The following is a 60948-nucleotide window of genomic DNA, read 5'->3' as shown; positions in this document are numbered from 1 at the left end:
GGTGTCGTCATAAGTAGTCATGGCTTTTCTTTTTGTGACTTGTTGTGATAGTTGGGTGCCCTGCAGTACCACCTCCCTGCCAGCAGAACAACTAACTGGAACATCAGGAGCGTCACTCATGCAGTCCTACAGATCAGAGCTCAGTATTCCACCTTCCCAACATCACTAAAGCAACACGGCTGAGGTTTCTTTTTCCTTCTTCTTCTTTTGTCCTGTGGTTCTCGAGGATCTGTACACCGGTTGTGTGTATAGTGTGTGTGTGTATGTGTGTGTGTGTGTGTGTGTGTGTGTGTGTGTGTGTAGTATGTGTGTTTAGGACCACTGGCAGGAGCAGTCGGTGGGCTCCTGGATGGCGTAGCTGACCCAGGTGGCGTTGCTGCTGCAGTAGAGCTGCACGGAGCGCCGCTGCAGCCCCGTCTCCCTGCAGCACTTACAGAAACGAGCGTACGTGTTGATGTTGTAGTTGTAGATGCTGGCGGACGGACACTTCCCGTCACATGACACGATGTTCACCTGCAGGACACAGAGAGACAGTATAGGCACAAGGCAGCAGGGCTACAAAAAGAACAAGCAAAATAAAGTAAATGGGGTCATTTATCATCAGTTGTCTGCTGTTCCAATACAAACTGTTTTCATTTGATAAATAGTTTAAATAGATTTAAAACTCTGGTCTGTGCTGCTACCTACTACAGTTGTACAATTAATTCTAGCAACTTAAACTTTTACATGATTCTTTAAGACATACTTTACCATGTCTTTTTACTTTTTTTGACATACTATACTATGACTATTTTCATGAATTTTTTGGACATACGACACTACGACATTTTTAAATGCTATACTATGTTTTTTTATGACATTTTGGACGTGCTATAATATGACTATTTGTTAGGACCTTTTTCGCCATACTATACTGCTATCAACATGCAATACTATGACTTATTTACATAATGTTTAAGATATACTATGCTATGACTTTTTTGACTCTTTTCGACATGCTTTACTATGACTTTTTATTGACATTTTGGACATAATATAGAATACTTTTTTGACTGGGGCTACGGGAAGATGCTGAGAGTGTGTATCTTCATGCTTGTAATTCTAAGGTAAACGTTTATGCAGATGACATATTGCTTTCACTAAGTAACTTTATTTACTGTGATACCTGTGACTTGTAATGGAAGTCTATTTATGTTCTATGAGCAGAAGAAAACGTTAACATTTTCTGTGACTTCTATTTCTGTGCTTGAAACATACATTTTATAAATACCAAGCATACGGTTTTGCCCATAGCATTGCAACATCCTCGTTCCAGACCTCTATATAATCTCCCATATCTCTGAATTGTTCAGTGATTCAAGGATAGTGAATTAAGATTTGAATGAAGGGAAACAGCAGCATACATCAATCACTCTCAATGGTCATATCCGGTTGTTGCATGTCAAATGTTGCATGCAGGACTTTTTACTTCAGTAAAATATCTAAGTACTTCCTCTACCTTTGTGTAATATATTTAGAATTGTCCTTTGTGTCTTGCTCATAACTCACTTGATCAGATACCAAAAACAGAACCAGCATTACATCACAACAGACGTAAAACATACCGGCCTGTTGCTGCGACAGTCGTTCTTCCTGATCGTCATCCTCACCGTCACCTTCTGACACGACTTCCCGTCTTCTTTGCCTGTTCACACGGCAACAAACCAAATCAGCTGAAACAAAGTTAACATGAGCTATCCAACAACAAAACATCTGGGTGGCATGTCGAAACACAGCAAACACCAGAAAGGATGGGAGGATTTCGGAGAATTAAAGAGGCTGTAGATCATGCACAAGCTGTACATGGTTGAGTTAGATGAAGGATACAAAAAACTATACTTTATATGAAAGCTTTAAAGTTAGAAAGCAACAAAGGAGGAAGCTTCACAAACGAGACAAAACCAAAATATAAAAGAAATAAAGGGGCTTCATGCTTTTATCACATACACAAAATGGCTTAAACAAATATTTTCAAATATCAATTAAATTTGATATAAAAATAAAATGAATGAAATAAAACCACAACTTTTGAAAAACATGCTCGGTCAACTTTTCTTCCATTTAAAATACAAAACAAACTGAGCAGTAACGTAAAGCTGCTATGTGTGGCATTTAGTTTTGTCAACAGTAAAACCACATATAACCGCCCTTAATCTTTTTTTTGACCGTTTTTAACTCTTTTCACCATTCATAGACAGAAACTCTGATTACTTTTGATCTGTTTGCTCTTTGACAAACAATTAGCTATTTCAGAGTAAGTAAGTAATATATGTATATATATCACATTATTAACTCTTTATAGAATATTCAGGTGTCTTCCCACAGGCCCTGAAAACTGCAGTTATCAAACAACTCTTACAAAAGAACAACTAGACGTATCACTCATGAACAATTATAGGTCTATATCAAACATCCCATTTTTACTCTCTGGCGCAGTATTAAACAGTTTTGAATCTTACTTTAAGGACAGGGACAACGTTGTGTCTATAGGTAATTACACATTTGAGTGGACAAATATGACATGCGGAGTTCCCCTTGGCTCTATTCTGGGGCCTCTTCTGTTTAAAATCAACATGCTTTCACTGGCTCAGATTGTGTAAAACCACACAAATAAATTACCATGATTATGCAGATGACACACACATTTACATAACCACATTTACAAGGGATTATGGTCCAATAAAAGCACAGAGTAAATGCACTGAACAAATCAACACTGGATGTGCCAGAATTAACTTCAATCCCAAAGACAAAACTGAGTAAGTTGTTTTTGATTAAATAAGATTAAAGCCAGTGCTCTACTTTATTGTCAATGTTGAAAAAAACACAGACCAAGCCAGAAATCTTGGTGTCATGGACTCGGACCTGAATCACAACAGACACATTGGGAAAATTAAGATTTTTTTGAGCAAAATTTTACTTTACAAGAACTTTGGATGCTGATAATAACTCCTTCCAGTGAGTCTAAATTAATACACAGACCTTTCTTGCACTGATGATTCTATAAAGGTTAAATGCCTCACATAGCAGCTTCAGTTTCCCCACACAGCTCCCCCTGGTGGTGGAGCAGCACAGCAGCTGTGGTGCAGCAGCATGCAGTTCTTCTACAGCAGCTACGTGTTCGGTGAAAAAGACCCCCGACACCAACCATCACCAGTATCTACTGACACATGCAGACGTCTAAGCCCGACTACTGGGCAACTACCAACAGTACATTGTTGGCAATCAACAATGCACTGCCCAGACAGTGCTAAATGGGGAAAGAGAGTTTAGGTGTTGTGTACATGTACGTGATCCACAGGGAGGGGCGGGGGTAAATACTTTGTTACTGTCCTCTCAAGTGTGACCTCATTCTTGGCCTATAAAAAGGATTTGTGTCCCCGCCTCCTTTAAGGTGGTAAATCACCGTTAATTACTTCATTATCACATCTTTTTGAGATTAAAACTTACAAAAAAAGAGAATTCACAAGCAATCCTCAGAAGTTAACAGCTCCGTGAAGCAAGGAGGATGCAATATCTGTATCATTAATGTTATAAATCATTGTATTTTTTATTTTGGTAGCATGTTTTGTTTTTTATTTCACAGAGACCTGAAATGAGACAGCAGTTGAGAGGACGGTTCTGCAGATTTGGTTGCAATGAGACTGTTTTTTTGGAGGGAGTACATTGTTGAATATCAACAATGGCACTGGCAAGCCTTGTTGTTTTGGTACCTCGTTCACAGTTTGTGTTAACTGTGGGAGTCAGGGGGCTAACGGGGAAAGGGAACAGAGGGAGTCCAGTACCTGGGGGGATTGGTACATGATGGTAAGCTGCAGCACATAAACCACAAACCCATTGTGCATGTGATCAGATGCCTTTCAGTGACTTTACTACGTCCATCACTTGGAGTTATCCGTTTGCCATCTGTTACTGAATTCACTGAAAAGCACGCTGACAAGATCTCGCTAATCTGAATAAACAGCAGACAAATGTAACAGAAAACATATTCTAGGATCCAATTCAGACAATGTTGGTTGAAGATTTTTTTGGACTGAAGGGCAAACATGTTGGAAACATGTTGATGGGCAGGTGAAGGCGCTCTTCAGTGTCGGCTGCAGCGGTCTACAGCTCTACTCTAACTACACGACTCTCCGCTACGCTCAGATCAGATACTCACACGTCCTGCAGCATCCGTCCATGTAACTCACGACAGTTCCACCGATCTGAGTGCAGAGAAGACACAACATGTTGAGATAGAAATAAAGAGAATCACCTTTTAGTGACATAACCTTACAATTTGGGGAATTCTTCCTTTATCGCCTGAAAAAGCTTTTAGATCAGTTCTCAAACTTTTTCTGGCGTGCCAAATTGACAAAAAGTGCCAGAGTTTTTGACTCAAAAAAATAATAATCTGTCCTGCTATATCCATTAAAAGCTCCAGAGCAAGAAAGGCTTCATCATATTCCAGATATGACTGACCTCTTTAACTTTTATTACCTCTCAAAACTGTGTTTAAAGTTTTAGATTACTGTAAAACAATTTAATGGTCTTAAGAACTGTTATTTCCACTATTATACATACATATGTTAAAAAATCTATAGTTTTAATTGTTTTTTATATTTAAAACACATTCATTTATACCTTCTGAAAAGTGCCCTTTTTAAAATGATTCTATAAAATATGCAGTCCAATAACACAAATGACAGATTTTGGGGGTAATTCAGGCAATCTGCAGCATTCTTTATCTTAAATCTGCAGGAAAAGATGAATTAATAGATCATTTGTTTCACTATAAACGTCTTTTCTATTTGGTCTATATAATGAAAACATTGAGCCACACCATTATGAAACAGTGACAGTTACATACAGCATAAAGATAAATGTTTCATGCGTCCAGGTGATAATGTATTCGCTGGTGTTTGTGATCATCTGTGTGTTTGTCCGTCTGTCCCCAGTTAACATCACACACTACTGGACTCATCGGCCTGATATTTTTTGTGCTCATTCATAACTATAAAGGAGCTCTCGTGTTTGTGTGTGTGTGTGTGTGTGTGTGTGTGTGTGTGTGTGTGTGTGTGTGTGTGTGTGTGTGTGTGTGTGTGTGTGTTGCACGCTGACCTTCATACACTCTGTCTCGTTGAATGGAGGGCAGCTGTAGGAGTAGGAGATGAGCGTCGGACCCGACAGAGTGTCTGTGCAGTCAAACTTCACACAGTTTGATACCCAGGACTTCCCCGGCTGAAAAACACAGTACAATTACTACTACTACTACTACTACTACTACTACTACTACTACTACTACTACTAGTACTTACTACTCCTACTACTACTACTACTACTGATGGCTGATCTGACTTAGTTCCACCAACAGGGACTTAAGACTTGTTGAGCCAAGATCGTCGCGAACACAACCTGCAGTGCAACATTTAGATTAATATGAACAAACCTGAGATAAGTGTTATGGTTCACAGTGTATTAAATTAGGGAAATACACACTACAGGATATTATTAAGATTGTAGTCTGAGCCCGACGTAGACCTGGAGTTTAGAAACATTAAATATAACTGTTAAAATATACTCACGGTTTAATTAGTAGACTTCCTACCTTGTAGAGAACAGTTGTCCCGTTCTCGTGTTCGTAGAGGCAGGAAATGTTCTTACAAACACCGCAACACGTCGTCTGGTCCTTCGGAGGAACGTAGATCTGATTCTGAGACAAAGTCAAGATTAGTTTTGGGAAACGATGAAAAAATATAAAATTAGAAAAACAGCAAGAAGAGAAGATGTCTGACTTTAGATGTGTGTGTGTGTGTGTGTGTGTGTGTGTGTGTGTGTGTGTGTGTGTGTGTGTGTGTGTGTGTGTGTGTGTGTGTGTGTGTGTGTGTGTGTGTGTGTGTGTTTCTCTGCTGTTGTCAAGGTAAAACATGATATGTTGTTGTGGCCAATTGATTTTTGATAATGTTGTAATATCAATATGATTAGAAAATAAATCATCTAAATAAATTAAAATCTGTTAAATTAATGAATTGATCTTCTATAGTTTCTATAATGTATTGTATTATTCATTTATTTTACTTTCTCTGTAAATCTGTAATTATTCAATTTTTTGTGCTGCTGCAATTAACTCATTTTCCTGCTTAATATCTAAAAGGTTCATCTTATCTTATTTAAAAAACAGAAAAAAAACAGAAAGACCATAGATTAATTTTCTCCCCTCCAGGAAGAGTTTTGCTTTAGATTAGAACTGGAACTAACAATTATTTCAAGAATCAATTAATCTGCCAATTATTTTCTGGACTAATCTTTGGTAAACAAGATTTCCTTTCAAATGTCCTGTTTCATCTTAGCACAAATAAAAACTATTTGTTCACAAGTGAAAAGTCAGAATCAGTCTTTTTGTGGAGCTTTTGCTTTAAAAATGACATCAAACAATAATTGATTATCAAAATAGTTGCCCATTAATTTTCTGTTGATCAGCAATGTGACTTATTTATGAATTGTTTCAGCTCTATTGGAGATAATACATTATTCCCCACCTGCTAGATGAATGGATACTTCTTTATCTGTATCTATAGATAGTACATTTTGTGGAAAAAGAAAGAAGAATATGTTCAGTAAAAAGTAAAGTCTAAAGACTTCAGTAAGCTTTGTTGTCCAAGTCTGGTTGTGTTGGTGAGTGTGTGTGAGTGTCTGTGTGTGTGTGTATGTGTATGTGTGTGTGTGTGTGTGTGTGTGTGTGTGTGTGTGTGTGTGTGTGTGTGTGTGTGTGTGTCTGTTGCTGGTCTTACTGGTTGGCAGTGGGAGGAGCAGTTGATGCTGTTGGTTCTCAGCAGGTGGAAGCCGCTCGTCGGGTCGAGGCTGCGGCTGCACTGCCGGCTGTGACACACGCCTGTCAGAGTCTCACGGTGATCCACCAGAGTCTGACCCGGACGCAACACGCCACGATCGCCGAACACACACACCGCCTCACGCACTGAACACACACACACACACACACACACACACAGAGAGCCGAGGTCAGAGGTCACAGTGATCACAAGGTTTCTGAACTTCTCTGAACTTTGGATGTTTTTGGAAACTGGCAAAATTAAAAAAAACCTTTCTATTTTCCTTTCAAATTTTCTTTTAAATCCTTTCAAATTTTTTATCTTCCTTTTAAATAACTTTGATTTTATTTGTTTATTTCAGCTTCTTCTTCTTCTGCCCTTTATTAATCCTATGATTTATTTTTATATTTTTTCCATTTTAATTGTGAATCAATGTAATTTTGGGGGGGAAATATTAATCAAGTTAATATAAACTTTATGATTGTTGTTACTAGAGATATGTAGTAATGGGCAGTAGCTGTTGCAGGACGTAAAGTCACATCATCCCTCTCCGTCGGTTCTCACCACACTTGTATCTTTTGCAGGCGCACTGGTTCTGTGGGTCGGACAGGAAGGCCCGGTCCAGCTGGGCGGCTTCTCCCTGCAGAACACAAACACATGTAACTCAGAGAGTCACGTTTATGCTGTATTTGTCTTTTAGTATCTTCAAGAAGTCTGGAACTAATATTAAAGATTGTTCTCAGTTTTTTTATCATTTTTTCAGTGTTTTTAAAAATAATTTAAGGAACCTAAATGTCTCACAGTTGGAACAAGACTTGAAGCTTTGCAACATCTACTTGTCCTATAATAAGCCAACCAGATGGTTTGTTACAAATATATATATATATATATTTAACTGATGAGTGAGTTCTATACATCATATTAAATAAATTGATAGATATCAAAAGAGACGGACTAAATATTAAAAATCATGACGTACCAGACCACATTTTGGGGAGGCGATCTTTTCACAGGAACATTCTGAAAACACAAAAACATGAATGGTCAACATCTTCACATTTCAGTTCTGTTTAAAATTAAAACCTATTTATGGATCATAATCTCTTTTAAAAGCTGGACTTCGTCGTGGGAGTTTTTACGAGTCGTACCACATGTTTGGTTCGGACAGCAGCGACTCGGACTGGACACGGACAACACCGACATCCCAACAGGACAACCGAGCAGAGGACACCTGAAGGGGTCACACACTGCTCACATACACACATACACACATACACACAAACAGGCACACAAAGCAAACCATGTAGGTATCAGCTGTTAAATGCTGTACAGCATATTCTAGTAAAAACAAATACCAAACATAAGTTTAAGGTTATTTAGTATATCTGCTGGCCTTATTGTCAATCAGTGTGTAGCCCCGCCCTAAAGCATCCCCTGCTTTATGGTCTGTTTGACTCTAAATGGAGCATCATTTACTAAATGAACATCATGCTGTATTGAAGAAGACTTGAAACTAGAGATTGAGACCATAAACTCATGTTTACAATGTTTACTGAGGGAATAAATCAAGAGAGAAGTAGAGTCATTTTCTCATAGACTTCTATACAACCAGAGGAGTCGCCCCCTGATGGACACTAGAGAGAATGCAAGTTTAAGGTACTTCCGCATTGAATTCAGGTTGCCGCCTGGTCTTGACTTTTGTGGTACTTAAAAAATAATATGTTTTATGCCTTTTTACTTAAATGTTTTAATATCCAGCCTGTGAATGTTGAAGTGTATACAGTGTGTTCTCTGACCACATAGGTAGGCGGGGCAGCAGCGGTCCGTGGTGTTTCCGTCCACCGTCAGCACCTCGCTGTCCTGGCAGAGAGGAGGCGTCTCCGAACAGGAAGAACACACTGCGGAGAGAGAACACACTTCAGTCGTCACACCGACGGCTTCACGGTAACCTGCTGATGATTCACTGGAGGATGAATGTTTGAATTATTGAACTGACCACAGATGTGGGCGAGACAGCAGCTGCCTTCGGCTCTGGTGGCGATCAGAGTCTGGTCGTCTCTGCAGGCGGGAACGTCCGACTCGCAGAGTTCAGGATCGCACTCTGAGACACAGAAACATTAAAGGAATAGTTCCAAGCTTCAGGGAAATATTGTTATTTAATAATTGATGTCGATTTAATGAGAAAATAGACCACTTTCATGTATGAATATTGAATATGAAGCAGGTGAACGTTAGCGTAGCTTGAAATATGATGGAAATGGGCGGAAACAGCTAGCCTGGCTCGGTCCAGCCATAAAAAAATTAAAATATACTCTGAATAATGTAAAATGTAAAATGTAAAAACAACTAGTTGTGGTTTTGACTGGGGTTTAATGTGTCACATTTTTCTCGGCCTGATGCAACCTTCAGTTAGTTTTCTGCTTCCTCTCAAAAAATAGTAAAGCAAGTAACCTCCCATAAAAAACAAAACTTTTCATTTTTACACTTTTTTGTACATTTTAAACGCATGAGGTATAACAAAGAAATGATATTGATAAGAAGTGAAAGCTCCTTTGCAAAATCACCGTGCAGCAGCAGAGCTACACCTCATCGCATGTCAAAGAACGCCAGTAAAATGTTCAAACTACATTTTTTCTATTGCATGTACTCATCTAATATACAGACTCATACTCATGCCGTTTTCAGTCCAAAATGAGCGGCATCTAGTGGCAGTTGTTAAAAAAAGCACCAGAGTTTAGTCTTTTTGCTTTTATGCTCGTTTAAAAAACCTAACTAGCTTTTTTTCTTTTTTTACAAATTTTACAAATGAAGTATATGTATTTAAAGGGGACATAACGTGCTTTTTTTTCCAGGTTCATCCTTGTATTTGGGGTTTCTAATAATACATGTTAACATGTTTTAATGTTTAAAAAACTCTTTATTTGTCTCATGCTGTTCAGTCTGAATACACCTGTGTTCACCCTCCTGTCTGAAAAGCATCGGGTCCATGTTTACTTCCTGTCAGCTGGTGTCATTCACATACACTGCAAATAAATTGGTTCTGAATGTTTACATTTAAAACAACAAAATTATCTATCTTTTTCTTTTATATTTTGATGCTTTGGCAACTTTGTTTTTGAATATTGTATATAATATTGTAATATATTGTTTTGTTGTGATCCTCGCGGCTCATTTTAAAGGCACAGTTTCCGAATACAAGCTGTGTGTTTCTCATTGGCTTAAGAATCAATACTTTCACAGTACTTATAAAGCACTTAGGCTTCATTTTTAATAAATAAAATAATGAAAAGAAGTGTGAGGAAACTCTTCTGGTGGCAAAAAGACGTGAAACATCTGTGTTTGTATCAGTTTCAGGTGTTGAGGGTAAACATTAGTGCGTCCTTTGTACAATAAAGAGAAGCCATCAGAGTTTATTGGTCAGAGAGGAAACTCACCACAAACGTAGTCCGGACAGCAGGAGTCCTGTCTGTAGTACGACACCAGCTTCTCCCCGTACTTACACTCCGGAGGGGTCAGGTCACACAGGCTCTGGTTACACACTGCACACAATAAAGAAAATATACATATAATGAGCCTCAGATTTGATCCTGTTCTCTGGAAGATTTGAATCCAAAGTTCAGTAAACTCACCACAGGCTTTCTGCGGGCAGCAGCTGGCGTCGTCGGCCAGGCTGATGAGCACCTCGGCCTCTCGACGGCACAGCGGCGCCCCCACGCTGGAGCAGTTGTACTCCACGGGGACGATGGTGTCGTTGTCGCAGCGGTACATGCAGCAGGCGTCCTTGGAGGCCTTCCACACCTCGCCGTGTGCACGGGGAGCGCCGGAGCTGTCGGTGCACGCTGCAAACACACGACATACACACACATACGGCCATGATTTATGCTTTATTGGTAATGAGGAGACGGTTCTGTAGCAGACTTCAAAATAAACAATGAACAATTTTTCTGTGATTTAATTGGAACAATGATGCCGATTTGTAAAAAGTCTGAATTCATGCTTTGTTGGTTTGTGGTTTTGTAGTTTCAAGAATCTACTCAAAGTACTTTTATGATTTAATGAAGATCAAACATTTTCATGGAATAATAATCAACCTCTGGTTCTGCCTTGGGAATCCAATGCTTCATGTCTTAAAGCTGCATTCTCTCTACTGTCCACCAGGGGGCGACTCCTCTGGTTGTATAGAAGTCTATGAGAAAATGACTCTACTTCTCTCTTGATTTATTCCCTCAGTAAACATTGTAAACATGAGTTTATGGTCTCAATCTCTAGTTTCAAGTCTTCTTCAATACAGCATGATGTTCATTTAGTAAATGATGCTCCATTTAGAGTCAAACAGACCATAAAGCAGGGGATGCTTTAGGGCGGGGCTACGTCAACAATCAAATGCCATCAGTAAACGGTCGTCTTACCACACTTGTCCGGTGAGATGCAGAGGGCGGAGTACGGCCGGTGGAGCAGCGTTCCCTCGGGGCAGACGCAGCCCTCCGTCAGACCTGAACACTGGTCCGGGTCGGCGTCGAAGTCGTGGTTGGGGCAGGACTGAGAAGTACAGCCCGGCAGACAGGCCTGGTACCGAAGAGAGTCGGGACACGAGAAGGCTGCAGGAGGAGACACAAACATGTCAGCGTCTAAAACACTCGACTTTAGGAAAGTTTGTTTAAAAAGCACATTTCAGAAAAAAAGGCAATTCAAAAGCACTTTACATAAAACGTCAAAAGACAAAGTAAGAGGAAACTAACAGGAGTGTAAGAGATATTTAACTATATTTCACTTCTGAAGGCTCTTCAGACAGAAGAGTTTCCCTCTGGCTCAAAGATAACTTGTGAGCTCTGTTAAATGTTCATAATGTCAGGCAGAAGTCTTACGGCAGTAGTCTGGACTCCTCCACGCGATGCAGATGTTGAATTTGTGGCAAGAGGCCACGTAAGCAGCGAGCGCCACACACCGGTTGTTGACGTACTCGGCATCTCGAACCCAAACCTCACAGAAGGTGCTCGGCGGGACCTGGAGACAAAAAAACTCAAATGTAATCAAAATCTACCAATTAAGTGGTATAAGGACTTTTTCCATCATTGCCATACCAGACAAAATAGATGATTTCTATCTTAAATCAGCCATTTGAAAAGATGTGTCAGTCATGTCTTTTACTGAAGGGAAGTGAGAGAGCAATAATGACAGAAAAGAGCTGAAAAAAACTGAATTACTTGCCAAGAAATACAACTTTTTCACACTTTTTTTCAGAGCCAAGCAAAGAGCCTACTATCTCCTTCTTAAAAGTAGAAGAACGTGGAATCTAGTTGTGGGTTGGGTTGTACGTACGAAGGCGTGGCAGGGGTGGAAGGCGTCGTTCTGCAGCATGAGCAGGCAGACGGAGCAGTCGCTGGTGGAGCAGTTGAGCTCACGGCGGCGGCTGTGGCTGACGTAGCCGGTGGTGTTGGGAACCTGCCAGCTGTCGATGAAAACGGCCGGATCCTCGCTCGCTCCCACCGTGGTGCCGTTAGCCAGAGTCAGGTCGTTAGTTGGGTCTCCATCACAGAAACCTGAAGTGGTGAGAGAAAGGGGGGTTCACAAAATCACGATATTTACTTCAGTCACGACATCTAAGGGGCCATGTCCTCCAAGTTGTTGTTTTTTTGTTGAGATGCTTTTGATATGTGCAAGTAAAAATGTCGAAAGTAGGAAGAGTACCTGGTCTGGATTAAGCAAGTAGCAAGAAAGAACGGACCTGCCAGTTTATGAGGCTGATGAGATTTTGGTGAAGAAGAAACATGCATGTTGTGAAAAGTGAAGTCGAAGCTTCATGTCTTAAAGCTGCATTCTCTCTAGTGTCCACCAGGGGGCGACTCCTCTGGTTGTATAGAAGTCTATGAGAAAATGACTCTACTTCTCTCTTGATTTATTCCCTCAGTAAACATTGTAAACATGAGTTTATGGTCTCAATCTCTAGTTTCAAGTCTTCTTCAATACAGCATGATGTTCATTTAGTAAATGATGCTCCATTTAGAGTCAAACAGACCATAAAGCAGGGGATGCTTTAGGGCGGGGCTACTGTGATTGACAGGTCTCTACCAGAGACGTATACGGCGTCTCTACGTCACTCCTCCTCAGTCCAAATATGGTCACTTCTGTTCACTGGTTGCAAAAAGCCAAAATGGCAATTTTCAAAACGCCCAACCTTAGGCTTCAAAGCAGCAGTCCACAAACCAATGAGTGATGTCACGATGACTACGTCCACTTCTTATATACAGTATGTGAAGTGAGCATGAGTTCTTGTTCATCTTTTGGAACGCACACTTCCGTACAAATTTGTCTGGCTTCATAAATAAAATATAATTATTCCTGCATCCTAAAGAGGACAGTAACATCACAGGAAGGGAAAAAAGTTGTTTTGCAACTGCTGCATTTTAGTGATTTGTTTCTTTGTGATGCTTCTGTGTGATGAAACTGTGTGCAGCTCTACTACAGTATAAAAGCAACAAAAGCATTTTAAAGCGCCTCTGATACAATGAAAGGTGTGTTCAAGTACCACGACTCTTACCACAGAGGCCCATCGTGTGAAGCTTGGTACCGGAGCTGTCGGTGTCGATCACCATCATGCCGGTGCTGTGGTACCACTGCAGCCTGAGGCCGGCCGGGCTGCGGATCAGGTACATGTTGCCGGTGTCGTAGATCTCGAAGCCAAACTTTTTGAATCGAGGCTTGGCGTAGCGCGAGTTGACGTAGAGCTGAAAGAAGACGGCATCAGACGCTGCTTGATGTGACAGTTGTGTTTATATATGCGAAGTGAAAAGTCTCAGTTTGCCTCTTACCCTCCTCTGCAGCCTGTTGATGATGATGTGGTTGGAGTTGTGCGTGATGTTGAGCGCCACCAGACACAGGTTGGTGAAGTTCCAGAGGAGCTTTGGACAGAAAATCAAAAGGTAAACTTCCCCAGTTGTTTCTTACAATATGCGTTTTGGTTTTTTTTGTTAAAATGTTTCTGAAATTGTATATTTGAATATGCAAATTAGGTATTGTCTTATTAAATATGTGCAATTCCAGAATAGAAATGTGAACTTTGGGTAATGCCAGGTTCAAAATTCAGGTTTTTATTGAGGGAATTTAAAATATCTCTTTGTATCGATCCATAAATCAGAAAATACTGTCAACAGCCATAATAAGCATCAATTTTCTCCATGTTTTTAGTAATAAATGTTGTATAAATCAGGCTATGAATGATATATGAACAAACCCCTCTGTAGAAACCTTCAGAATATAGAGAGGAATGAAGCTGTAAAGTTTGGTGTATGTAAGAGCTACTGAAGTGGAGATTTCTGGATCAGAGTCTGAGAAAAAACTCATTTAGAGAAAACGTCCTTTAAAGATATGTTTAGTTAAATTACATACATGTTGAAGACTCTACAGGTGAATAGGGTAAAAAAAAATAACTAATAGATATCAACATGAAACTTCACCAGTTGATTACTGACATTAAGATGATTATTTTTTGTATTACAAGTTTTCTGAAATGTTATGTTTAAATATGCAAATGAGGCATTATCTTATGGTAACTTTTGGTGAATTTAGGAGAAATCTACAGACGCAAACAGACAAAGTAGTTAAATAAACACCTGAATGTGTATTTTAGATGTTTTCTTTCCACTAGTCTGAAAGAAGACATGTTATGAAAGAAAAATGGCTCCTGTCGTGTCTCCCGCTAAGTGACATTGACTCACTTGTGACTCTGAATCAGCAGGACACTCCTGAACCAGGACGCTGACGGTCTCGTTGGGCAGCTGGGTCACTATGTAGGAGGCGGCCTTGTAGACGGCAACGCTGTTCCCATCAAATGTGATCACGTTCAGATCCGGAAACATGGAGCAGCGGCCTGAAGCACACGGGAGGGACGACAATGAGAACCCGAAATTATCTGTCACATCTGAAGGAAACATCACTGGTCTAGAGAAATGATTAAAAAACAAGATCATGTTGGGTAATTTAATCTGTTCGTGTGTTTTGCTCACATGGACAGTCCCACTTTGGGCAGCACTTGTCTCCATTGACCTGTACGGCAAAGCCGAGGAGGCCGCAGTTCGGGGGTTCGGAGGTGAAGGGGCAGCTCTGAGATTTGTTGAACAGGACGAGCTGGTTGTTGACGCAGATGTACTTCGTGCACTCATCGACGATCTCTGCATACGGAGGCTGGACGGAAAGAACAAGAAGTCACACAACGAAAAATAAAGCAGAGAGATGTTTATAAGAAGGGAAAGAAGACCAGTGTGTCACAGAGACTTATTTACCTAATTACTGACCTAAACTCTCTGTCAAATGTGGAGATTTATTCCATTGTGAGGGAATTATTGTAAACTCAATATTGCTGCTATTAGCTTTTTCTTTGGTTTTTGACCTCATACAACGGCCTTCTTCAGCGACTTCTTCAGGTGTCATCATGTGACTTAGTTAGTACCAAATATCTGTCAAATGACACCAAGTGCTTGAATACGTTGCCTTGCCCATATGAAGCCGAAAGTGCCATTGAATGCTTCTATTTTCACGTGATTTATGTTTATGTTTAACCAAAGCAGTGCAAGTGCTGCAAGAGTCTGTCATTGTTGCTTTAGTCTGGCTTCACTCTGGACCGATTGGTAACAGAATCTTTGGGCTTTCTGGCTATTTAAAAGGGAAAGATGGGTGCATTTGCATGAGGAAACACAGATTTTTTTGGTGTTAAACTGCATTAAAAGTCCCTAAGAGGAGCGGCGCTTTAAGAGGTGTTAAATGGCACTTTTGGAATTCCATACCACTCTGTTCTGTTCAATGATGAGAAAAAGCTAGTAAGTGAACCATAGCTTTAGAATATTTTACCTTAGATAAACTGTGTGTTTTGCAATATGCACCTTTTACTTCTGTAGCCTATAAATGAACGTATCTGCTGCTCTTAAGGGAGGAGAAACACAAGAAGGATATGTTTTGTGTGATAACAGCAGTAGTTGGTGCTCTTATTTTGAAAAAGATTTGGATGCACATTAAAATATAAATCAATTCATATCAATGAAAGGATGGAAAACATACATCAATATCAAATAAAGCTTGATTGGTTGCTAATTATGAATTATGTGACTGAAATGAAGACTTACAGTGCACATCCTTGTGGGCGATACAGCCACGGACGTCGTCACCTCTGCCGTGCTACTGGTCGTTTCCAGAGGTGGGTGGAGCGACGATGGTGCTGGAGGCGTCGTTGCACCTGGACTGGTGCGATCGACTCTGTCCTGCTCTGTAGTTTTGACCGAGGTGGCTTCTGGGAGAGACGTCGTAGTGGGAATATAAGGCTTCTGGGTAGAAATCAGGTGAGTGCCAGGCAGAGGAGTCGCCGGTGGGGATGTTGGCGACGATGCTTCACTCTCTTTGGTTGTCATGGTTTTCTCAGGTGTGGCTGACTCTCTGGTGGTTGTCATGGGGACAGCTGTAGACACCCTGACTGACGTTGCTGGAGCGCTCACGGTGGTCAGGCTGTGAAGCGCTGCTGTGGTTGTGTCGGCGGGTTCGGTCGTGCTCGCTGTGGTGACCGACTCTGCAGATGTTGCGACGGTTGCAGACGACGACCCAGACGTGGTTGTTGTTCCAGGACTTGACGTGAGGGTCTGTGGGCCGAGAGTGGTGGATCTGGTTGTTGATGCGGGGGGCCTCGTTGCTACGGTCACCTTCGCAGTGACCGGCCTGACGGTTGACCTCTCAGTCGACGTGATTCTGGGGGTGATTCTTGTTGTCACAGGAACCCTGGGTGTCGATCTGACGGTGGTTGTTTGTGCGATGGTGCTGGTCGTTGTAGCCCTTTCAGATGACACCAACCGAGTGGTGACTTTGTCCTGGACCGACGTCGGCCTCGGAGTCGCGGTGGAAGTAGAAGTTGTTAGCGGTGGAGACCAAGATGGAGGAGGAGTGGTTGTAGTAGTCATTGACACCTCCACTCTGCCGGTCACTGGATGTGTCGTCTCTGTAACCGGCTGCAAAATGACAGGTCTTAGCGTGGTGGTGACAACGCCTGGTGGAGCTCTTGTAGAGATGGTGGTGAGAAGGGTCTCAGGAACACCAGGCGCAGGTGGAGGTGGCGGAGTAGCCGGTTTCGTGTTCGTCGTGGCTGCAATTTCTGCGGTTGAGATTTCAGGAGGCGTTGTAGTTTTGGCGGTGGTGGCTGTGGCAGCAGCTGATGTCAAAGAGGTGACAACGGGTGTTGACGTTACGGGAAGGGGAGGAACTTCGGTAGTTTTGGTGGAGGTGACTTCAGGGATGACAGTTATAGACGTGACCTCCGGTTGGGTCTTTACTGTGGGGCTGGAGACCGAGGTGGAGGAGGTGCCCCAATGCAACAGCTCGGAGGTACCAACGGTAGACGCAGGATGGGTGGAGCGCTCTGTTGTTGGTAAAAGTGGCACAGTGGTGGTTTCCGTAGGAGACATTGGCGGTACAGTTGGCTTTGTCGTAACAGGAAGGCCTGTGGAGACGGTGGACATCTCTGGAGATCTGGAAGTCGTGGTCCTTGTGGTTTTCTCTGCCGTTGGGACGGCGGTAGACCAGGAGGTTCTTTCAAAATAAGTCGTGGTGGTGGACACGGGAGAAGTCGGGGAGTCCGTAATCTTCAGAGGTGGAGGTGCAGCCATTGTTGTGGTAGCTCCCGGTATCTCAGACACAGTGGATTCAAGTTCGGTAACTTTCTCCGTTGTTGTTGTTGTTGTTCTCCAGTCTGTTGCAGCTAAGGAAGAAGCAGATGGTGCAGTTGTAGTCGGTGCAACATGGATTGGAGATGACGTTGGTATCTCAGGAACAGCTGTTGTAAAAGTTGTATATTCAGAGGAAGCGATGTGCTGAATCTTCTCTGTGGTAGCAGGTGGTGATGTCGTCTCTGGACCTATGTACGGTGTTGTTTTACTGGTGGTGTAAGGCGCAACTGGTGTGACTGATTCTGTGGTTTTAGCTGATGTGACTGTGGGTAAAGATGTAGTTCCTGTTTCAACAGGAGGTGTGGACGGGAGAGGTTGGGAGGTTACTGAGGTTGTGCTTGGTAAACTTGAAGGGATTGGTGTAGTTGTTGTTGTTGTTGTTGTTGTTGTTGTTGTTGTTGTTGTTGTTGGGGGAGGTTGCTCCACTGTTACAGGCTTTGTGCTGGTGTCTGTTATCACGGTGGTAGTTGAACTGGGAACAATGGTCCGGTCTGTAACTGGAGCCGTCTCTGAGACCGGAGCAGGTCTTGGACTAGAGTCGGTTACAACCGGAGTAACTGCTGCTGAATGTGTCGTAGCCGCTGTGGTCTCTGTGGTTGGGGTAATGAAAACGGGTGGAGGGGTCGTGGTGGCGGTTGGCCCTTCGGTCGTTGCTGCGGGGGTTGACGGCTGCAGCGTCGTGGCGGCGGTGGTGGAGAAGACCGGCTTAAGGATGTCGGTGGGCTTGATTGTGGAGGTGAACCAGAAGAGAGCCGTGATGGCGTAAGGAGCGCTGCTCGTTCTGGACGTGATGGGGCCAAATGGGCCGGTGGTGGAGGTCACAGCTCTGGTCGTCAACGCTGCAGCGGTGGGCAAAGCTTCAGTCGCTCTGGGTGTAGATAGCGGCTCCTCCACCTCCGGTCTGACAGCAGGGGGCGCTGTTGGAAGAGACGGGGGTCCTGATGTCCTGGAAATGTCAGGAGCTGCAGAAGTAGAGACGGAGACCGGACGGGTCAGCTCTTCAGCGACCGGAGGTGCTTTGGATGAGGTCGTCCTTGTGCTGACGGCGGGACTGGCGGTGGTGGTTTTACTGGTGGGAGCAGTCAGTGGAGAGGTGGAGGATGCAGTAGTGGTGGTGGTGGTGGTGGTGGTGGTCTGGAGTGGGCTGGTGGGGGCAGCAGTGCTCGTGGTGGTTGCAGAAGTGACAGCTGCAGAGGACGGTGTTACAGGCTGAACAACCACTGGGCCCTTAATGCCTGAACATAAACAATGAAAGGTGAGTTAGTGAAGCGCTGACACAGTTTATAAGAAGAACTGAGACGAGTGAAGACTTACTTCATGAGGGTTAAGTATATTTTTGGGTTAGAGGTGATGTAAAAGGGTTCTTAACTACTAACATCATCTCAGGTTTTTTAATGGCCAACTACTCTTAAACTGTGTAACCTCTCCTCCAACTATCCAACCACACAACATCCTGTTCTATGACAAAAATCTATTTAATATCTGAGAAGATACTCACAGTCTTCAACGAAGACACAGCGATGGGTGACCTCATCCAGGACCATGTGGGGGGGGCAGACAGGAAGGCAGCCCTCCACTCTGAACAGAGAGAGACACTGATGTAAACTACGTACAATAAACTTCATGTTTTAATGTTGCTTTAAGGTGAAGATATTAAATTATAGCTCAGCAGAGGCCTGATGTGTATCTCTAAGTCCAGAAGAGACTTAGTTTGTAGAGTATTGAAAAGGTCAAAGGTCAAAGGTCTCACTGTGGGATGGCGTCGCAGGCTTCAGCTGACGGGTCGCTGCAGGTCTTGAAGCACGGGACGACGCAGGAATCGTACCGCCACTGACACCGAGGACCCGGCAGGGCGTCCACGCTGGGGCCTGGTGATAAAAAAACAGACACTTAAAAAATACACTTTACTCTTTTACTTCAAAGTCACGAGACTCGGCCTCGCTGAACAGTTAAGTGTTTAAACTGTTTGAGGAACAACTCCAGCTCTGATCAATGTGATCTAATCAGAAGAAAACCAACATTGTTCTCAAACCTAATAATTGTCTTTTTAATGTCATAATGTCATTTATTTGCTTTGTTCTTATTGTAATTGCTTCTACTGTTTCTGTTTTTACCATGTAAAGTGCCTTTGAGAACCTTTTAAAACGCTGCACGAATAAAACATATTATTATTATTATTAATATATCTTTTTTTCTTTTATCATTTTTAACCCCCCTCTTGAAACACCTGTATTTAAATCTTGAATTATTATTTTTTTGTGGATTTATTTTTGCGCTGAACAGAGCGGAGAGGACAGGATGTTAAAATGAAACATTTTATTCAACATTGGTAACTTTTAAGGGTGTTTTTCCAATTTTTGTCAAAGAAATTATCAAAGAAATTCAACTTTTTGTGATTTAGTGGCATCATAACTGTGTTAAACTGAACCAAAGACATTTTTTAGTTCTCTTTACTACTAGCCAGAACTTTAATATTGCCGCAACGCATCAAAACAGTTTGTGCTTCATAAGTTTAAGTACTTAAAGTTGTATCTTGATCTCTTTCATGTTTTTAATTGATGCACCATTACATCAGTGGTATCTATGGAAACGTTGTGAACTTGATTTAAATTTGAAATAAAGTTTTAAATAATGCTTTGCCACAAGATAGATTTTTCATTTCAGCAGCAGCATCATCATAAGTGTTGAAATATACTTAACAGTCTTAATTAAACGGCTCATATAGTGTTGATCTGCAGGACAACTTGTAAAATATAAGTACATCTCGTTACCGGCTCCTCAAATGTTTTCACAGAGCAGTAATGTGATGAACGTAGAACCCATCAGTGTCTCTCTGGATCCGCTGCAGTCAGCGGGAAACACAACCTGCTGTCGGCTCCCAGGCTTCTCCCACTTACAAACACAAACGCTGCTGTATTTTTAGCGTCAGTCATTAGCTCAGCTGTTCTCTGAGAGGAGAATGCAGCCAGAGGGTCACTACTCCTGACCTTTGACCCCCTGATGGCCAGCTGATCACTGAGGTCACTAAAAATATAACTAGAACCTCAACATGCCTTTAAGATCATCTTCTTCATAGATTGCCAACAACCAGTGTGTTGATGAGGAAGCACATTCACTTCACCGAAGGTTTTCTAGTAGTTATGACTTCTATTTATTATATTAATGAGTTCTTGTGATGAGACAAAGGGTGAAAAATACGGGTAGTTGACAGACATGAACTGCTCAGAAAGCCTTATTTCAGCTTTAAAATATCTACTTTTTTTTAAATAAATGTATATTTATCTGAAATGTAAATGAGGCATCATCCTTCATTGCACAGGAAAACTATGAGCGCACAACTATGATAATTAGGGTAATTAAGTTGGTCTATTTAGAGCTCTTCTCTTTTCTCAGTTTGCACATTCTCTATTCCTTTCCTCGCCTCCTCTCCTCACGTCTTATTCCCTTCCACCTGATTTAGCAAGCGAAGGAGGCGAGGAGAGAGGAGTCAAGGAAACAGGCATTTTACAAAAGGAGACATCTGTGCTTAGGAGACAACATTTTAAAGACACGTAATAAAATAAATATGATATGTGTCTCAGCTGTGTGTCAGAAGACTTCCGTTAAAGATACACCTGTGCATCCTCGCTCAGAGCTCCTCCGCCAGGCTCACGACCTATTTTAGGAATTGATACATCCTGCAAGAGGGTCACAGGCAGAAGGCCAGAGGAGACGAGGAAACAAGGAGGCACAGACTAGAGGAAAGTGATGAGCCGTCTCGGTTTTTTTAGTTTGGCAAACCTTGAGATTTGTAACAAAGGAAAATGAGATCCAGTTTTTATGAAAACAAAATCTCCCCTAAAGAAGCCTGAGCAAATATTTATTATTTATTTGTGTATTTATTTATTTGTGTATTTTATTTTATTTATTCAGTATTTATTTTATTTTGTTTTATTTTATTTTATTTTATTTTATTTTATTTTATTTTATTTTATTTTATTTTATTTTATTTTATTTTATTCTTCTACACTGTCAACAGTTTCTACTAAAGCTCTAAAACACTGTGGGAATATTTTTTCAATAGTATTAGAATCAAGTCCATTATTATTGTCATCAATCTGTTTGATTGTTGAGTTAGATGTTTAGGGGTGATTGACAGCTGTGTCACCATGGCAACACACTCTTCTTTTTTGGAATAATCTGAAACCATGTAATCCTGATTTTAGATAAGCAGTTTATTTGATGTGTGATGTGTTCGCTGTGCGTCGGTCATTTCAGAGCCGCTGACCTGTCAGTCTGAACAGCGTGGCCTTGCGGTAGCTGTCGGCGTGTCTGTACTTGAGCAGGTGGAGGCGGGTCGGCGTGGCGTGGAGGAAGAAGCCCGGTTTGGCGTGGGACTCCAGCGCGTCGTAGCCGGCCGTCCAGGTGTTCCTGTGGAGGATGAAGGTGGCTCCGTCCCAGAATGCATTGCTCTCCTCCCATTTGGCCAGCCTCACCTGGCCGCCGGGGCTCGCAAACAAGAAGTAGTTTGGTCTGTCGGCCGCCTCGAAGGAAACCCGAGATGTGTCTGTGGAGAGAAAATGATTCATCATCACATCAGGAGGATGAAGACGAAGATACTGAGATGAAGAAACACAAGAATCATCTAGAGATTTATAATGAGTGTGTCTAGAGAAATATTCATAGGGTATATATATATATATATTTATATATATACAGTACCAGTCAAAAGTTTGGACACACCTTCTCATTCAATGGTTTTTCTTTATTTTTATTTTTATTTTATATATATTTTTATTTTATATATATATACAGTAGCAGTCAAAAGTCTGGACACACCTTCTCATTCAACTACTTTGAAGAATCTAAAATCTAAAACATATTCTGGTTTGTTGAGCATTTGTTTCTTTACCACATAATTCCATATGTGTTCCTTCATAGTTTGGATGTCTTCAATATTAATCTACAATGTAGAAATTTTTTTTTTTTTTAAAAAAATAAAGAAAAACCATTGAATGAGAAGGTGTGTCCAAACTTTTGACTGGTACTGTATATACCCTATGAATAGTATATATATATACATAGATGCACTGAAACATTTTTGACGTTTGTTTGCAGAAAAAACAGTTTCAGAAATATTGGTAGCTTGAGGCGATCAGAAAAGTTCAGTAAACCATTCAGGTCAGTAAAATTCTAAACCGGGAAAATCTGAAAAATCTGAAAAATTTGCTTAATAGTTTTGTAGAGCTAAAGGGAAACTGTGGAGTTCTATTATCAGTGCAACTATATTTATAAGATAAGATAATCTTTCATTAGTCCCACAGTGAGGATTACAGCAGCAGAGTGGATAGTGCAAACAAACAAATAAACAAATAAGAGACACAAGTAGAAAAACAAGATCAAAGCAGGTGTAACAAATAATTAATCACACAGTAAAAGTAAAATAAATAAGTAAACTTAAAAAAAAACTTAAAAAATAACAACAACTAAAATATGATACTGTGCAATACAATAATTATAAAATAATTATTCTGTCTGTATATATAATATTTTATTTTATAATATTCTAGTTATTGTGGATTTTTAAAAACTTTTTCTACTTACTTATTTAATATTCTTTACTGTGTAATTACTTATTTATAATACTTGTTTTGATCTTGTTTTTTGACTATGTCTCTTGTTTGCACTATCCACTCTGCTGCTGTAATCCTGCAAATTTCCCCGCTGCAGGACTAATAAAGGATTATCTTATTTTATCTTATCTTATATAAACGGACTGAAGGGTTGTTAATATTGCACAGAATATGTATATTGCACATTGGATGTATTGGATTGATGTTGAACATGAATGGATGAAATATTGTGGAATTGTCAGTTTGGTGTGTCAGTGCATCTTTATAACATCTATTCCACCTTTTTGTTTGTTTCGCATCAGAAAAGGAAAATGTGCAGTGCAGAATAAATAAACAATAGTAATAAATGAACCTGATCCCTGCAGCATGAATAGATCTGTCTCACCGTGCGGTCGGGCTTTGCTAAGGCCCGGTGTCATCATGAAATGCAGAAGGACTCCGGCGGCAGCGGCCGTGGCGGCGCTGAAGTTCCCGCGCTGCAGAAACACGGAGCCGCTGGACCCGCTGGCCGCCAACAGCGTGGTTCGATCCCTGAAGGTGATCAGCCTGAACGGGCCTTTACCCAGAACTGAAGACAGGAAGAAATATCAGTACAGAGTATTCATGCAGTTTTAGTCCCACTTTCTTCACATACAAGTACACATTTTGACAAACATTTACTAAGTTTTTAGGATGTATTTTTCCGGCAGCATGGAAGTTAAATACAGATAATTGAAATAGAAGCAAAAACACATCCAGTTAACCCTAAAAGAGACCCACATAGACCCGTTTCTGGATCTTAAAGTGGAGCACACTGTCAGACCCTGCTGCAGTAAAATGAGAGGTTTTCTAAAAGGACTCTGGTGCTCCAAACACTACCACGTTTGTCCACAGGGGCCGCCAAAATCAAGACAAAATCAAAGTTTAGTAGCTTTAATTAAATGAATTGTGGTACAGGGCTTTGAACATTATGATGGAAGGAGACGATGGTATCTCTGTAAATGGGAGACTGGTGGGACTACTCACCAGTTATCCTTTGCCAAACTTTAGCCTAACTTTGGGTCGTTATGGTTTTAGTTGGTACAGGTGGATTCTTCAGGTCATCTAGTCTCATATGATACCAGTACCTTAACTCTGGCTTTAAGACTGAGCAGATTAAAGCCTCTTAAAGACACTAATGTCTGCCGGGATCCCAAGGTCTCAGAGGGTTAAGTAGCTGAAACTTTTAACAGTTTCTTTAAATCTTTGGAATCCATGAAAACTGTGGTGACCAAATGTCTACTCCTTCCAGTAATGTCGACTGGAGGTGGAAACAATCGCGTGACATGAAGAGACTCACTCTTTTTATGTATTTATATATAACATATTTTCCGCAACATGTCCACACGATTATGTATTGTATATATAAATATTTTAATGGTGTACTGTGTTTTGTGCATTGTATGTACCTTTGATGTGGTTTGGTAGAAGCTAAAAAGTCAGTCTAATCTATTTTAACAGCATCAACCAACAGCACTAAAACAGCTGCTGGAACATAACACACTAATAAATAATAATAATTATTATTATAATAATTATAATTAAACAACAACTGAGTGATTGATAAAGTCAGATTTATGGTTTGAGCAATAAATCATTGCCCATTTCCCTGTATCTCACTCAGCTCAACTCAGAGGAGAGCTTCAGTTTTATGATTATATATATTTCTGTGTGGAAAGTGTTTTATATGTCACTTATAGATCCAACCTTGTAAAAGTGAAGGTGTGTGTGTGAGATGTAGTTGGTCTAATAGATCAGAGAGATTGTTGTGCGTACCTTTGTTGTAGAATTCACAATCATACGCTGCAGAGAGAAGCACAGAGACAGTTAATAATAATAATAATAATAATCTTTATTTTGTTGTATAGTATGTGTATTTATTGTCTGTGTCTGTGTAGTTGTATAGTATGTGTATTTATTGTCTGTGTAGTTGTATAGTATGTGTATTTATTGTCTGTGTAGTTGTATAGTATGTGTATTTATTGTCTGTGTAGTTGTGTATTTATTGTCTGTGTAGTTGTATAGTATGTGTATTTATTGTCTGTGTAGTTGTATAGTATGTGTATTTATTGTCTGTGTAGTTGTATAGTATGTGTATTTATTGTCTGTGTAGTTGTATTTATAGTATGTGTATTTATTGTCTGTGTAGTTGTATAGTATGTGTATTTATTGTCTGTGTAGTTGTATAGTATGTGTATTTATTGTCTGTGTAGTTGTATAGTATAGTATGTGTATTTATTGTCTGTGTAGTTGAGCTGCTGCAACACTTGAATTTCCCCCATGGGGATCAATAAAGGAATATAATAATAATAACAATAATAATAGTAAAAGATGTTAAAAAGTGCTTCATAATTAAGAAAAACAGGTAACAAGTATTATATATATATATTATTATATAGCATTATAGTATTTATAGTATTTTATAAAGAGCTGTTTAAGTCATGATTATTATTAGAATGTATTATTATTGTTATAGGATATCTGCTTCAGATTTATATGATCACCTGAAACAGACGTTAAAGTGAAACAGTGAAGTGTTCTGACTCACGGCACAGAGATGGAGAGCGCCAGTCGACAGGAACGCCCTGATGGCAGCAGCGCTGAGCGTACGCCGCCACGCTGGTGCAGAAACACTCACAGTCGCCTCCACGGCTGCAGGCGCACGTATCGGCCAGACAGTTCATGTAGAACCAGGTGACGTCCACCTGAGCAGGAGAGGGACAAACACTGTTCAGGAATGTATCCAGATAAAAGTTGTTTTATTTATTTTTTAAATATAACTAAATAAATATTTATTAAAAAGATATTTATCTTTTTCTATATACATATATACATATATATATATTTAATGAAAAATAATAATTTTGTATATATATTTTTTATTTACATGAATATTTATTAAGTAATCAATTAAAGGAGGATTTTTACTAAAAAAATGTACCTGTTATTTAAAATAAATAGATAACTAAATAAATATTTATTTAAAAAAAATAAAAATATATATATATAAATATATATATATATTATATATATATATATATATATATAGAGAGAGAGAGAGAGAGAGAGAGAGAGAGAGAGAAAGATAGTGTATTTTATATTTGATTATATATTTTACTTTTTATAAATGTGTATTTAGTTAGGAATTTCTAGAGAGTGAAAGTAGTTCACAAATGTAACAATTATTTAAAATAAATAGATAACGAAATAAATAATTTTGAAAAATAGTTTATATATATATATATTATTTTTATATTTTATTATATATTATATTTTTCATTTGTATTTATTTAGTTAGGAATTCAAAAATGTACCTATTATGTAAAAATAAATACATAACTAAATAAATATTTAGTAAGTAAAGTGTTGTAGGACTGTCACTCACCACCGGGTGGCAGGCCTGGAAGACCTCGCTGAGCAGGACCCCACACTGACGCTTTGCAAAGGGCTCTCTGAGTGGACTGAGGCTGCAGGGGTGTCTGATGTCTGGACTGTTCACACACTGCACACACACACACACACACACACACACACACACACACACACACACACACACACACACACACACACACACACACACACACACACACACACACACACAGTGGGGTTGATTACAACTTCTTACTAGAGGTTAAGTAGTAAAGAAGAAAGCAGAAGTGGAAGACGTATCAGATACTAGAGTGTAAAAGATACTGCTCTACAAGTAAAAGTCCTGCAATCAAAACCTTATAATAAAGAATTATGAGAAAATTATCTTGAAGTAAATGTAACGATTTTGCATTAAATGTTCCCTTTTACGTTTTATTATTATTTTTGATATTTCTGCTGAATTAAACGGAGACACTATAAGTGAATAAAGCAATAAATTAACTAATAGATATATCAGCATGAAAGATAACTTACGTTAATAGAATTATATTTGCTATTACAAATTTCCTCATTATGGATGTTTTAATAATAATAATTATAATAATAATAATAATAATTAATAATTATAATAATGTTTCTTTTTAAATGTGCTAATTTGCATAAGACTCCAGAACATAAATGTGAACATTGGATATTTGTGGGTTAAAAATTCTTGTTTCATGTTGTTGACATATTAAATTCAAAGCTTTTTAAACGTAGGGAATTTAGGCTACTCTTTATATCACTACATAAATCAGAAAAATACTGTCAACAGCCATAAGAAAAAATCTAATTTTCTCCATGTATTTAATAATAAAATGTTGTATAAATGAGGCTATGAATGATATATGAACAAACCCCTCTGTAGAAACCTTCAGAATATAGAATATAGGAATGAAACTGTGAAGTTTGGTGTATGTAAGAGCTACTGAAGTGGAGAATACTCCAAATAAAAGGCTTCATAAGTCTGATGACGTCTCACTGACCTCTGCTGCCGTCCAGCTGTTTCCAAACTCCTGTGGAGTCGGGGAGTCGATGTTGTCCGGCGATCTCATCTCGTTCACCGTCTTTGTGTCAAAGTTTCCACACAGGCCGCTGAGCTTCCCCTGAACACATCACAGACATCTCTTTAACTGGATAAGTTTTATACATTAATATCCACTTTATATCATCATACTCTGAAAATAAAAGACGTAAATGAAAACGTATGTTTTACTACGAGGAACTTTCATTTTCTGTTGATTTTGGCGGCCCCTGTGGACTAAAGTGGTAGTGTTTCTGAGCACCAGAGTCCTTTAGAAAACCTCTCATTTTACTGCAGCAGGGTCTGACAGTCTGCCTCGCTCAGTCCTGGTTCTGGTTCTCCTGTGCCTCCCTTCCCTCCAGCGGGTCCATTAACACGGTCTGGGTCTCCAGCAGCGTGGTGTCGATGTTGGAGGAGCAGAGAGGAGAAGCTCTGCTCCTGGAGGAGGAGGAGGAGGAGGAGGAGGAGGAGGAGGAGGAGGAGGAGGAGGAGGAGACACTGCTGCTGCCGGGAGCTGAGCTCTCCTCCTCCCTCTGGAGCTCCGACTGCAGGTCAGAAGGCTGTGGTGAAGCTGGATCTGGTCTGTCCTGGTCTCTACTGGATCTGGATCTGTCCACGGTGGACTGGTCTCTGCTGGATCTGGGTCTGTCCACAGTGGACTGGTCTCTGCTGGATCTGGGTCTGTCCACGGTGGACTGGTCTCTGCTGGATCTGGGTCTGTCCACGGTGGACTGGTCTCTGCTGGAGTCTGGTCTGAAGGAGTTTCTGGTGAACCTGCATGGTTTCATCTGGTTTCTCCAGAATCCGACCTTCATGATTTGGCTCCAGAATCCGATGACGAGCTTTAAGAATAACTTTATAGAAACAGACGATCTTCTCTCTGATGGTCTGGTTTACTGATGGAGGTCTATAGAGGATCAGGACTAAACTGAGACTGATTCTGGACCAGTTAAAAGTTCATCACAGTAACTTTAACCTAGCAATCTCAACTCAAAGTCCACTTTCTTAGCTTTCGCTCAAATCACACTCATCAAGTCTTCAGCTCATCAAGGAGGAAACAGGGCTGATTGTAAATAACTTTAAATGTATATATATTAATTTGAATCACTCCAGACTCTTAGTCGGCGTCCTACCTGCCAGCGCGGTCCGACCTGGATGTGGACGGTGGTCTTGCGGTCCCAGAGGACGGTGACGTCCTCATCGGGGAAATGAACCACGGTGAAGTATCCGGCCGACCAGATGAACATCCTCTGCTTCCTGTCGATCACACTGGACGGGTTCTGCAAGAGAAACAGAGTCGATTTTTAAAAATGTGGTTCCTGATTCAACTTAAATATGATTATGAATGAAAACATATTTACACATCATCCACTTTAAGATGCAACAACAAAACCTTCACAATATTCAGTTGCATAAATTCTCTGCTGGCCACCTGCGTCCTTCTTCAAATATGAATAATATAAATATAAAACATGTCTTACTGGTTTCCCAGAGTCTTCATCGAACGCTACGAAGGATCTTCCGATGTTGATCAGCAGAGATTTCCTGCAGATGACTCCGCTGTCGAAACAGTCAACGTTCTCGGCCGTCACGCTGAGCATCAGATCGGCGCTGCTCTGTGGAGGAGAGGAAGCACAGTCACAGATAGATCCAAAATACTTCTGACAGTAAACCTTATTTAACATATTTATACTTATAAATATGTTAAATAAAGTTACTTTAGAGAAAAAGTCTGTTTTTATTGTTTTCTTGTAATTCTTTCTTGTAATTTTTTTTTTATTTCTATTTTCTTTAATTATTTATTTATTTATTTATTTATTTATTTATTTATTTATTTATTTATTTATTTATTTATTTATTTATTTATTCATTCATTTATTTATTGCTGCCTTTTTTAACTGCACAAACACAGTTTTCATTTAACTCGATCCTTGACAAAAAAAAAGATAAATGAGCATACAGGGCTGTTGCTTTGTAGCAGCACTATAGAGGTGTTTTTTATCAGTTGGTTCCTGATCTGTTTATCTTGTGCAATAGGCCTTTTTCAGGGAATCACATTTTGACTTGTCACAGTAGATGATAAAATATATCGGTGTTTAAACTTGTTTTAGATGTGTCATCACAGTTAACCCTTTTACTATTTCTATCTGAAAAAAGGCACAAAAATCAACAATACTGTAAATAAATACAGAGGAAAATGGGAATTGTTTTAGTTGCTTAAAAGGACTTTTAAGTATCATTTCACTTTAATATCAGAATCATTATTGAAACTGTCAAAGACACAGAGGACCTTGTTAACTGGAAACTGCAGTGATTAACCTTAAATAATCAGTATTTTTCAATAAAACTGAAAAATCCCAGCCCCCAAATAAACAAAATCAAAAAGCTGTAAAGATGAATATATGTTAAAATAAATACTTTCAGTACCTTCACCAGATAGACTTTGCATGCACCGACGTAGTCAAACAGCAGCCCGTCAAACGTCCGGTAGTGGCGGTCGCCGTACGCCATGCACATGGACGGACACGGACGGAACACACACTGGAACGTCCCGTGTTGGCAAACACTACAAAGACAGCAGAGCTTCAGAGTTCACCATCAAACTTGTTCCCACTTAGTGAGAGGACATTTTGTGTTCACGTCTAATGGCCCTCCTTTATGTGGAGAGCTTCGGGTTGTTACTGCGCTGAAGGACAGTGGAGGGTGAACTGTCAAAAGGCTGAATCAGCGCTCATCATTAGTCTGTCATCTACATCTTCGTCCCACGGCCGAGGCTCGAAGGAGAAAATGGAAAGATGGGAGAAAGACTGAGATCACTGAGTGTTTCCTTTCATTAGTGATGAACGGTCTGAAGCAGAGACTCATACAAGGGCCCGCTCTGTTTTCAGGGCCCCCTTGTTTTCTGAATTATGGATATCAGGTGGCCACTTTCGGCTCTCGGACAATCTCAGGACTCGAGGCCAAATCTGACTTTGAAAAATTAGCAGCGTTGTTGGAGATTTGTCTTGATTCTGAGAGACGGTGTGTAAAAGACCCCGTGGCCCCGGTCCCGTCTACCCCGACCTTTGGGCATTAGTCGGCTTTTAAAAGACATTTTAGTGATGAAACCTCCCACAAATTGTTACTATTGAGTCTTTTTTGGGGGCTGAAGAGTCTCAGACCCCCCGTATTTTGCACACCGCTGACAGATATCGTTGGCCAGTGATATGTGGGGATAATACAAATCCATTTTACACGACTTAGGCAAATCCGATTTGTTCCTCAAATTAGATCTTTAAGTGTCTGCACTGTTATTTGTAAGGGATCAGATCAGATCTGTGTGTCCAGACATCAACAACCGATCTACATGGGTTGCCGTGGTAACAAAGCTTCAGTAACTATGTAACGATGCTGGTGACCCGGCTTTCTAACGAGGAAGCATTCGCCATTGAAAAACAATCGCGCTGTCAAGCAGAGTGATTGTGGAAGTACCAGCAGATGATTTATTTCAGCAACTGAAGAAGAGGATGAAGAGGAAGTGTGCCAGGCCACGTGATGCCATGGGGCCCTAAAATACTTTCCCCCATTGGCTTTAATTGGTAAAGAGACGTCTGGAGCTCTGCAGATCCTTTTTTTCATCCCAGTTTGGACACTTGATTAGGCGTTACTTTAATCATTAGGTCCTAAAAGTTGTAAAAAGCATGAGAAGCCGATCCAGAGTTCATTTTCTTTTCTCCAGAATAAGAACTTAAAAGGTTTAGAGGCGGGGCTAAAGGAAACACTAGTGCGCTTTGGCGCCAAAATTCTGAAGATCTGTGTAATTTTATACTTGGAAGTCAAGCTTTTTTGCTACATGCTGAGAAACTGAGAAACTTTCACAGGAATGAACGAATCCAAAACTCTTCATACAGCCACGATCCCTCCCACATAATGATGTTCTCCTTCATGTCTTCCTCCACAGCACTCTGGATTCTGCTCAACACTTCAACACTTTAAAAACAGAGCGTCAGAAATCTGTTTAGAAAATTGCTAAAAGTTTGAACAAGACCAAAACGGATGAAGATCCACTGAAGGAAGGAATAGAGTCAGCAGTGTTCTACAGAAACTAGATTCGATTCTAGATGTGAATGGTTTTGAATAGATGCATGAGCGTACCACTGATGGCAGGGTGAGGACACTCTGTCTCCGGGGTAATACTCCTTTCCTTTCCACAGACAGGGACAGGATGCAGGTTCAAAGCACTCGTCTCCATGTTTCAGCAAGCTGCAGGAAAACACAAACTTGTTAAAAGATAAAACATCCTCGGTCTGCATCTACTGAGCTGAAATATAGTGGATTGGGTTTAACACGTTCTGGTGATGTTTTTCCTGTAACTGTGGCCTCTAAATGTTAATGTTTCCTGTTCAAACATCCATGAGAAAGATTTGGTTCATCCAGTGAGAATGAAGGTTTTTTTAACCAATAACATTCACACAGATGCCCAAAAATACACACCGTAACTAGAGAACTTAACGTAATGCACAAAATGTAAAATATGTTTTATTAATCTTGTCCTGCTTGTTGAGCTAAAATGAAAGAGGCTGGACCCATAGCAGGTAGATTCTTTACTCAGGGTCCATTCAGTCCTGCTAAAACAGTGAAACAGTTTAATAACACTTTCTATGTCTATTATACATTTTACATTTTCTTTCAGAGATTTAATGATATTTTCTTACTTTACTTAAAGCAACAATTACCACTTATAGTGACGTATAGCTAGCTTGTAGGGTGGCCACATCGTCAATTCCTTTAGTTGATAAGTTGTTTTAATGCTTTTTTTCATGTATTTCACAAATTTGCAATTAACTTACGAGCACACCTCTGGTCCCAAAAATATCGAATGTTGGGCTTTTTGTGTGATTCTTAGTGGAGAAACTCAGTTTTAACAAATTCAAGGAACGACAAGAGACTAGCTCTGTTTATGACCAAATTACCAACCGGCTAGGTGACCGCGATGTAATCCAGTTTGGCCTAGCTCCATGGAGAGGAGGTGGACTCTGTGTTTACATCATGATGCTCAAACACAATCAAAGTTGATTGACAATGTTTTTTTTCTCATATTGGAATTTTAAATGGTTTTGTTGCTGCTGTTTACGTTCCTTTTCGATGCAAATTCAATAAATGCACTGCAGGAATGTACTACTGTTTTGGTTTTGTTCGCATGTTTGTTGTGTTAAAAATGGGCTACAACTTAATTTTGTTCCGCATCCCTGTGTTGCATAATGACGATAAATGATCCATGAATCTATCTGTACCAAACCAACACCCCTCATCTAATCCAAACAGAGTATTTCCAGATGGTGAGAACTCGTTTTACACGGATAATCTCCCGTTGTGTTAAAGGGAATCTCTGGACCTGATTATCCAAAGCATTGTCCGAGTTCATATGAGAAAACGGTACAAGGACATCTTGGTAATATAAACAAACGCCTCCTCATAAATGAACCAAAGACGACCAGAAGATGTGAAGAATCAGAGAGTAATAATCAGCTGATTGAACCGTTGAATGAAATCATCAATGGGGCCAATGAAGGAGCCTCATAAGTCAGCGTGGTCTAAATTGGAGTTTGGATCGTCCTCAGAGGAAAAGCCAAAGCAGGTCGGCTTCCAGAGCGGAGCCATGCCAGGAAACGAGAAGAGAGAGAGAGTTTCGGTGACTGGGCGACCCTCGGATGAAAAGCGGTAACACTCGTTAGCTACATGAGAAAACCAGACAATTAGGATTCTCAGAGATAGAGAGAGAAACGCTCTTTGTCCGGGACGCCTCCATTCGCTTTCCACTCCGCGAGACGAGGCCCGATAAGTATCTTGTAATATCCAGGGTTGAGCTACATCCACTGGACGAGGCCGCGGACAATGAAGCGACATGCTGAATGGTCCCGCCACAAACCTCAGGTTCATCTGAGTAGAGTTACACCCCAGATAAAACCGTGTTAACAGCTCCCTTTGTGCGGCCGCCAAGCAGCCGTATCGATTACTCTGATCAAAGATTCTACAATCATTCATTCTGCCGAAACCTACGTGCACATTATGAATACATCCACATAAACACGGCCCTCATTTGCAATTTAATTCCATCAGACGGTTTCAAAAAGTGGCGGAGGAAGATGTAGCTGCGTAGAGTGGCGACAGGCGAGCCAGACGGCACAATGGAGTCGACTAGTCTGTGATGCATCCGGTGCTCTGCTCAGAGACCGAAGATCACAGGTTTAATTATACCGGATAACTAGAGCAAGAACTGTCACGAACTTTTAATAAACTTTAGTGTTTGTCAGGCTTCGGCCTTTTCTTCAAAACTAATAAATTACACGTCATTATATTGCCTAGTTAAGTAGTAAAGCCAGACGAGTGAAGCTGATGCGGAAGTGTCTTAAAGCTGCATTCTCTCTGCTGTCCATCAGGGGGCGACATTGTAAACATGAGTTTATGGTCTCAATCTCTAGTTTCAAGTCTTCTTCAATACAGCATGATGTTCATTTAGTAAATGATGCTCCATTTAGAGTCAAACAGACCATAAAGCAGGGGATGCTTTAGGGCGGGGCTACTGTGATTGACAGGTCGACACCAGAGACGTATACGGCGTCTCTACGTCACTCCTTGGCCATATACCAAGATGATGAAAACGCCAAAATCTAGATCCATGATGAGCTCCAAATCCACTAAACCAGCCTTAAAATACAGAACATCTAAAACCATTTATGAGAGTCTACGGAGCAGAGACGGATAGCTGTCAGACCCTGGTCAGAGCTGGACGATGCTACGCTCTGATTGGCCAGTCAGCGTTAGAGGGGCGGTACTTATATAAGGGTCATTTGGTGGATTAAGAACTCGTACGTACCAGCTCAAAACTGATCTAAATGCTTAAATATTGTGAAATCAATGGATTTTTAAAACAGAAATCTTAAAGTTTCCTGATTTATGTTTCCAGTTGAGGTTTGCCTGAAAGTTACTCTCACATTTCTTTTTGAAATAGTAGGAGTGAAATTATGAAATAATATTGAATGAAACATTTTGTTGTGGCATCTAATATCAACCTCAAATCCCCCAAAATCCAGTCAACTGTTCAGGTTATAGATTGAGTCATGTGACCGTCATCTCACCTCTTGTCTTCATTAAATTAGTTTCGAACACCTTCAAACCTTTCCAGAATTGTCTACAGACAAATAGCAGGTTCTACGGTTTTACAAACGTACCAGGTTCTGGTATGCTGATGGTTCTGTGCTTCACCTGAAAGTCCAGGTTCATACGGGTTCAGCTGGACTAATTGTCACAGAACGAGGAATGAATGAATGAATGGTCTACATTTTGATCATAAACAAAGTGTGCCATTGTGAATGAAAACACAATGGCTTCTTCTGTCTGCACCTCGGCTAATTATTTCCCATTAGAGGTTTTTAAGTCCTGCTGCAGATGAATACCTTGCAGTTGACTTTGAGTTTCTTTTTTTTTTATCCTGTTGTTCATGATAGTCATCTAAGTGTAGTATTAATATGACAGAAGGAACACCTGCTTACTTCTCTCTTGATTTATTCCCTCAGTAAACATTGTAAACATGAGTTTATGGTCTCAATCTCTAGTTTCAAGTCTTCTTCAATACAGCATGATGTTCATTTAGTAAATGATGCTCCATTTAGAGTCAAACAGACCATAAAGCAGGGGATGCTTTAGGGCGGGGCTACCACCCTCTGCATTATTTTAAAAAATACCAAAAAAAGTGAAATCACAGCGCCTTCCATACAATGAAAGCCTCTACGCAGCGTCAGCAAACATGTCACGATTAACTTTTGTCACTACACTGATGCAGAATCTTCCGTTTTTGTCTAATAACTAGTCTCCTGAATTTCACATAACTTCCTGCATCTGTGTGGATGTAGCCAAGAGAAAGTCAATAAACAAGCATTGGAGCAAATAATAAAGAGACAAATTTCTTACATCAGATACGATAATCAACCTTATTCAGTTTCATCCACACAATGCTGCCGATTTAAACCAGAAACACCGAAAAAACATCCCCTCATTAATCTCATAACCAGGTTATAAATATCTGACTCATGTCTGGACCTTTAAACAGTTTACCCGTCACTGCACTTATTAATACAGCCGTCATCAGGGAGCTGAATGAGATCCCTTTGTGTCTATATTTAACCTTAAATTAGCTCACAAACTATCAGGTTCCAGATACTAAACACTTGTTCCATGACGGACGTGATTCTCGTCAACATAAAGGTCGTCTAGCTGAAAGTGGAGAGTAGATAAATGAATCAGCGGTGAGGTCAGGAGAGTCTGACCTCTATTTACCGGTCTAACCTTTTCTCTGCGTTTAACACACACTGATGCTATTTATAAACTTGACCTGAGAAATGTAAGTTTATAAGGGTGTAAATGTTTCACTTGTGGAGTTTATTTGACTCTATAAAATTATTATTCACCTTCATACTTTAACACTTTAAGTTATTGACAGAAACCAGCATTTTGTATGTTGCTCATCTGGCCATGATTCAAAATACTACTTTTATTTTGGTGTTTTTTGGTGATGGAAGGCGTGTTTTACTTCATTGTGGCAACAAAAATAAATTTAAACTCATCCCTGACAAAGATAAGATTGGTCAAATCTTATCTTCTTGAATAAACTCAACTTTGATATGTTTATTTTATATTGTTTTCTTTTATATTATATTAGTGGTTGTTTTCTTACGGTTAAAACACAATACATATATTTTAAAACGATGATTAAAAGCAAATTATTGCTGTTTTACTGATGTGTTGTTAACTGAGAAATGCCCCACAGAGAAAACATTATGTCACAAATTCTTTAATAACAAAACTAGAGGTATCCTTATCAAAGTGTTTTGATAATGTATCTAATATGCACATTGTATCTTCAAAATAATGTTTAGCTGTGTCTGTATCTTTTGAATTGTCTAAATATTACTTGTGTTGTGCTTCTTCAGTCAGTTCTGCATTAAAGTGAATGTTTATTAGTGACCATGTCCTGTAGAACATAGAGCCTCTGTTGTAAACTACCATCAGCTGTATAATCTGTACCAGTGCGTCATAAAGAAGAATGTTTTTCTCACTCCCGTCTGTGCATATAGTTATGAGGATGACTCTTGGTCACAGAGTGAAACCACTTAACCCTCCTGTCAGGCCGACAGCCAAAAGGGATTAGAGGGATCAGATGACTGTAATCTACTCCATGATGTCTGATTGTAATCTACTCCATGATGTCTGACCACCTCATCGGCTGGTTGGGAGGACGTCTGTCTCCGACCGAGTATCAAAGACTCAATCAAAAAATATCAAAAAATATGAACATTACCGCAAAAACAAATTCCACTGACTCACAAGGCGTTGAGGATCGGGTTGAGTTTTAATTCAACAGGAGTTCTAATTATTTCTTCAAAATCTCAACAGATTCTTCTGACCAACCCATAAAAATGGAAAAATGAACCTGACAAACTTTGTATTATTGTGACCAACAGTCCACGCATTAAAAAAATCAAAGTGATGAGAAAAATATTGAAATTCTGGCCGGAGTTTGAATTTAACTCTTTTTCACAATCAATATAAAACACTGAAGAAACACTGAATCAATATTTCTAAGAGTTACCAACACTTTAACATGACTCTGTGTATTAAGATAATTATCAAAGCACTCAATGGTAGCGGTGGTTCTGTTTGTGCTGATGGTAGTCACCATCAAGAGCAATTAATGCCCAAAGGAAGTCTGCCTCCCCCCAGATAACCAGGTTTTTTTATCCTCACAATCCTCCTGCAGGGGTAGGAGGATGAGGAGGAGGTGGAGGAAGAGGAGGATTATCATCACTGTTTCGTGTAACATTTTTAGTGAGTCTTTAACCCGTCTGCAGCCCGACCCTCTGCTGACCCCAGCTTCAGTGACACAGCCATCCCGGCACACTCAGAGCTTTAGATTTCACCAAACCCACACAGTCATTTCCAAACCTTTACTCATCAAGAAAAAGGTCACACTCATAGACATAGAAGAGTAGAACGGAAAATCCCGTTCAAATTAACATTTTTATGTGTTGTCATTGCAACTATTCCCGTTCCCTAAACCAAAACTACTTACTTATGGGAAGTCGTGGACTCACTAGGGTGAGGTTTTACAGGAACGTTAAGAAGTGTAGAGAGCCAGTGAATGAGTTAAATTTAACAACTTAATGCTTTATTGTGTTTGCTGAAATAAAAGTGTAAAAAGGAGTCGCAATTTCATTTGCATTTTAGCAAAAGCAACATTTGCATTTTGTATTTTAAAGTGCAATTACACATTCAATTACTATAATCATTGCAGGAGTATTGGTTTGAAGAAATCTGAGCTTGTTTTTGTTTTTATTTAAGAGAATGCACAACTTCAAATAATAATAAAATAATAAAAAAAACATTTTAAAAATGTAAATCTAAAAAGGAAAGAATCACTCACCCAGGAGGGCAGGTACATCCGGCCACGCAGGGCTCATGTGCCGAGCAGGTGAGGTTGAGCAGGAAGGATTCACAGGTGCGCTCACAGGCCGCGCCCCTCCCCGACAGGACGCCATCACCCCCCTCTGAGCAGTTCTGGTAGAGCTGACCGGCTGGACACAACATGTCTGTAAGAGGAGAAGAAGAACCACAGGTGAATAAAATGGGTTAATAAGAAGCTCCAGTATTATTCTTCACCATCCAGTTTCAGCGTATTCCTCTTCAAAAGTACAACCTTTTAAAATGTTCCAAGGGAAATAAAAAGAATATATATTTTTTGGAGCTCGTTTCATTTGTATGCAAATAGTATTTTAACCCATTCTTTCCTAGTTCAGTGTGAACAAGAGGTAAAGCTTATGTTACCTGACATTATAAGTGATATCAAGTACCTGCTGTTTGTTAAGGAGGACCATTCCACCTTTTCATATAAGGCTACATCCAAACTACTACGTCTCCATTTTAAAACGCAAATCTTTTGCTACGTTTACATCTAGCGTCCACACTACTCCGGCGTTTTAACCCCCGAAAATCGCAGGGTTTTGGAAATACTACTGAGGCTAGGTTACTTTGAAGTCACGGTTTGCGGCTTAGAGGAGGGGTGGACACAAAACGGAGGACTTTCCTTTCCTTATCTTATCCATGCTTATTTTTGCTCTGCACAACTATTGTCAAGTTCGCAAAGAAACTGTAAACGAACAAAAACATAAATGCTCTCCAGTGCAACAGGGACTTCAGGCAGAGCTACAAATGTGGGAACAGACAACAGCGAAACCGAGGAATCGAGTTAGAGACTTGTGTTAATAATCCAGTAAAATTTAGATTTTTATGTGCTCATTTTAAAGTAAATTTAGTCTGTGTGTGTGTGTGTGTGTGTGTGTGTGTGTGTGTGTGTGTGTGTGTGTGTGTGTGTGTGTATCAGATATATAATGCAAGACCTGTGGCGTTGTAACTTACTTTTTCAACAAAATTTGTCAGTTTGAGTATATAGAGGTAGCTCTTAAGTACCAAGCATGACCTTTTATAAATAAAGATTACAATAATACTGTGTGTAACTAAGCAACCAATCTACTTCCTGTTTACACCGGCACCTGCATTCCCATTGACTGTGAATAGTCGGTTGTAAACAGAAAAGTATTAGTGTGGATGTAACCTATGATGCAATAGTGAGTGAGAAATGTATCACAGATGTAGAAAGCACAGATTTTATAATCATAAGTGAAAAATACACATCTGTGTGACATGTGGAACAAGGCATCACTAAATATCATCTTAAGACATAACTGGAGTTTGATTAAAGTGACTTACTGCTGTCTGTTGTTTGGGACACCAGTTTACCGTTCAGACAAAGTCTGTAAGGAAACAAAGAGAAGACAGAATGATGATGATGATGATGATGATGATGATGATGATGATGATGATGATGATGATGATGATGATACATGATGAAGGTGAATACAGAAACAACACGGGGGGCTAAAACATTAATAAACACATTCAATTAAAAAAGTATTTTGAAGACTGATCCAGTGTGATTGCAGTTTCTGCTCGTTTCTTGTTTTATTCTTACAGTTTTCCAAATTTTCTTTAGATGTTTTTCATATTTTTTCACAATATTCTTTCTCTCTAGCATCACACTTGTGATTAAACTTTTTCCCCATTACAAGCAAGAATAACAGAACAGCAACACTGTCAGTTTATTAGTATTTGTACTGTATATTGTTCATAGTGTTAGTCAGTCTACTTAATAGATGTTAAGGTGTTGCTGAAGGTGTCTTTTTCAGATGTATGAAGACAGAGACGGAGGAGAGGATCTTACTGAACACCTGCTGACGTCATGATCACATCTCCTGGTTCGTAATCGGCTCCGAGGAAACTGCAGGGACACTCGCTCCTGTGCAGAAAACACAAGATTGCTGATGTCATTTTTTGACAGAAAAACAGATCTATCAGGCTGTAGGTGATGTGAACAAGACGATGCTGAGTTTGTACGTTATCGTGTAAAAGTGGCGGCCATTTTTATTTGTACCGTTGATATTGCGACCGTTGTATTGGGCTAAATTCGGTTAAAACTAAAGCAACTTATGGCAGTTGGCGGACTCTACCTTACAAAGCTTAGAGAGCCGGTTAATGAGTACAATTTAACAGCTTAATGCTGCATCTACACACTCTCAAACATATTGCTTTCTCCAGATGAGTCACAGCTTTGTTCTGATCGTTTTCCTGTAACCAGTGTAGCATGAAAGCATGGTGGAACTAACACGCTAGATAACTTGCAGACAGCTCTATTCCACCATGCTTTAACGCTACATTGGTTATAGAAGAATGATTGGGTAAAGACTTATGTTAAGAGGGCTTTGTGTTACCTTAAACAGAACATTAGAAATAAGTGGATCAGGGAGACGGATAAGAAGGCTTTAGGAGTGTCAAATCCACAACAAACTTCCTTCAAAAAAGGTGCAGTTAATCATTCATAAACATGATAAAGTGACAGTGGATCTACGTGGTGGTAAACGGTGTTAATCAGAGGCCTCAGTAACATACAGGCCAGCGCCACACATCGGCCTCTGTGCTACTTTCTCGCTGGTTATCAGATATCTGTGTCGACCCGAGCACGGAATGAAAGGGGGGTTTCACGGCGAATTCCTCGTTTGTAACTCTATCGCATAGTAAGTAAGGCACTATGATGGTTAAAAAAAACCTGGGACATTTAAGAGGAATTAAGCTGCATGTCTTCACAGCGGGCTGAAAAAGGAAAAGAGCTCAATTAAATAAAGTCCTCTGGCTCTGTGACTTCTGCAGCAGAGATTCAGGGTTTTACACTTAAAGGCTGACCTAAAACTTCAGAGCAGATACAAATATCACTTTGGGAGGATTTGTTGGGTGGAGTTAGCCGTTTAACAACCTTCCATGACTCCTCAGCGAGAAGAGAAGGAGCTGGAACAAGGACACAGATTCACTGCTGCCTCCGTTAAAACTCAAAATACAGTAAAAAAAGATTGAATGTTATATAAAATCTACAGGATAACATCTCTATTCTTGTGTTGCTGCTTTGTGCACAGAAGTAAACGTGTTTTTCTTTGTCCAAAGACCTCCTGAGTCTCCACCAGCCTCACCTGTGCACGCAGGTGTGTGTGCGGTGGTTGTAGAAGGACTCCGGCGGGCAGACGCAGCCCTCCTCACACTCCTCGCCGCACTGCTGCGGGACGGAGAGGGCGGAGCAACGGCGCTGGCAGGACGACACACAGGTGCCGTACCGCATGGTGGCGGGACAGGTGACCGCTGAAGAGAGAGACAGTGTTAAATAGTTCATATCAGTGATGGTTTATAACGGAATCAAGAAATCAAGACATTTTAATGTTGTGTCAATAACATATGGATGTTTAATAATAGTTACCTTATTGTTTCACTTTTTTACTCCATTTCTAAGCTTTTATTGGCCTGTTGAGGCACTTTGTAATAACTGTTTTATCTATTTTATATTATTTGAGCGTTTGGTTCATATTCTCTTTCTCTTCTTTTTTTCATTTTCAAACTTGTAGTCTTCAGACCAAACTGACGATGACTCAAGTGACATTTTTGGAGACAGTTTTTTCAGCTCTTGGAGCGCAAAAATGTTAATTTTTCAGCAGATGCAGTAGAACTCTAACATGATGTACCAGATGGTTTGTTACACAGAAGGATTTGAGAAGCCATCATTTAAATCTGTTTGCAAAAATACTTGCCGTAATTTTTTTCAAGTTATTTTGAAGTTACATATTTTCTGTACATATGTTGCGTCGTTTTACTTAGTTTACGTAGGTTTCTTAAGGTCAACATGATGTTTTTCCATAACCTAACTCAGTGGTTTTGTTGCCTGGACGTAAGCAAGTTTTTTTGTTTAAACTTACATTACCCATGTGTTTATTGCGACTGTGGTCTAGCATCACTGTTTGATGTGCTGCACTCCCAGGGCTCTAGAAAGTGACACCAAAGGCTCCTGACCAAGCTTCAGTATTTGACTACTTGGAATGCAAAAGTGGTGCAATATGGATCTCCATCATGGTTAAAGACATGCTCTCTGATTTTGTGATAGTGCTGCCAAATCCCAAAAGTTTATGTTCTGAAACTCAACACAGAGCGGAGAGGAAAGTTTGGGATTTGGATTTGATATTGGGCGTTATAATGAGAAGAAATGAAAAGAAAAGTAACAGCAGTTTTCAAGGAAGTTTCTCTTTGGCGTCTTGGCTTCCTTCTACACATCATTGTAATAAAAGTCATAAAGTCATCCTCTTTGTCCTGCATACAGAATGTGTCAGGGCTCTGAATGCTCACCACAGTCGGGTATCTGCGATCGGAAGTCCACGATGACGGAGAACCTTCGGCAGTGACGGGCGTAGTGGGCCAGAGCGGAGCAGAGGCAGGGCGTCCCGCACTTACAGGTGTCAGAGCGACACTGCTGGTGGAAGGAGGTCGGACTGAGGTACTCGTGGCAGCCGGAGAACAGATCCTGGTTCAGCACGTCGCACATCTCTGAGGCGTAGGCCACTGAGCAGGGAGGAAGCAGCAGAGAGACAGTTATTAGCTCAAAATGACCAACAGTGGACAAACAAAAAGGTTAAAAATATACATTTATATTATCTTTTATTTAGGAATGAATCTGAAATGCAGGCTGACTCAAACACATCTATGTATATTCATGAGTCTGCAGCTGCTTCACAGTAAAAGACAGCAAGGAATCAGATAAAAGCATGAAGCAATGAGACGTTTACTGTGAAGCAGCTGCATACCCACGAGACAAACAAAAAAAAGACAATTGAAAATAAAATAATATATTACTTTGTTTTTTGTGTACAATTATATCAAAGTAATGTCTGAATTCTTGACGACTCTGCATAAGAAAAATAAATCATCTGTCTACAAAATGTGAAACGGAAAATATATATAATTTAATCTACAATCAGAGTATACTTGTTCATTTTTATGTATTTTATTGTGTGTTTTCAAAACGATACAGCTCTACTGGAGACGTTTTCATACTTTTACTTGACATTAAAGGAATTCTTCACCAGAATATTGTATATCAATCACTCAACCCGTGTTACTTTGAATGCTTGAAGAAAAGTTGTTTTTCTCTCATGACTCCACGATGAATGAATGATAAAAAAAAAGTAAAGTGTTGGTGAAACACTTGTATATGAACAGTCTCTAATTAGTTGTGAATAGTGTTTTGAATAATCAAGTTTTAATGAAGATTCATACAACTGGACAAATGAGATTTGGATTGTTCTGCATGAGTTGTTAACAGATGTTTCGATGTAGGTTTGCTGTTGTTAAACGCTGCCCCGATTTACTTAAATTCATCATTTTTTGGGTGAAGTATTCCTTTAATACAAAGAATATTTACAATGTTTAGGAGACATAAATATCAATGATACATGAGCCAAACGTATAACATTGTGAATGTCTTCTTTTTCACCACTGAAACAGAACGAGCTCAAAGTAAGCAGAGGAACTGACCGGCCTGTTGGTGGGTGTCACAGGGGTCGAGCTGAGGAGCACTCAGGCTGGTCGAACACGCCGACGACACTCTCCAGGCGTTTCCAAACAGCTGAGGAGTGCTTTCTATCATACCGGACGGAGATCTGCAGTAAAAGACCAGAACACAGGTTCATTAGCAAATACATGGAGCTAGAAAACAGACAGCTTGTTTCGTTTTTCGTACACATTGGGGCGAACCAGCAGTGTTCCCATGTTAAATCCTGCTCCAACACATTTCCTCTTTGAAAGAATAAATCTTAGTCTATTGTGTTCTGGCAACTTTTTGTGTATAGATCAAGCAAATGGTTCAATCTTAATATTATCCCACACTATCAGTCAGACGGATCCACTTCACTTTTTAAAACAGATAACAGGAGCTACTGCTATTTCTGAGTTCTGTTTGTTTTGGCTTCTAAATGTTTCTAAAATAACTGTTAAACCATATAATTTAACTAGTCAAGCTTTAAGGCCGTTAACAAGATGTCAGTGCTTACCACAAATGTTCATTTTGTTAAGGCAAACTATGAACACAGGCTGCAAACTCCAGGTCTGCCCATTGAAGCGGATGCGGAAGTGTCTTGAAACGTGCATTCTCACTACTGTCCATCAGGGGGCGACTCCTCTGGTTGTATAGAAGTCTATGAGAAAATGACTCTACTTCTCTCTTGATTTATTCCCTCAGTAAACATTGTAAACATGAGTTTATGGTCTCAATCTCTAGTTTCAAGTCTTCTTCAATACAGCATGATGTTCATTTAGTAAATGATGCTCCATTTAGAGTCAAACAGACCATAAAGCAGGGGATGCTTTAGGGCAGTATTCCAAGATAGAGGCGGCAAAATCGCATAACTCAAGGCTTCAAAGGGGCAGTCCAGAAACCAATAGATGTTTTGATTAAAGGGAATGCGACTAAAACATTTTGAGTTGTCGTCAACTAAACTAAACTATGAAAGATAAAAATGAGTAAAATGAGACTTAAACCACTAAGCATTTCCATCTTAAGACTGATTTGTAACACAGCTTGGAACCAAAGATGAAGACAAAATATAATGTAGAGGATTCTGCAAGTCATCATTTTCAGCCAAGTCTTTTTCTGGAGATCTTCTGGCAAAGTGAGCTCCACTTTTCTTTCTAGTAGCTTTCGACCACTTCAGTGGCCGGCTGTGATGTATATCCGTTTACAGCTGTTAGGACAACATCCTTCCTTCATGGCCGCCCATTACGCTGCCGTACAGTGGAGCCCCTATTCCACTAACAGTAAATTCCTTGTTGAAGTGGCGTGTCCAGTTGGGCGCTCAACTGGCCCGTCTAAAAGAGCTGATCAGAGAGCGAGGCTTTTGATGCCGAGCCGCCGGGCCAGTGTGCATTACAGAGAGAGAGAGAGAGAGAGAGAGAGGGAGAGAGAGGGAGACAGACAGACAGACAGACAGACAGACAGACAGAGAGAGAGAAAGAGACAGAGACAGAGAGAGAAAGAGAAAGAGAGAGACAGCGAGAGAGGGAGAGAGAGAGAGAGAGAGAGAGAGAGAGAGACAGAGAGAGAGGGAGGAAGAGATGGACAGAGGGAGAGAGGAAGAGAGAGAGAGAAGAGAGAGAGAGGAAGAGAGAGAGAGGGAGGGAGAGAGAGAGAGAGACAGAGAGACAGAGAGAGACAGACAGAGAGACAGAAGAGAGAGACAGAGAGAGACAGAGAGACAGAGAGAGACAGAGGGAGAGATGGACAGAGGGAGGAAGAGAGGGACAGAGGGAGAGAGAGAGAGACAGAGAGAGAGACAGAGGGAGAGAGAGACAGACAGAGAGGAGACAGAGAGAGAGAGACAGAGAAACAGAGAGAGACAGACGGAGAGAGACAGAGAGGAGAGAGAGGGACAGAGAGAGAGAGAGAGAGAGAGAGAGAGAGAGACAGAGAGGGAGAGAGAGAGAGAGAGAGACAGAGACAGAGAAAAGAGAGAAAGGGAGAGAGAGACAGAGAGAGAGCATTTCACCATCACCTCCCCTCTGAAACAGTAGCTCTCTCTCTCTCTCTCTCCTTAACGTTGGTGGAGGAGGAGGGGGTTGGGGGAGGGCTCAGAGGGGTCAGAGGTCGCACACACTCACAGGAAGTCGTCCTGAATGTTTCCGTTGAAGGTTCCACACAGGCCCACCGTGTCGTCCTTCCACAGCTCGTCGGCCTGCAGGTAGAGCCTGAACTCCCTCCAGCTGTACTGCAGACGCAGGCCGAACGCCGTCTTCACCTGCAGGAACATGGACGACAGCTCCTGGATGTGGAAGACGTCTGAGGGGGAGACGGGGGGGAGGACGTTTAGACTCTCAGGTGGAAGCAGAAGAGATGATTAGAGCACATAATGCTTTTAGGGCTGATTATTGAATATGATCATTTATCGTCTTCTGATGGAATCATATCGTGATTCAGGCTGGTCCTTCTCAGCATCTGTAGCTATAACTAAAAAAGAATATACGAAATGATTTTGTATTTAATCCAATTAATTATGAAGGAGGAAGTATAAAGACTGATAAAGCAAACACAGGGCGGTAGAGGACGTGGAACAAACTTTCAAACAATCGTTGATTTATTTCTCACGTAACTTTTTTTCCAAAGATACTTTGCATGTATTTCTGTTTGGCTGTTTCGACTCAACCAATGTGAATTTTTACAATGAAAATACACAAAAATACCACAATAAAACCACAAAAATACAGTCAGGCTGGTCTCATCTAGCATTCGCAGCAGAAGATGTGAAAAATATTGCTAATAGTTCGTAGATATGCCACAAATTTATATTGTATGTTATCCACGTTATCATGAACAAGGACGTCTAAAGACGGCTAAAGAAACTCAAGGATGGCAGGAGAGGAGCTAGATGAGACCAACAAATAGAGATCTTTAAGCCAGGGAATCGCTGTTATTTCCCCGTGTGAAACGAGGATTCAACGTTGATTTATTTGTCATATAACTTGCGGACTTCAATAACCGCACTTCCGTATTTATTTTAACCCGAAACATATCTTTTTTCTAAACCAAACTAAGAAGTTTTGTTGTAGAGACTGTAAGTATGTAACGAGAGGAATTTGACACAAGTTTCTGTTTTTCGTAGGAAAACACACGAATTAGGAGTAACTTTTTGAAAGATATACCGGTACCAATCAGACAGGAAGAGCTAGAGTCAGGAAAGCAAAGAACTTTGTCAGAATGTGTTTTTAACAGAACATAAAATGTTGTAATTGTTGTTTCTCTTCTGTAAGGTACCAAAATATCAGATCATTCTCACACAGTTCCTCACAAAACACACAAACGACGGTTGAATCCATCAACAGAAAGCCGCAGTTCTAAAAACACTGGTGTGAAAAGAAAGTAATACTCAAGAGGGGAAAGTATTTTGTGCGACACAATACAACGCAATTATTTGGGAAAATTTCCGTTCAATAGCACAGCTGTCATTGAATCCGTCCCTGACCTGAAAAGAAGTCCGTCACTGGAATATGAACAATGTGTGAAGGTGATAAAAGGTGAAGGAGTTACCATCAGAATAGGGCAGAGAGATGCGGTACTGTCCGGCCATGAAGACCTCGCCAACGTGACTCAGTGTAATCTCCGTTCTTGGATCCTCGTCAATAACCAGGTTAACTGATTGGATGCAGGCCCCGTCCAAGTTCTGCAATTGAGACGAGATGGCTTGATAAGCGCACTCTGGCTGAATGCCAAACAGCAACAGCAGTTCAGATACACAACAGGACTCACAATGAGGGTGAGATAATGGCGAGAGAGAGAGAGGGAGAGGAAAACGAGAGGGGAAAAGCACATTTTTATCCTCAAACCATAAAAGTGGAGGTAGAAGAGTCCTGTGTTCAAACTAATGAAAAGTGTAAAGCCCCATTAGAGGCCCCTAGAGGCTACAATGTGCATAGCACCCATAGAAATAAAATAGGTAGTATCAGGATGGTCATAGAGGTGACCATTTTTATGTGTACCATTGCCATGATAACTTCCGTATGAACTAAACCGATAAACAATAAATCTGTGAGGTGAGGTTTTGCAGAATCTACAATAAAATTTGCGATATTTCAACGACAAGCAGATGAAAGAGGCATAATTAGCCGTTTAGCCCGATAGACTCCCATTCAATCTGACTCGCCGCGATCACCCCCAGTGGATGTCTCATGGAACTACAACCAAAATCGGTACAATGGGGCGTATAGGGAGTGCCCAGGCTCTTCGTAGACGGGCTCTGGTAGTATCAGGATGGTCATAGAGGTGACCATTTTTATGTGTACATGATATTGCCAATAAATGACTAAAATCTACAGTGGAGTAGTGACTTTACGAAGCGTAAAGCGCAAGTAAAGTAGTCAAATTTTGTGTAGGAAAGCACATTGCTATCAACAGATGAGTGATAACTTTGTTCGGCTCATTTTCTGTAACCAATGTAGCATGAAAGCATGGTGGAATTAACATGCTAGCTAGCTGACTAGTGGACGGCTGGTTAGTTAGCTAGCTTGCTAATTCCACCATGCTTGAATGCTACACCGGTTACAGGCTGAGTCTAGCAGTCGCGCTGGGTGTTAAGTCTTGGTTATACTTCCCAGAACGAACAAGAGCTGAAGTGGAATCATAAGGAGGAAACGTTTGGTTATTTTATATCCTTTGCGGGTTTCTCCTCGCGGCAAACCAACATTCTCAAAGCTCATAGAAAGTCACCGTTATCTTTGCCCATCCGCGTAAATAGAAAATGTTGAATGTGCATGTACAGGCCAAAAACCTGCGCAAAGACAATAACGGACTAAGTTTAAATACGTCACCACAGACTCCCAGTTTGAAATACTGCAAATATATATATATATTGCAATACTTTCATCGCTGGGCTGTATGCTCAATCATCATTGTATTACCTAAATCAGCATTAGATTGTGACTTATGAGACATTTACTTAAAAAAGAAAATCTTAAGGATTGACACTTAAATGGTTAACAAGTAGTTTTAGTTGCCGAGATCAGAAACTGTGCATAAGAGTGATTTTGGGAGCAGTCGTATTGGCCATTAAGGTGGACAATGACAGAAGGGTCACGAGTATTTATACCACAAATGTTTGCAATCCGTGCAGCAGGTGTCAAAGATCAACTATCACCTTTATCAGGGCAAGAAGATCAAAGATAGAAGAGATTTACCTGACTGTACTTCAAGCACTGTTCTCTGGTACATTACTTTAATAAAGCTCAATTAGTTCCTCTCCCTCTCCGATATTTTTAAAGTACTTAAACTGCGTCTGACAGAAAGCGATCTGCCTCTATGAATCGTTTCTTTCATAAGTGACAGAGCCCAATAGCCAAAAAGGTTTTAGCACCCCCCTTCCTCCTCCTCCTCTTTTTACTCTTCCCATCATTCACCTCCTGTTTTCCGCATAACCTTCTCTCTGTCCGATCCCCCACTCCCCCCCCCCATCCAGCGCCTCTCTTCACCTCCCTTCCTCACTACAAAGCCGTCCACAGCTTCTGTCAGTCAGGCCAGATAAGGTAATCCTGTTCAGTTTGGCTGTTAGAGGTTCTGGGGCCTCTGCTCTGATGAGTGGGACATCTTATATCTCCCCTCCATCACCCCTCCTTGTTTGTCCAGCAGCTCAAAGGCTGCTGGGAAATTGAAAGGCTTGAAAAGAAATGGTTGCTTTTCGTGTTCATTATCTCCCCCTTGGTTTGATCGACGACGTTTACGCGAGGCTTTCATTTCTCAAAGTTGCAGCATGGCTCTTGAACAAAAAAATGACCTGGACTCAGCGGGGGATTATTGAGCGCTTAAATTAAGATATGATCTACATGACGGACAAATTGCATAAAGCTGTAAGCCGAGACAGGAGAGCACATGCAGGGGATGGTTGCAGAGACTTAAGTGGTGGAAGTTATGGAAGAGTTTTCCAAGATGTGGAGATGTTTGTTTCAGAAGCAGAAAAAGAAAACTTAAAAAGAAAGGGTTTTTTTATGGATTAAATAAAAAATAAATCAGATTAAAGGTAACTCACGGCTCCACACGGGGCGTTCTGGACGGTGACCGTGAACTTCCCTGAGTTGCGACTCTTGGCGAGGACGTACTGACATGTTGCAGAGAAGGTGTAGATCCGCCCGTCGAAGGATTGAAAATACATATCTCCAGTCACCGAGCATTCTCCTGTCGAGAAAGAGAGCATGATTCTTGTTTCCTTGCTCTGAAACTAGGGGTCCTTTCCATCCTTGGTACCTGTCCCCTTCCTTCCTTCCTACCTAGAAAGCTACCTTCTTTCTTTGCACTTGCCCAGAAGGACATTACCTTATTTGTTTTGCAAGAGATGCACCAATCCAACTTTTTAAGTCCTGATACCTGGTTTACCTGTGGGTATCGGCCCATACAGAGTACCGATCCGATACTAGTGTTCTGAGTGTAAGAGAATGGGATGTTTAGGAAACATCAGGCTGACTTAAACATTGCTTTCCTAGCTTAGTAATGAGTGAGCCTTCTTCTTCTCTTTCATTGTCTTTGACTTTATTATGATGTTTTCTCCTTTCTCCTTCCTTTCTACCTAACTAGGGTGCATTTACTTGCACTGTTTGTAGGGACTTTCTTCTTTCTTTCTCCAAAAGTAGGAGATATTTCCTTTCTTGACCTTTGCTATGATGGTATGTCCATACTAGTTCCATAAGTAGGACCCTTTCCCCTGTTTGCTCCCTAACTAGACAGATTGATGATGTACAGTAGAAGCTTGAGGAAAAGAAGACTTGTTCAGAGCATCTTTAGGTTGTAATAATATAATCCCTTCTCCCGTCACAGTGTTTCATCGAATTTTTAACGTGACCTCCAGCACAGTTTTTGAACAAACTCAACCACCCACAGAGCGAAGGGCACAAACCTGGGCAGCTGTAGTCGGTGCAGTTCCACACTCCACCCACACATGTGCTGAAACAGAAAGCAGAGACGTCCACAGGTGGAGAACATGAAAGAATGAGCTAATCAGAAGGATCTCTGATAGAAACACTGAGCCCAGGTGGTCAGATCTGAGGAGATTAAAAGGACTGCGTGGAGTCTGCAGGACAATAACCTGCTTTTTATTTGTTTAATACATGTTGATGACATGTACACGTTACATGGTCTCACAACCGTCCATCTGGGGTTCGTTCAGGATCCAAAGGGGAGGATGTCAAAGATGTTATTTGAATACAGTAAAACGCATGAAGCTGGTACTCTTTGCACACATTTTTACGGGATAAACGAGCAGTGTTTGAACAGATAAATCAAATCTTCTATCCATTTTTTCATGGCATAGGAGGTGAGAGGGAGGTAGAACACTGCTTACTGTGTTGGGTAAGATATATATCTATCTACATATCTAGAGGGAAAACAGGAAGTAACGAGGAGAGACAATTCAATTCAGGATGTCTATCTAATGAAGTATTTAGCACATCACTCACCAGTTGCTGCATTCCTCCTGCAGCGTCTGTCCAGATGGATAAAACAGGCCGTGGTACTCGCAGGGACAGTCGGAGGGCGTCACACAGCCTCCGTCCTCGTAAATCAGACCTGAGGAGAGACAACAGCGGAGACAGATATAGTTAGAAAGCATTATAATACAGTAAAAAGATGGAAGATGCAGGATTCTCTCATGTCTTTTAAGTTAATAACAAACAATAAATGTATCCAAAGGAAAAGCAGTTTAATAGGTGGTTTACTTTAAGGTTAGAAGAAACTGTAATGAAAGGAGTATTTGCAGGAAACCTTTTCAGGAGAGTAGACACTATGACAGATAATCTGAATAGATACCTTCAGGGCAGTAGCATCCATCCAGGCAGGCCAGCTTGCTGTCGATGCATGTCCGCTCCAGGTTGCAGGACGCCGGGCAGCAGCTGATGCATTCCCTGTACTGCAGACCCAGAGGACACTGCTTCGCTGGTCGCAACAAAATTCAACACAACATACATGTCAAAAACTGTTTATTGATATTGATAACTCTAAGCACCGTTTGGCTAGTGACGTGATTAAATGTTAAAGCCAATTTTTTTTCCTGCAAGTCTGTAATGTTAGATTCTTAGTTCATATATATTGTTAATTGTTCACCAGCTAATAAGCCTACTACAGAAATATCTGTGTGAAAACTTTCAACATCAGATGAAACTTTAACTCCTGTGCTCTCTTGGTAGCCTCTGTTCAATTGCTAACATGTTACCTTCTTATTTTAACTAACGGTTCTTTAGCTGACATTAAGAAGGCTACAACAATACAACCATCTGATTTATAAAATAATTTAGTGTGTTTCCACACACCAAGTCATGTGGATACATTTGGACATTGACGTGAGCCACATTTAGCTTATGCCTCTTTGGTTAACGGACATTAGGCAGGGTACGGCGGTATACTGATCTGATTGATAAAAAATGTGTCAGTGGGAAATGTGACTATATTGACAATTTTTACATTAAAGGAACTAAAAATGTTTGATTTGGTGTTATTTTCACAGTTTTAATTTAAGGTCGCTCCCCTTCTAGTTAGTTAAAATACAGATTGCTGCAGGATCAAGTCCTATCCTGGGACTGAGTCGACATTTTTTAACTTCTGGTTCCATCTTCTTGAAGTCAATTTTTTTTTTTATGGGTTTTTAGTGAGATGTCTGAAATAAGGTCTGTGGTTAACACAAGAATAAGATATTTTAAGGCTTTATTCTACGATATTAAATCCGTCAGATGCCCCTCTTATCAATTTTGTCTTAAAAAAGGCTGTTGCTAAAAAGTGGCTAAATGAGACTGCAAAACGTCAGCCCATTGTCTTGTATCTTCATCATGTATATACTCGCACAAATGCAACACAGGTGTAGTTTTTTTTATAGCTTAATGTTAGCGTTTTACTTCTGCCGATTGCATTTACACTTCAAAAATCATAAAAGTGGTGTTCATTTGTAAGGTTATTTCGATGAACAAAACGTACCTAAGTATCTTAACAAAGGTTATTTTCTGCAATAATTTAAAATCCAATGTCAAAAATCCATTTGGCTTTTTGTCAATGGAACCAGTGCAACCCTGACTTCCGGGGTTTGTCTACAAAATGACGTCACGCCTACATCTACGTCACAGCCAATCTGAAACTTCTGTAAATGAATAAATTGTTATGTCTATACTCTAAACTACACTATATATATGCTATATATTGGAGTAGCCGAATATCTGCTATACTGTTTAGTGTTTGGCTGAACTGAAACGTGCAGCAAAGGCACCTGGAGAAACGTACCACACTGAGGAATGTGCTGCCTCCAGTCGTGCAGTGGGTGGTCGGCGTGGCCACAGGCCCGGGCGTACTCGCTGAACACCTGGCATACCACATCACCGCTGGGACCCGACCTTCAGCAGAGGAACAAACAGAGAAGGACTCTTAGAGCGGAGCCAGCAGAGAGGTGTGGCCTCAGGAGCCAGGTACGCTGAGGTGATCACACTGTGCTGCTCAAACAAATAACTACCCACCAGCTGTGTAATGAGCTGGTGGGTAGTTATTTAATGAGTAAATCCTCCAACTAGACTAGCTAAAGCTGGAAAAAAAGGTTTGTTGTAATGTGGCTGTTTCAGTCATCTGATAAGGTACATTTGTGTCTTTATCACCTGTATCTGTTCCACATTACTCTGAGCTAGCTTTAAACACACTGCCAGGGCTAAAGTTACTAACAGAGAGAGGGGGCACGTTCAGGATCATGGACCCGAGCCACCGAAACACACTACAGAGAGAGCTGTGAGTGGGATCGTTTTAAAACCAGAGAGCAAAAAGAAGTGCCAACGGCCTTCTATGTGGACCTGGACTGAAAGGTGGAAATGAAGGAAATCTCAAAACACACCTGAAGTTGCTCCACAAAAAAGAGTAATGCCAAATAACACAATGCAAAACATAACTGAAGCTTGAATTGAAGATTTAAACAAAAGAATATCTCATGCAGGATGTTATTAATATCACATTAGTCACTAAAGATCTTCTGTAAAGTGATTTTTTTTTTATGTGATTAGATATGTTACATTATTAAAGTTAAATTAAAATTACCCAATCCCAAAAAACTGGTACAGCCATGTTGCTCTCAGCTCATTCTCAGTGTCCCCAGAGGTTGTACATTTCTGCATTTGCATATTTTAAAATTGCTACTATTAGAAAAGTAAAAATTCAGACATAATAGAAATGTGAACATTTGTTAATTATGTGCCAAAGTACTCTGCTAATGTTAGCTCCAATTCATTTAGGAAACTTCTCCGGGAAAAGAGTATAACTGTAACACAATGATTAACCATGACGAGCTCCACATGAAACCGATGCATTAGAGTCTATGGTCAGAGTGTGGTCTGCATTATATTGGCCAATCAGCCCACAAACCAATGGGTGAAGTGACTATGACTAAGTCCATTTCTTATACAGTCTGTGATTGTCCCCTGACCTTTCTTCTAATACCAGTTCAAATTGTACACAAGAAATATCTCAAAAACAATTGGCTCAATTTCCATGAAATTTGCTGTGGATTTGAATGGTCAGCAATGGATTTTGGTGACACTCTGACGTCTCGTCAAAGGCCAACATCGGGTCAATATTTAAAAAAGACAGATCAGAATCAGGTGTTCTTACATGCAGAGGTCGTTGGAGCAGCTGGCCATGTAGGACAGCGGGCTCACAAAGTCGTGGCAGCTCTGAAACGGAGGATCCAGCAGCATCGAACACACCTCGTCCACTTTCTGCAGCCACGAAAACACACAAAGACACGTTATTCACTCAGAACATAGAAGCATGCACATTTCTCTCGCTATATTTGTTTATCAAACACATTATTTACCAGCAGGACATGAGCTTCCACTGCAGCACAGGGTGAAGAGAAGCCAGAGGGCACCATGGGACATCGGGCCTCGTGTGGCTCGGCCTCCACCCAGCTATTCCCAAACATTTCTACGTCATGAGTCAGCACACCTGAGAAAGACAGACATTGTTTTAAAAAAGGTCTGCTGAAATAAAGGGAGGAGTTTGTAGGTAAATTGTGAACACTTGCAAATTAAAATTAGCTTGTAAAGACTTGTTTCATACAGTAAACAACAGCATAATCAGTGATGGATGTAATATACATTTACCCAAGTAACGTACTTGAGTACAATTTAGCGATAATTGTACTTTACCATTATTTGCTTGTGCAAAATGATTGATGAATGGAACTGGTTGGTATCATATTTTGTTTTACTGGAAGAAAGGGTGTTTTTATTTTGATATCTAAATACAAAGAAATTCATTTTTATGAAAACCTTTTTTGCATATATTGCTAAATAGGTGAACTATGACCTAGTGTGTGAACTTAAAGGCTTTTCATACAATATTTAAATACAAAACATGTGTTGAACTTAATTAAGGTAATATAGAGCATTCTTATCATGTTTTATAAGTTCATCATATGTTTTTTTATGTAAAATATATTAGACCACATCAGTATTAACGATTGTTTAAAGAACTTTTCATCCCGCCCGTATGTTTTTGAGGTTCAGAGGGTTAACCCCGACGTGAAAACCCCAAATCCCTGCTTTCAGACAGAGTGACCGCACCGTAACTGGTCTTCAGGTCGTCCTGGACGTCCGCGTTGAAGTTCCCACACAGGCCGCAGGTTCTGCCCACGAACTCGGGGCTGAGTTTGATGTAGACGGAGCCGCTGCGTCCGTCCCAGGCCAACGTGAAGCCGTGCTGCTGCGTCACCAGGACGTACTGGGAGATCCGCTCCAGCTGCAGGTCGTGGATGTGATGAGGCAGCTGCAGACTGGAGACGAGAGACAGTGAATGCACCGTGAATCAGACACCAACTTCTATTCTACATACGGAATTCATTTATATACAAATAAAATACAGGATTTTCAAATCAGTCATGTAAAATGCAACATTTGAAGAGCAAGCAGCCTTAGACAAACTCAGTTAAATAAGAAGAAAATGAAGATGTTTTGTGTTTGCAACGCTGCTGACCTTTGACCCTTGAAGGTCACGTTGGTGGCGTGCAGCCGAACCTCACCCTCCCACGGGAGGAAGATGCTGACGGAGCGGTGGCAGGTGTAGGGGGCGGAGCTGCAGCCCGGGTCATTGTGGACCTGCAAATAATGTATAATAATAATAATAATAATAATGTGCATTTAACATTTTAAGAGATTATACTTATGTTTTTTCATGTTTTCCCTCCACTGTGTCACGATAACTACCTCCACTTCTCATATACAGTATATGTGAGGGACAAACCAAAACATTTGAGTGAAGGAAAGTTGAGTAATTAGAGAGAGTTTTGTTTTATTTTGAATGTGATATGTTTGTAATGTCTTTTTTGTTGCTACAGGGAGTCCAGCAGATACTTTACCAGCTACAGTCCTGCACAAATGAAGAAAAAACTTGTGTAATAAGTGAGAAAAAATAAATCACAGACAGCTATTTCAGCCCCAGAGCTCTCAGACTAAAAGAGGTTTAAACGCTGAAACTTGACCCCTAAAGGTAACACACATTCTTCAGCAAAGTGTGTGCTTGTCTACTACAAAAGAAAATGTCCTCTCACATGCTCTGATTGTTTGATTTGCAACTTTAGATTTTCTTCTTTTTTATGAAACAAATCAATAATCATAATGTGTTTGGATCTTTTCTTCGTGTTACCTGTTCGGTTTTGGTTTTCCCATCAACAGATTCGGTATCTGCTGCCTCTTCATGGGGAACAAAGTCCCGGTCTGTTGCAGATGCTTTCAAGGCATCGTGGGTAATTGCAGTATTTAATGGTAATTGACTCTAATAACCAGATAGCTTTCACTAATCTTCCTAGCAAATCTTTTACCTCGGGGGGGGGGGGGCTGAGACTTGGAAGCTCGCAGGAGTCAGAAAGCAAGAGTGTGTTTTAGAACCGAGTCCAAACTCTCCTCGACTGGAAGAGGGCGACCAACCGAAACCGTCTGGGGCAGATTCAAGTCTTGGGGGGGGGGGTTACTGACCTGGACCTCGATGCTGGCCTGGGCGGTGTCCTCACAGTCCCTCAGCAGAGTGTACGTGCACCGACCGGGGAAGTGGAAGTAGAGGCCGTCAAAGGTCTCGAAGTTGTACTGACCCCACGACCGACACGTCATCTCCCTCTCAAAGCCGGGGTTTGGGACTGGCACCAAAGAAAAGGGAGAAATGAAATAAAATAATAAGCATCTTAACAAATCATTTAGTTTCATATTCACCCCTCATGTCATACTGTTTCTTTCTTCATGCTTCTTTGAGAGACAGAAGAAGCTAAATGAGGCTAAAAAGCTATAAATGCTAATGCAGAAATATTGATTAAAGGTGCAGTTGGTAACTTTTATAAAAAATAACTTGTTGTCATATCTGCTCAATCTGTCACTCTATCCTAACAGTAGTACGAGAGACACACACTTTGTGACAAAATCAGTTTCCTCTTCCTCCTTTTAGTGCTCTTGATTCCACCATTCCGGAAGAAAAACAACCAATCAGAGCACAGACCACCGACCTTCTCACACACTTTCTCATATTAAAGGTAAACAGTTCACTTAAATATGTTTCTGAAAACATTTGTGGTGAGAAATAAGAAAAAATCTTCATTCATATTTGAGCAGCACTGTCTAGTTTGACAGACATGTAAAGGCATTTATGCTCAATGCACTGTCGGTTGCATTATTCTCCAACTCTTCTTATAATGGTTGATTGTGCAGGTGTGTGTGTGTGTGTGTGTGTGTGTGTGTGTGTGTGTGTGTGTGTGTGTGTGTGTGTCTGTGTGTGTGTGTGTGTGTGTGTGTGTGTGTGTGTGTGTGTACCTGTCTGACATCTGTGTCCAGTGGCCTGATACAAGCTGCAGTCACATGACTCCGACTGAACGCACTGACCTCCATTCAGGCAGGGAAACACACATGGCTCTGCTGAGAGAAAACACACAAAATGTCACCTGAATCATACCTGACAAACAGTCTACTGATTGAAACATTACTACTCAAAAAAGCAGGATTTCTGGTTTGTAATATTTTGTATTTTATAGGTTAAAAAAGGTGAGAAGATCAGAGCAGAAATACTGTGAATGTATGTCAACCGCCACTCTGCGTGCATCCACACTAAGAACCACTGAAACAGGTGAATAACTGAGTATCTGCAGGTCGGGACTTCAAATAAAAAGTCACCATCTGTCAGCCCTCGTTCGGAGACGTGGGGCCCTTGCAAATGTTCCGGTCAAACGCACCACCAAACACCAAACGATGGCTCGTCATCCTGCAGTAACACCATCTGCTCGGTGGGCTTACAGCTCGTCTGTTCAGCCAGCCACGTCCGACACAAGCACAGGTACCAAACAGGGGGTTTGTGGGGGGGTTTAATCAGATAAAAGCTAGTTTCCTTCTGTTCCCTTTGTGAAAGGGGAAAGTTAAACAGAGGGGCTCACTTGTTGATCTATATAAAGCCGCATTACACAACTTTCTACGGCTTCAAAAGTGGCATCAGGGTCTAAAATGCTTTACACCAAGAGGCACAAAACAGATAAAATATCTAACGCTGTCTTTTCAGGACAGAGGACTCAGTAAATTACTGTTTTAGTGCAGCCCAATCACCCAAGTATTTTAACATGGGATGATTTTGCAGTGCACAAGTTATGCCAAACATTCAGGACCCATGCATGTAATAAAATGTGTGGATGGGTTTCATATTGTTCGACAAGTGGAGACTAATTCTACAAGTAGTGTTCAATTCATTTACATTTATTTGCACAGCCCAAAATCACAAATTTGCTTAAGAGGGCTGTACAATCTGCCTAGCATACCACATCCTCCGTGTTTGACCCCTGAATCGGAAAAGGGAAACCTTAAATAGTTGCCTATAATACTAATAGACCTACAGTCTATTCTAAAAGTATAAAGGACATTTAAGTTGTCTTTATTGTCTTTCATTTGTATAGTTTGTTGCAATAACCATGATTTCCCCCCTAATCTATTATTTTGGGAAAATACACTTTCTCTTCTGCTTTCTCATCAAGAGTTAGATGAGAGATCAATACCACCCTCATGTCTCATTCACGCAAGGTCTAGAGCTAGCTATTAGCTTAGCTTAGCATAAAGTATGGAAGCATGGGGAAACAGCTAGAAAGGCTTTGTCCAAAGTCTTCAAGTACATCTACCAACAATACTCTAAAGCTCACTAATTAACAGACTGGATCTGGGTTGTTAATCTATGATCAAACTTAAATGAAAAGTTGTGTTTTGTGGGGAGTTTTGTTCTGTACCTATTTTTTGGTGACAAGCAGGAACAAACGCAACAAATGAACCACAAAGTGTCAATGAGATTTAGATATGTCAGTAGACATATGATTTATCTTTGGACAAAGCCATGTGAGCTGTTTTGCCTTGTTTCCAATCTTTAAAATAAGCTTAATTGATAGCTCAAAAGACATGGGAGTGGTATCTATCTGTCCATCTAACTCTCAAGAAGAAAGTCAATAAGCATATTTCCCAAAATGTCTTTAACTAATCTGTTAAAACCAATTTCTGGCTTTGGTGTTACCCAATGGTAGTCTCTAAAGGTACTGGGCTGGGACTAGTCTGACCTGGTCAGAGCTGAATACGACACACAAACTGGCCCATTTTTCACCAGTATTCTCTCATTGGTTACCATCAAGATAATACAACATGGCGTCTTTAAGCTTGAACTGAATTCTCCATTTAAACCTTTATAAACGTACCTTGAATCCTACGAAGAGATGACCTCAGAGCTTCCTTCGCCTGCCTGGCGAGCAGTGAAATGTTTACTGGACGGTCAACTCCACTGACTGTGTTTCCCAGTGAACCAGATGGTGATCGGTTGGATGGCACCGAGCTGGTCTGTGATTGGTCGGATGGTGTTGACAGTGATTGGTTATGTGATATGAAGCTGAATGAATCGTGGTGGGGTGATTGATGCGCTTCTGTTAAACTGGTGGGTGGTTGATTGGATGTTGAGGTGAGGGATGATTGGTTCGGTGGTTTTGAGCTGGTTGTTGATTGGCTTATTGGTGCTCTGCTAGATGACGATTGGGTAGGTTTTGTGGTTTCGCCCACTGATTGGTCAGATATGATTTTGACTGGTGCATTGCTTACTGGCACTGTGTTGGTTGGTGATTGGCTAGATTTTGGTGTGCTGGTTGGTAATTGGCTAGGTGGTGCTTTCTTCGTTGGTGATTTGCTAGATGTTGCTTTCTTTGGCTGTGATTGACTGGCTGGAGCTGTTTTGGTTGTTGTTTGGTCGACTGTTGTTGTGCTGCTTATTGATTTTCTGTCTGTGATCGTTGGTGATTGGCTTGTTTGTGTTGTGCTGGCTGGTGATTGGCTGGTTTGTGTTGTGCTGGCTAGTGATTGGCTGACTGGTGCTGTGGTGGTTGGTGATTTGGTGGTTTGTGTTGTGGCGCCAGGTGATTGGCTGACTGATATTGTTGTGGTTGGTGATTGGCTGGTTTGTGTTTTGCTGCCTGGTGATTGGTTGACTGGTAATATTTTTGTTTGTGATTGACTGGTAAGTGTTGCACTGGTTGGTAATTGGTTGACTGGTACTGTTTTTGTTGGTGATTGGCTGACTGATGCCGTGGTGGTTGTTGATCGGCTGGTTTGTGTTGTGCTGCCTGGTGATTGGCTGGTTTGTGTTGTGCTGCCTGGTGATTGGCTGGTTTGTGTTGTGCTGGTTGGTGATTGGCTGGTTTGTGTTGTGCTGGTTGGTGATTGGCTCGTTGACACAGTTCTGGATGCCATTTGACTGGCTGGTGCCGTGGTTGCAGATGATTGGTCAGAGCTGATGGTCGTCCTCTCCGTGCTCGAGGACGCCGGGTTGGACGCATCGGTCCGGCTGACCGTCGGTTGACCGGAGGAGGACGTGTTGGTTTCTAACGCAGCAGCTGCCGACTGGAGGTCCTTCAAGGACAGAAACTGAATCAGAAGGGATTTCATGCAACAGTTGCAACCATTCAGTCATGCAGCCATAATCTGATCCTATCTAGCAAAGTCTCAGAGCCTCTTCCAACCAAATATATTAAACCTGATTGTTTTTATATTGGACCTTGGCACCGTTTGGCAAAGATAGCAAGGAGACAATTTCAGCTAACCAAACCCAAATCCTTGTTTAATTAATTCCAGGATTTTAATATAAAATCAAGCAAATCTGAAAAATAAACTCAGCTCTCGGGTGACGGATTAATAAAGATTTGATTAAAATGTAAGATACCCAAAGCTTTCTTTTTTAACAATTCTGTGTCTAGTTGGGGCCAAAATTCCTCCCAGAATTACGGCGGTTGTTGCCAAACCAGAGTCTGAACTGGTGAGGATGGAACCAGAGCAGCGCTGGGAAAAAG

At 40.7% G+C, this 60948-nt stretch overlaps 2 protein-coding genes across 2 annotated transcripts in view; both read right to left on the bottom strand.

Moving 5' to 3' along the window:
* Nucleotides 1–312: 312 nt before the first annotated feature.
* Nucleotides 313–57853, bottom strand: otog (otogelin). Its single transcript, XM_054616238.1, has 55 exons — nucleotides 57826–57853; nucleotides 57410–57511; nucleotides 56588–56745; nucleotides 55590–55711; nucleotides 55181–55389; nucleotides 54430–54560; nucleotides 54225–54331; nucleotides 52860–52969; nucleotides 51402–51527; nucleotides 51053–51161; nucleotides 50494–50540; nucleotides 49633–49778; nucleotides 47145–47277; nucleotides 45722–45899; nucleotides 43604–43728; nucleotides 42419–42631; nucleotides 41221–41386; nucleotides 39924–39998; nucleotides 39413–39456; nucleotides 38070–38235; nucleotides 31745–31852; nucleotides 30038–30176; nucleotides 29092–29226; nucleotides 28744–28890; nucleotides 27573–27692; nucleotides 26564–26680; nucleotides 25727–25883; nucleotides 24955–24981; nucleotides 23546–23728; nucleotides 21816–22094; nucleotides 19299–19416; nucleotides 19047–19126; nucleotides 18662–18783; nucleotides 18022–18544; nucleotides 15965–17832; nucleotides 14852–15029; nucleotides 14564–14715; nucleotides 13658–13747; nucleotides 13387–13573; nucleotides 12168–12388; nucleotides 11714–11852; nucleotides 11258–11446; nucleotides 10478–10687; nucleotides 10283–10387; nucleotides 8845–8949; nucleotides 8645–8746; nucleotides 7997–8095; nucleotides 7828–7868; nucleotides 7413–7488; nucleotides 6810–6994; nucleotides 5627–5731; nucleotides 5140–5259; nucleotides 4199–4244; nucleotides 1605–1684; nucleotides 313–513 (listed from the first exon to the last, which is right to left on the bottom strand). Exons 1-55 carry the CDS (start codon nucleotides 57851–57853, stop codon nucleotides 313–315), a joined length of 9249 nt encoding a protein of 3082 aa, XP_054472213.1.
* Nucleotides 57854–59792: 1939 nt separating this feature from the next.
* The window catches only part of LOC129105288 (variable charge X-linked protein 3B-like), a 6242-nt gene continuing 5086 nt past the window's right edge, over nucleotides 59793–60948 (bottom strand). Inside the window, exons 3-4 of the mRNA XM_054616226.1 lie at nucleotides 60452–60511; nucleotides 59793–60356 (exon numbers count right to left, since the gene is read on the bottom strand). Coding sequence (XP_054472201.1) covers nucleotides 59793–60356; nucleotides 60452–60511 — 624 coding nt within the window. The remainder of the gene's footprint in view (nucleotides 60357–60451; nucleotides 60512–60948) is intronic.

This window comes from Anoplopoma fimbria, chromosome 2, assembly GCF_027596085.1.
Source record: "Anoplopoma fimbria isolate UVic2021 breed Golden Eagle Sablefish chromosome 2, Afim_UVic_2022, whole genome shotgun sequence".
Taxonomy (NCBI): Eukaryota; Metazoa; Chordata; class Actinopteri; order Perciformes; family Anoplopomatidae; genus Anoplopoma; species Anoplopoma fimbria.
Note: the sequence above shows the minus strand (reverse complement) of the source record. Positions and strands in the feature narration are given on the sequence as shown.

What these genes read in the sequence shown, in the direction of transcription:
- otog (XM_054616238.1), bottom strand. Translation starts at nt 57,853, where the DNA reads ATGACGAGCCATCGTTTGGTGTTTGGTG. An exon ending in AGGTCGGACCGCGCTGGCAG is followed by an intron (nt 27,693 to 28,743) that starts GTAGGACGCCGA and finishes TGATGTGTTCAG; the next exon opens with GGGAAGCTCAGCGGCCTGTG. An exon ending in TCCAGGCCTGCCACCCGGTG is followed by an intron (nt 25,884 to 26,563) that starts GTGAGTGACAGT and finishes TCTCCTGCTCAG; the next exon opens with GTGGACGTCACCTGGTTCTA.